At 51.2% G+C, this 60948-nt stretch overlaps 2 protein-coding genes across 2 annotated transcripts in view; one reads left to right on the top strand and one right to left on the bottom strand.

The window, feature by feature from the left end:
- Positions 1–625: 625 nt before the first annotated feature.
- ANKRD60 (ankyrin repeat domain 60) lies at positions 626–9938 on the top strand. The gene is given in 5 exon segments (XM_082857044.1): positions 626–725; positions 5251–5381; positions 6915–7003; positions 7005–7078; positions 9259–9938. Coding segments are annotated over 5 exon segments (681 nt in total). The 5' UTR covers positions 626–640; the 3' UTR covers positions 9561–9938.
- Positions 9939–56132: 46194 nt separating this feature from the next.
- Positions 56133–60948, bottom strand: part of CIMIP1 (ciliary microtubule inner protein 1) — a gene marked incomplete at both ends in the record, with an annotated part of 9951 nt that continues 5135 nt past the window's right edge. Inside the window, one exon of the mRNA XM_082857043.1 lies at positions 56133–56294. Within this exon, the coding sequence (XP_082713169.1) occupies positions 56133–56294 (162 nt within the window). The remainder of the gene's footprint in view (positions 56295–60948) is intronic.

Below are 60948 nucleotides of genomic sequence, written 5' to 3'. Positions count from 1 at the left end.
AACAGACATGGAGAGGAGGTCACAGTTGCCTAACAACGGCCACGAGCCGCCTCGTCTTCCAGGTTCAAGGAACTGACGGTGAGAGCAGTTCGTAAGCGGCGAGGAGGAGTCGGGGATGCGGCCGTGCTGGGTCTGCGGGGCGCGCGGCCTCGGCGAGGCCTCTGGTTGGGTCTCAATGCATCCTCCCAGTGTTTTAGAAGCGCCCGGGCCCTTTGCTCCTTATCGCAGACACGTCACCCGCGTCCACGTGGAGCCCCGCCTTGGTTAACGGCGGGCCCGTCGGCCCACTGCGGGCGCTGGTGGTTCGGCCGTCCCGGAGGGGCCGCCGCGGCGGGGGCGGCGATGACGCGCGGCGGGCCGGGCGGCCGGCACCCGGCGGCGGAGGCGGCCAGGCCGCCGAGGGGGCGCCCTTCGCCCAGACCCCGATGCGGGCGGGCCGGACGGGCGGGGGGGGGGGGGACGGGCTCTGCCGTCCCGCGGCCCCTCCCCACGCAGCCCCGCGCGCGCCCGAGGCCGGAGCCGCGTCGGGGACCCGCAGGCTGTGAGCCTGGCGCTCCACTTGGCCTCAGACGTCTTCGTCATGCAGGTGCTGCTGGAGGATTCCGGGGAGGTGTTCCCAGTGACAGGCTGCCGCAGCGACATGAAGGTGCGGGAGCTCAAGGAGGAGCTGGACCTAATAGCCGGCATCCCCTTCAGCCTCCAGCGGCTCCAGTACCTGGACCAAGGCGGCCCCTGCCCGACCCCTTTCCCGACCCCGCGTATTCCCTCGACCCGGGGCGCCCAGTCCCCTCTGAACCCGCAGTGGCGGAAGGGAAGCCCGCCTAGAGGAGGACCCCCAGATGTCAAAACAAACCCCACCCCCGTGAAACCCCGGGTGGAAAAGCTAATCCTGGACACATAGGGATTTCCCAGCTCCAGAAAAGCCGAGCTTCACGTTAGACCTCACATCTCCAGGCAGACCCTGTCCACAGCAAGACCCTAATCCGCCAGCAAACCCTGCCTGCGCTGGGACTCCAGGCCCAAAGCCAGCCGTCTAGTGTGGCCTGCCAACCTGAGCCCAGCCCTGTGCACGTCAGGACCCCAAGTCCCGAAACAGACGCTGCCGCCGCAGGGCCCTCCAACACCAGAACCTCAGATTCCCACGTCTTCATCAGGGACCCAAGTCCCAAAGCCAGCAGTGCCACACGAGACCTCCAGTCTGAAACGCCTGTCCTCAGCGGGACCTCACAACCTCGGGCAAGGCTGCTCATGTCAGGACCCAGACGGAATTAAACGTCAAGTCCCTGTGCTGGGCTGTGGGACACCAGAACCCCCAGCCCTCCAGCCAGCCACGTCCGTGCAAGGACCCCAAGTCCAGAACAGACCTGCCCAAGACTGAACCCCCAATCCCCAGGCTAACCATGTGACCATCCGAACCCCAGGTCCTCCCAGCAACCGTGTAGACTCAGGGACGCTAAAGCCTTAAGCAAACTCTGCCCTCCTCAGGACCCCGTGTCTCTCCACGAACCATATGCACGTTTGAACCTCAGATACAATCCTCAGGTGACCCCGGCTCACGACAGAAACCTAAGTCCCAGAGCGTGAAGCCTACTGCCCAGATCATGACCCTAGACCCCAGAGCAGGTACATCCAATTCTGAGCCCCACTCTCTGCTTAACCAGTTGTGCACCTGAACCCCAATCCATCAGCCATCTCTGTCTACGTAAGGATGCCGGGGCTCAAAGTGAACTCCTCCCACATCTGGACCCCCAAATTCAAAGTTAACTCTGCCCACACCTGAAAGCTAGTTCCCAAGCTCAAAATGACGACAGGAGAACCTGAAGCCAAGTGTCATCAGAAGGGCTCCAAGACATGAGATAAACTGCCCACACTAGGACCCCAAACTCAAGTCCAGTCTACCCATATCTGAACCTCCAACCTCCACAGAAACCACGCCCACACCGGCACTCCAAGGTTTAAGCCAGCTGTGTCTGTGTAAGGAAGCCAAAGTTCCAAACGAGCCTGGCCTACACGAGGGCCCCCAAACTCAAAGCAAACTCTGCTTGTATTTGAAAACCCAAATCCCTCATCAACCTGATCCACACCAGAACCCCCAGCGCTAGACCAAACCCACCTGTATTAGGACTCCAGATCTCAGAGCCGAACCTGTCACTATCAAGACCCCCGAATCCTGGGGCAGACCTGATTCCTCACCCCCGGTTGCCACACTACCCAGGCCTACATCAGACCCCCAAATCCCCAAACAAGTCCTGCCCGCAGAAGGACTCTGCATCCCAGAACAGACCCTTCCCATAGCAGGACTCCCAGACAGAAAGCAAACCTTACCTTCATCAGAGCCCCAATCCAGAGCAAACTCTGCCCTCATTGGGACCCCAAATCTCAAAACAAACCCTGTCCACGTTTGAACCCCGAATACTGGCACTGACCCAGTCCGTATCAGAACCTCGAATCTCAAGCTGCGCCCTTGTGACGTCAGGAGCTCAAAGCTCGCCCAATCGGAATCGAAACCCAGCGCCCAAAGCTCACTGTGACTGAATCAGGACCCCAAGGCCCCCTGTCCAGACAGATCCCATGGGGGAGGCACCCCGTGGCGGGCAAGGGCCCTAGAGCCCCATCTCCCCCTCCATCGGTCTCCTTCCCTCAGCCTGAGGACCCGGCTGTCCCGATCCGATCCCTACAGTATTTAGGATATGAGAACAGGATCAAAGTCCCCAGGCTCCAACATCTCCCCACCCAGTTGAAATCAATGCAAAAACACTTCAAGAAAAATGAAGATATAAAAAACTCTCTGGTCTGCTGCACAGAGAAAGTGAACGGCCAATATTGCAGAGAGATTGCAGTTATACTGCAGGGACCGGGAAGCCATGGAGACAGAGGCCTGAAAGCAGCCGGTCTCCACGAGAATCGTGTTCCCAGGCCCTGCGCTTCCGGGGCTCAGTTTCCTAATCTGTAAAGCAGAGCCCCGTGAGCTCTAGGATTCTCAGTGCCGTGTCCCCCTTTAGGCAGAAGTGACTCGGGAGACTCAGAAGGTATATTGAAGGCCCAAATCCTTTCCTTTGCCCTCTTGGAAATCGGTTAAGCATTTTTCATGATACGTTTGCTTTGCTATAGGGGTCTTTGGAAGATGCTCTGGAGCATTTTTGAGGCTTTACCTGGAAAGAGATGCACCTGTGCTTAATGGGTTAAAAGTGAAGTGAGCTATGGAAGAACTTAGTAAGAGTTCCAGAACAAGTAATTCGAAAATTACGCGTCCTGAACTACGGGTGTCCGGCACCCCTAATTTATTTTTGCCGATGAGCTATGCTGAGCAATGAATTTAAGAAAGCTAAGAGGGAATGAAAGGGGTGGAGTGGCTTAACACTGATGTCACAATCCTGTCGCTCAGCAAGCACTTAGCAACTGTGAGAAGCCTGACCTCTCTCAAGCTTGGATGCCGTCCTTCCTGTTGACGGCAAACGAGAAGGAGAGAAGGTACAGCACGTCAGTAGAAGAAATTTGGGCTTCTGCTGATGCATAACCAGCCTGATGCCTCTTCACCCACCTCAGAGGTTGCCAGGGAGGATCAAATGAGATAATGAGTGTGCAAACCCTGAGAGACCCAAGTCTAAAGGGGGTGAACATCTTCCTGGAGGCGGGTCACCTTTCCACATCTGTTGTCAACTCTAATAATTTATTTAGCCGGTGGTAATGAGTATTTGTCTAAGGTGAAGGCGGTTGCTGCCTGCCTGTAAAAGGAGAATGTGCTCTGGTTTCTCTAAGAGCTGTTTAGCATGTGTGAACCGTGCTCTTGTGTTTCTCAGGGAAACACAGCCTTGCTCCATTTTTTTCAAAGTTGTTAGGAAGTCTTCGAGTTGTCTTACTTAGGCAAATGACTGATTATTCTCTGTGTCAGAACCACAAATAAGACCCTAATTACCAGATTTGCTAATCACTATTCCGTGTTTACATCCACCATCTGGAGTTGCTGGGGACCAAAGGGTACCAACAAAATCTAGAGTGAGCGTCACGTGGCACCCGAGGAAAGGCAGGTCTGGAGTCCCAGCGTTGCCGTTTGCTGGCCGTGCGAGCCTCCGTCCGCTCTTGCAGCACATGGAGAGGACGAACTTGGCTTGTCGTGAGGTTTAGAAATCACTCAATCATGAAACCAAAAAACTCATGAATTCTACTCGGAATAAATGATAATCCAACCTGGGCAGAGTTGAGAGGTTCCATTCTTGGCACTGCTTATTGGAGATAACAAATGACTCTGTTATCCTTCAGCTAGGTTACAGGTGGCCATGAAGGAAGAAGTGTGTGTCTTTTAAAAAGTAAACTAAAAACAACTGCATTTTTCTTAAAATTTTCCACAATCCTCTTCTACTAATTCTGATGGTCTGCCCCAAAGGGTCTGAATTTAGGAAGTGTGAGTGGATCCACCCCCCGACCCCCATTCTTTCATATGAGGAAGGGGCTATTTGGGGACAACCTCCCCAACAGAGAAAGGATCTCTTCCATCCCACGTCACTGAGACGCTTATGTTACCATAGGGTCTCCACTGGGGCAATTTTGTCCCCCAGGGGCCATTAGGCAACATCTAGAGACATTTCAGTGGTCACAATTAGGTGAGTGGGCTACTGCCATCTTGTGGGTAGAAGCCTGGGATGCTGCTAGACGCCCTGCAATGCCCAGGACAGACCCCACAGCAGAGGGGCATCTGGCCCCAAATGTCAGGAGTGCCAAGGTTGAGAAATGCTGCCACAGACTACAATTTGAAAGATCTGACAAATTTTTGTCATTATTACCTCTTTAAGCTAACTGATGATAACATTAACCAGAATTAGTTAGTATCTTAGTTTAACATCTATAACTTGTATAACCGCATTGCACCACATCTGTAATATACAGTTACTTCAAGTTCAAGTAGCTCTACTTAGGGTTTGCCTCCTGAAATGACTTTTATTCACTCATGTATTTTTTTGCCATAGGTCAAGTTACAATTACAGAATCTTATAAATCGTTGCCTTTTTTTTTCGTTGCCTTTTTTTTTTCTTTTGGTTTGGCTTCTCTTTGAGCTAAGCCAAATTAATTTTCTAAAAAGCATCAATAACCACAAACAGACGGATGTGGGGTCATCAAATGAGAGTAGCGCTCGAGGCTCTCAAATTATCCTTGTGATACCCAAGGTCAGGTAATCTCTTAACTAAACCAATGTAACAGTTTATCTTTAATGCCCGATTTTTCTTTTTAAAGAAAAAAAATCATTCCCTGGAGGAATTTTGATGGATGACGCTACGCTGAGGTGCCACGATGTTGTTCCTGGTGGGATTATTTCATTACGTATCTGGCATTATGATGGATGGACGGAACTGGTTTTGGCGGCTGTGGAAGGGGATTCCAGTAAGGTGTTTTCATGCTTCTTTAAATGGATATTATACTTCATGAACCAGCTGGAAATTGTGTGTGTGTGTGTGTGGGGGGGGGATTCACTTAGTCTTTAATATGAATATTTGGGTAAAAGTTTCAGAGTAGAGGAAAAAGATAACAAGGACTCATGTCATCATGATCAAGTCGAGTGTTGCCATTTGCCGTTTGGCTTTTGCGATTTCACTGCGTCCACGTAGCTGTGACTTGTAACCCACTCACCGTGCCCCAAAAGGAGCCAGGGCAGCACGTTTTCTATTCACGTGTCTACTCTGTAAAGTTGAAAACCTAAGTTAACAGTGGAGAATGCCAGATCACTTGGAAACATGTGGCCCAGAGTGTTCAATGCTGCAAAAAATCCTCTGGGGGGTCTGCTCTCACCCAAGGGGGAGAGACTTGGAAGCACAGTGGGTGCCGTTATCTCTTGGCCAGGCCTTGAGCTGGGTGCTCAGCTGGGCTCTGGGGTGGGAGTTGGGAGGCAAGAGGAGGAAATCAGGGTGTCTACCCAGCAGTGAAGATGAATCATTCAGACACAAGGGGACAAGTGCACGTTCTTTCTGGAAAATAAATTCGGATGAGAAGCTATGAGCTTGTGGAGGAGAGAGAGTTTACTTCTGGCTGGGATGGGGGTCAGGGAAGGCTGGGTGCTGGAGGGCCGTTGGGCCTAGGTCTGGGAAGGGGGAGTGGGCTCGGGGGAGGCGGGGCCAGGACCTGCTGCCCTGGAGCCTGAACCTTAGAAGGAAGGGCGGGGCCCTTCCTTGCATAATCCTCTGGTTCCTTCCTGCTTTTCTCCTCTTCCCCTGCCTTCCCTTGCTTCCCCTCTGGCTCTGTGTCCGTGCCTGGACTTTCTGGCTCTTGCTCTGGACATGGGTGATGGGTGAGTCCCTCCTCTCTTGAGCCAGAATTGCTGTCACCCCGCTGGGGGCCCCTCACATCCCGCTTCGCCCCACACCGGATGCTGCACATCTGCGACCGGGTTCCTATCTGTCGGAGCCCATCCGTAGTCGTCCTCCTGTGCTCAGAGCCTTAATTCTCCACGTGATGATTATATCCCGGGGCTGTTATTCACCTGGGAGCAGAGTTCAGAGTGTCCCAAAAGTTAATGGAGACAATGGGCCCAAAAATAGACCGGAAGGCCAGGATCCATCACATCTCCAGAGACGCCTGTGCCCCTCTGGGGAGGCCGTGCCGTGTCGGCTGGGGTCTTCCTTCAGAGCCGTAACCCCCTTCCTCTGGACACCCAGAAAAGCTATTTTCTCTCTTCAAAACATGGACAGGAAGAATTTCCTGCCTCCCGAGCCTGGCTGATGGTAAATTCGTATTTCCTGGACGTGTAGAGAGAGTTACATGTCTTCCCCTGGCTCGTTTCCAGCTCCTCCGCTCTGATCCCATCACCACCCTGCATGTGGCATCCAAGCAAACTTTTCCTCCAGTGTCCCATCACCCACCAGCCAGGGGTATCTGCACTTCTGAACTCACCCAGACTCACGTGCGTGACTGTTTACCTCGCCCAGCTGTCTTGCCTCGGTGTTGCCGAAGATGCTTTCCACCGAACAACAAATGCGCAGCATTTTGATGACAAGCAGTGGAAGCAGTGGATTTCTCAGAGCGTTCATGGCGCTGTATGTTGCCTCACACAGGGGTCGCTCGGAGGCTGTTCAGTACCTTCTAGAACACGGTAATTCTGATAGCAGCCGAGGACATTCAAGAGTGGGGTTCCTTTGAAGGCAAGGGGGACACAGCGGCTTGCCTCCTGGTCCCTTCAGTGATGGTTTCCTGGACCCAAGTTTGTCAACCACCAATGGAGGTCCCCATCGGGCCACTCAGTCCCTGTCTGAGGGGGTCTTTGGACATGCTTATCGGAGGCTGTGTCCTTTCTCTTGCCAGGGGCTCAGGAAGATGGACCTTTCAGGACACCAAGCCACAGGGCTTCCTGGTTTATTGCGTCCGACCAGACACTCCGCTGGGGGTATTCCCATCCTGTTTGTTATTTCTTCCCACCCGAAGTCCCGTTTCTGCAGTGGTCCGAGGGGTCTAGCCCCAAACCAGCATCCCTGCCTTGGTGGTTAGCAGGCTAGCCAGTCTCCTTTCTCCAAGCTCTTTGAATTTGCCCCAAACCCTCTTTTCATCTCTCCTCTACTGAAGGGCAATTACTCTCACTCTCTCTCTGTCCATAGACATAGAAGCCTTAGCCTGCCTTGTCTCCGAGTTAAAGGGCTTTGCATGAGGTTCTGTGGGAGTACATTTTATCTTCCCTGGATGTAGAGTATTGTTGGGAAAAGAGGCCCACGGATTGATGTTTAGACCATTCACCAACAGTAGACAGTTGCAGACATCCCAGGCCACTGGCTTCCTCGGGAAAAAGGAAGAATGTGGTATTTGGTCAATGGTTTGGGGCTCAGGAGGGGGCCTCATCTGAGGGTTTCCCATATCAACTAGCCTCCAAGTTAGACCCCTCCTTCCCAGCCTTCGGCCTTGAGCCCAGGCTCTCTGTGTTGTTTCCCCCACTTCCACCAACCAAGCTGGGAAAGCATCTCAGATGCTCAGGCAGGATCCTGGGGCCGCACGTCTGTGATGGGTAGAGGTTTTTCTGACTCTCCTCCTCTCCTTCCTCCACTGTTTTCTGCACTTCTCCTGTTGTAAGATGAAATATGGGCTTTTCACAACCCAGCAGTCCGTTAAGCTCATAAAAAGTCATTTTCCTTCTGACGGAACTGTGATGTATTTGAAAGCACCAGTTAAAAAATTACAGCCAGCTTTGCAAAGTTTTCTGTCCTTTGCAGACAGTGGCTCTGAAGAGGCGCCGGGGTTGAGGCTAAGTGTTGTGAAAACCTATTTAAAACTACCTCACTGACCAGCCATAGCTCATAAACACTGGCTCCCGAAATGTCAACTGCATGTAATTGAATTGCCTTGTTTTCTGTGTCATGATATCTGTTACCCACTATTTGATTCAATTCAACAAGTCCGTATGGGACACCTGTCATTAGCCCATCCATCTGCAGGAGGCAGTGAGGAATTCAGTTGAAGTGAAGTCTGTCCATGAGTCAGGCTGCCCATCATCTGTCATTTCCCAGGCGCCTGTCTTCTCCAGGCATCGTGCTACGTGCCGGGGATGAAAACAGCCGTGATCAAAACAAGTGTGTTTTCTGCCCTTGTGGAGTTTATGAAGGGAAGTCAGCAAATTATTACAAATAATTAATTCCATGGTCAGTCGTGCGTGGTGTGTTCTGGAGACGCAGAATGTCTGCTGAACAAATGCAGGGGGTTTTGTGGGGAGGAGGGCTAAGGAAGGTTTTCCCGAGGAAGTGAATGAAACCTCAAAAAACAGAGTTAGCCCAGGAGAAAAAAAAAAAAAGGATGAGAGTGTTGTTAGCAAAGGGAATGGCATATGCAAAGATCCTGGGGCAGGATAAGGGAGCAGGTATACTGACGGGATAAAGCCAGAAGGCTGGTGTAAGCAGAGCATGGGCGGGCGAGGAAGATCACGGAGGGGGGTAATGCTGGAGTGATAAGGGGGGTGGGTGGGTGAGACAGAGCAGTAAAGACCTAGAACATCGCCCCAAGGGTGGTAGATGCCAACAATGGGATTTGAGTGGGAGAGTGGTACAGGCATTGCAGGAAGGTCATTGGCTGCTGTAAGAGAAGCATGGGGTCGGGGGGGGAAGGCAGTGCTGGATGCGGAGTGGGAGGGGGGAGATGCAGCAGTGCCCCCCTCCGTGCACTCGGTTATTCGTTCTTCCAAGCATTCCTTTCCCAGCCTCAGCCCTTCCCATGCTTCTCTTCTTGAACGGGTTTCCAGAGGGTTGGCTCCTGCTGGCAGGGGGCCCTCCCTCAGCCAACTTTCTTATTTCCCAGGTGCCAACTGTCAGGGCAGATCCCCCGTGGGCAGGACGCCCCTGCACGTGGCTGCAGCCATGAGCCGGCTGGACTGTATCAGCCTCCAGCTCAACTATGAGGCCTCCATCAACGACAGAGATACCAAGGGGGAGACACCCATGTCCCTCGCCTGCCGCCTGAACCGCAGCCAGAGCAGGCGGTGGATGTTCCTCTTCTACTGGATGGTGAAGCTGGGGACAAAGGACCCGATGGACCCTGTCGTGAACAAGGCTTTTCAGAGAGTCAAGGCCGGGTTTGGATCCAAGGAGAACAAAACGTAGCTCCACCTGGGAATGTTTGCATGTCAGCTCTGACGTGGGGTAACGTTCCTGAGTTCAGATCCACGGTGGCCAGTGGCTCTGGGTTAGCAGGAAGGCCGGGAAACGTGGCAGTTCCTCTGAATCAGATACGAAACCATCTGTCCTCTTTGCAAATGACTTGAGGAGGGTATTGATGGAAGTGGGTGAGTTTGTGTTCATTTCCTAAATCCATCACAGACCTAATGGGCTCCCATGCCAGCCTTTAATTTTGAGCTATTTGTTCATTGTATCCAGTAACGCTGCTTGGGGTGATGGGAACCAATTACCTTCTCTCCGATCTGGACACCATCTAACACATTGGCATAATAGGGGTAATAGCCGTGATGAGAGTAGCTCTGTTGTTACGGTACAAAACCAGCACAGGCAAACGTCACCAGGTCGTGGGCAGTGTGACCTGTGAATTTCAGTTTGTAAAATTCATGGCACTAGATGCTCCCTAAGCCAGCAATGTTCCAGAAGTTTTCCTGAACCTTCCTGGAGGGGTCTGCTGCCTGAGTCTGAGGTGGGGCTGGGGGGAGAAGCCAGGCTGACCTGGGGGGCATCTAAGAGCTTGGTTCTCCACAGGGGCGCCTGGTTACTCTTGGTGAAAGGTGATAAGCTGGCACTGGATTTGGAGGAGACGGTGTGAAAGGTGGTGAGCTCGTAAGGGAGAGGATTCGAGCTGGGAGCTTCTTTTTTCCTTTTGTCCCATCCCCAGAGGTCCAAGCACCCCCCTCCCGCTAGCTTTCTCCTTTCCTGCTAGAACTGGGGTAGCTCCAGCGTCCCTACTGTGGGGCAGTGTCTGTGCTGAACTCTGGGCTCGACACCCACAAAAGCTGCCCTGTGGGTGTGGGAGCCGAGAGGGAGGGCTGAAGGCTGGGGCGGACTGACACGCACACCCTTGTCTGAGGGGGGCACCGTGACTCAGCTGCAGCAGAAAGGCTGCTAGATCTTTGCAGAGCTTCCCAGAACTGGAAACCTGGCTTGTTGATCTAAGCCCTGATTTTTTTTTTTTTTTTTTTTTTTTTTTTTTGCGGTACGCGGGCCTCTCACTGCTGTGGCCTCCGGACAGGCTCCGGACGCGCAGGCTCAGCGGCCATGGCTCACGGGCCCAGCCGCTCCGCGGCATGTGGGATCTTCCCGGACCGGGGCACAAACCCGTGTCCCCTGCATCGGCAGGCGGACTCTCAACCACTGTGCCACCACGGAAACCCTAAGTCCTGATTTTTAAGCGTTGGCTTGAATTATGTTAAGGTCGGCGTACGGAACAAAAGAGGTAGGAGATTTGAGGCACATGGCTGGGACTGCCGACCATCGTCAAACTAACTCATTTCACTGGGGAGACGGGTAGAAGCAACCTAAGACTCACTGGGACTTTCCCCGGCTCTGAAGCCACAGGGCGGGAATGGCCATGAGTGTTGCCGGGTGGGAAGTGTTGTCCACTCTTCCACCCGTGGCCACACATGTTTCTCGGAAGCCCTATATCCTGACACAGCTTCCGGAGTCAGTCTGTGTGGCAACAGTCTCTCGACCGTTGAAGTTCTGTTTTTTAAGGTGCTGGAAAATGGCCCTGTATCCCGGCCGCCCTTCTTTCTGACTTACATCCCAAGAACTGGGTTCCACTTTTACATTCATTGGCCGCATTTCCCGCTGTCGTGGCAAGTAAGAGCCATGCTGGTGACGTGGCTTTACACTCAGTGGACGTGGCTGGACCCAGCTCAGCGATCTGTTTGACAAATAATAATCAGGAAAAAAACATACAGCTCAGCATCAACGATATCAAAACTGAGATCTTGTTTGTGGCAGACGTTCTCCAAAGTCAATAGGCAGATATTAAATAACCTTATCCAGCAGGGTCAGTTCATTTAGCTAATGAGGTGTGTTGGCAGGGGGACCTGGGCACCCTTTTAACTTAACAAGTGGTGTGACTCAGAGTCATGTGTTTTCCAGGAGCTTTGCTCTGCTGTCTTTATTGTTAGCAGAGCCAGCTGCCTGACATTTGTCCCCCAAACTCTGGAGGGAAGCCCTCTGTCTTTGTCACCCCTAATTCAGCTAAACACTTGGCCGGCAATTGGGTGAGTTCCAAACTCTCCGTGGTGACATTTTGCTCGGTCTGTGGCAGGGTCATTGAAACAGTCCTGTAGGTCCTGGGGGCTCTTCCTTTTAGACGATCTTAACATTCTAGCTGTTATATTCAAACAAGCCTGTATCACCTATTCAATAAAATATGTCCATAGCCTCAGAAGAGTTGATTTGCAATTGGTTGCCATCATCTTACACTTTGCAGAAAATTTCATTCAACATTTGAAGTTTTGGGGGGTCATGCTTTGGAGCCAACAGACATGTTTTTTTTTTTAATTGGGGTAGAGTTGGTTTACAATGTTGTTTTAGTTTCTGCTGTACAGCGAAGTGGAGTTCCCTGTGCTCTACAGCAGGTTCTCATGAATTGTCTGTTTTACACATATTAGTGTCCATTTTTTTTAAAGGGGTTGATCTCAAACGGTTTTGTAGGACCCTGAAATCCTTTTAGGCCCGAGGTATTGGGGATGGTCTTTTGTGGTGAAGCAGCGGTGGTCTGCCATCACCCAGGTGGGCCTCACCTCTGTGTGGAGACGGACAGGCTTCCTCTCGGAAAGGAGCTACTGTCAGTTGTCTGAGTATAATATCCGTCGCCCTCCTCCTTATTGCGTATCTCCCATGAAGCTGGACTCTCAGTTGCCAGCGTGGAATTGCTACTGGAGTAGTGTGGACACACAGGGCTTGGACCCCAGATTGCATCTTGGTGGCTCTGCCCTGTGGCCTTGGGCACGTTCCCTACTGCTCTGAGGTACAGGAGGTTGGAGGGTGGTCATGGGGCCTGGTCCCTAAGGTTGTTGGGAGGGCCTGGGAGGTAGGAGGTACTCAGTACATGCCAGCTCTTCTCGTCTGAGAGCTGGACTGAAGACTCCTTCTGAAGTCATGGGCTCAATTGTTGATGGTCGACGGGGCCTGGGGGCAAATAGGAGAACCATTTGGTGCCTTCCTTGGGTTCTCAAGTTCTGATCACCTTGAGACTGATGACCTCTGAGCTCAGTGCCCCCGGGAAAGTGCTGTGCAGCGTCCTTGGATTTCTTGGCGGCCACGTGAAGAAGGATCCCTCAGCATCCCCTCCGTCAGGGACACTGCTCACCAGTGTGCCTTATGTCAGCCTGGAAAACAGCCCTTGGGAACTGGGGAGCCCCTCTGGAGAGGCCGACCGCTCGCTCAAGGAAGACGGTGACAGCTGCACCTCCACCGTGCTTCCATCTGCCTTGGCTGTCCCTCCGGACCCCTGGCTGCCTGGGGTCTCTCAGCTCTGCCCAGGGCTTGGGTGCATGGCCGTCTCTCTCCAAAGACTCATCCGGGGGGGTTTCAGCTGCACTGAGTCCTTCCTCCATCTCGGGCCTGAACGCTCCCTTCTCTGAAGCATAGTCACCAACCAGACTTTCCCGGGGAGGCGAAGGGCACCCACTGGTGGCACCTCAGGGAACTTTAGTTGGCCCTGACGCTGCAGTAGGTGCCACTGAAACATAGGGTGAGAGTTATTCCCTTTTCACATCGCTCTCAATCCTTTTAATTCCGACAAGAGGAAAGTCTCCGCTTGGTGTTAGTAAGTCAGACTCCCCCCTGACCTTTGCGAAAAGGGAGCTTTTATAAGATACACAAATAGAGCAGCCTTCCGCAGGCAGCAGTGTTTTGCCAGGATTTAATAACATGGTCTTGTTTTCAGTATATTTGTGGGCTGGGATTCTTTTCCTTTTTCCACTCCTAACCAGTATGTGACCTCGGGGCAAACTGTCATCTCCAAGGGACCCCCATCATGTCCCGCTCAGCCCAGTTGCGATGAGCCATGTGAATTGTCCTGGGGAAGGGCCCGGGCTTGGCGTCCAGCAGATCCCACTTAGAATTTTCCTCCCCTGCTGGCTGGGTGGCATTGGGCCAAGCAATTGCATCTCTCAGAGCCTCAGTTTCTTCATCTGTAACATTCGGGTAATAAAATCTGCCCCTGTCATCATGGGAGGGATGAAATGCCTGGCACAGAGCAGACTCTTGAAAGATAGTATCCATTATTATTGTTATTACTACCACCAATTAATTTGCTTAAAATGTTTACTCACTGGGAATCAATACACTCCCGGCGTCCAGAGAGCCTTATAAAATTTCAGCAAACCTTATACAATGAGGGTCCCCGTCCAGCACTGATCATTCCTAGAGTGGGAGATAAATAATGTCCCTGAAACTTGCGGATTTTAGTATTAAGTACAGGGTCCAGAAAGTCGTTCTGAACTTAAAAATCCAGGGCCAGTTCTGCAGGAAAGAGAGAGAGAGAGAAAAGGAAAACAAAAGCTCTAAGGTGAGAGGAAAATTCCAGTCTCTCAGCTCTGCCTCTGCAGTGCGTACTGACTACACCAGCACCCAGCGGAGGGCACAGAAACCCATTAACATTTAGAAAAACACCCGCTGTTTGTGCTCGCCGGAAATGTCAGAGCTGCGGCAGTCTGCGCCCCACTGGAAACTCCAGAGTGGGGCTCAGCCACAGGGGCTCCCGGACAGCTTCTGTGCCTGAACCCCCGAAATTGTCCACAAAACACACATTTTTCTGGGGAGAACGTTCATCATGTCCTGTGAGGGTCCGTGGATCCCCCAAACCTGGGCACGTAACGGGGAGACCAACCTCCCCGGTTGTCAAATCAAATCGATGCAATTCAATATCCCCTTCTTACCCCTTGGGTGGGTGTTCATTGTCAATGTGCGATTGGAAAAAATGATACATACTGATAACATCTGGTGCTGATGTGCGTGTATGCGTGTGTACACAGGTGCCTGGGACACGGCTCTCTCTAGCGCTGTAGAGGGGAGCTTGTAGAGTCCTGTAGCCTTGCCGGACTTCGATTGGACAGGAGGTGTTCAGAAGGCCCTGCTACCCCACTTTGTAAGTCCGTCCCACGGAGATGAAGCCCCACTCCATGAGGGTGCGCGTGTGCGAGTGCGTGGCAACTGCTTCTGGTGGCGAGTGCCTGGAAACACTCCAGAGGCCCACCGCTGGGAAAGGTGGTGGCACGTTTTGCAGCTATTAAAAAAAACGACTTGATCTGTATGTCCAGGCCAAGGGACAGCCGCGAGGGGTGTCTGTGATGTGTCGTTAAGTGACACACAGCAAGTTGCCTAGGAAATGCGCATGAGCTCATGGAGTCACAATTCTAAAAAGGAGGCAAATCTAATACATGTGCGCATAAGCACATTCTTATTTGAGCAAAAGAAGAGTTATGTCAAAGATGCTTAAACGCTTAACATTGCTCACTTTGGGGCCGCGGGGTTGCTCTACACAGCTCTGAATTATCACAGCCGGCCTGTCTTGTCTTTCTTTCTTTTTATGGTGGTAAAAGACACATAACAAATTTGCCGTTAATGACGTTTAGTGCATTCACAGTGTTGTGTAACCATCACTCCTATCTAGTTCCAGAACATTTTCATCACCTAGAAAGAAACCCTGGACCCAGTAACAGTCCCCCTGACCTTCTCCCTCCCCCCCAGCCCTAGACAACCACCAACCAATCCACTTTCTGTCTCTGTGGATTTGCCCCTTTCTGGATACTTCACATAAGTGGAACCGTACAATATGTGGCCTTAGGTATCGGCTTCTTAGTGTGACGTTTTCCGCGTTCAGCCACGTGGTGGCGTGTATCAGCACTTCATTTGTTTTTATGGCTGAAGGATATTCCATCGCTTATCCATTTGTCAGTCGATGGACATTTGGATTGTTTCCGCCTTTTGACCATTGTGAATAATGCTGCTATGAACATGGGTGTATAGGATTTGTCTGAATACTTGTTTCTTTTGAGTACATACCCAGGAGGGGAGTCCCTGGGTCATAAAGCAATTCTGTGTTTAGCGGCATGTCCTACATTTGTAACTAAAAAAAATAGGAAAAAGGAAAAGAAGCGAACCCACCTCCCACCTGAGCTCTCCAAAGTTTGAGAACCACAACAAGCATTTATTGAACAATTATCCCGGGCCAGACTTTCTGCATGAATTATCTCATTTAATCTTTTCAGTAATCCTGAGGGCCAGAGGTTTTCAACCTTGAGCGCAAATCAGTCCCAGGGAGTCCTTATTAAGACACAGATTGCTGGGCTTTGCCTCGCGAGATCCTGGATTAAATAGTTTGGGGGCAGAGCCTGAGATTTCTAACAAATTCCCAGGGATGCTGGTGCTGTGTGGCACTGAGCACGGTCTAGTCCATCCATGCCCGTTTTTCATTTGAGGACACTGAGGCTCAGAGAAGTCAGCAACTTGCCCAGAGTCACACAGCATGTGAAAGGCAGAGTGAGAATGCCTGACCCTAGACCATGGTTCTAAGAAGCACCTGACAGTATTAAACTTGCCTGATCACAGACCACGATCCTTCTCCAGGGGTGGACCAGCCGACCTGGGAGGACTTTCTGGTGGCTGTGACCTCGGTTACCTCTCTAAGGGCCCCTTTCCCTGCTTGTAAAACGCAGAAAATACTGGCACTCTCTCAAGGCACCACAGAGGTGCCCACCCAGAGCCTCACCAGGACGGACCACTGGGCTGGACACCACCAGGCAGCACAGAACGCAGGATGCAGAGCAGGTAATCAGACCCCACTGACACCTCCTCGTCCGTTCGGCTTGTATCAGAGCCTCAGCAAGACAGGTCCCTGGGGGGCCTGAGCATTTTCTTCCAATCTCAAGTCTTTGGTTTAGAAAAAGGACTCTCTCCAGGCATCCCAGGGTCAGCTCGAGGGCTCCCGCCAGGTGGCGCTGCTGAGCGCTGCCGCCTCAGGTGGGCGGACGCGGCGGCCACCAGGTGTCGTAGCGAGACCGCGGATGGACTTGGTGCGCCCGAGAGTTCCTTCCATCCAGACGGGAGTACGTCCAGAGCCCCCCGTGCAGGTTGTCGATCCTGCTGCATTTAATTTTCTCCTCTCCCTTTAGACATTATACCCCAAGGACTTTCCATTCGATTCTTTTATGCTGTTTTGATCTTTGCATAAGATATTTTTAAAAGTAACTATGTGGGTAGTATTTTCACATAAAATTAATGGTACAAGAATTTTAGAAAGAAATACGGCCCCCCAAAGACTCTTCCTCCAGGGGCTCACCGATGGTCTTAGGGTCAGGAATAAGAGCCAGCCAGCTTTAGAGATAAATTTTATTTTTTTTAACCCCCCAAAGGGAGGAAAAATCTAGGACCTTCCTTGCAACTCTCATGAATGTTTAATGTCTTATCACCCAGGAGGTCTGCAACAAGAAAAACAAGAAAGAATTTTGCTAAATTAGGTATCTTTAAACTCAAGATCCTCCATATTTTCCCCAAAGTATAAGCCATGGCACCCAGAGAGGGGCTGAGATTAAAAATGAGCTCTCATCAGAATTGCTATTTTTACCAAATTACACCTTCAAAGAACTTCATGATTTATCTCCACCTTTCAGCAGACTGCAGTATATTTCATACCTGCTTCATCTCATGTTGGTTTAGGAATTCTATTTAAATGATGAAAAAAAAATGCATCAGGTCCGCTTAGGCTAGCCCATAAAGTATCTCATTTGCTTCTTGTAAAGACCCCATGAGGTGTTATTATTCCTGCCCCACAGCGACAGAGGCTTGGGGAGCAAAGCCACTTCCTTTGAAAAGAAATGAATCGGTCCCCTGCAGCTTGGAGCCCGGGACTGTTAGACAGATGGATGTGCTAGTGACGAGGCGAGGTGACTGACCTGCTATCCACCCCTGCGTTCAGCAGATGCTGTGATCGAGCCCTCACGTGTGACGGGGCTCCGGGCGGCTCTGATCGCAGGCCATCGGGAATGGTCTCATTGCTGCTCCGCTGTCGCCCTGCACACCCACCCTGTGGGCTTCCTCTCCCTGCCTCAGGGAGTTACTAGATCCTTTGGCTATCTACTTCTAGAAATCAACAGCCATCTTTTGCAAGTCTTAAAAAATCCAGGCTGGGCTCAGTAGAAACCACCGTCTCCTCCACTGTCCCTCCCCCAGCTCAGGGCTGTCCCCGGCTGGCTGGTGGCCCTGGGCCTTTGGCCTCTATGCTCTGTCCTCCACAGCTCTGCACTTGCCCAGCTGTTTCTGTGTCTCTGGGGGGTGGGCCCGGGATGCTGGGGGAAGTTAGAGGGGCTGTGTGTGGCTCTCCCCTGGCCCCCAAAGTCCCTCCGTTGGGGGTACCAGGCACTTAGTGGGTTTTGGAGATCCCCCCTTGGGCCTCTGCCAGTGGTGATTTCCTGCGAACCCCCTAAGACCTGCCCTCCTCCTCCGTCCGACTGTTCCCTCGGCCTCTGTGTTGCAGGTCAGGTGGTGCTCTTGGGAAGGGGGAGACGGCACCGGCCCCCTGGCCTGCCCTCCGTGTGTCTGCTTGGCCTGCAGGAAAATGTTCTGTAGGGGGCAGCAGTGGGAGCCATCAGATCGCTGGAGGTATTGCCGGTGTCCAGGTGCCAGAGGGCAGTGGCCGAACCAGTGTGGTGACGGCAGGGAGGATGCGGCAGGGCCGGCAGGTGCTGGAGGTGCGGGAATGGGAGAGGGGGTAAAGCGACCCTTTTTCCAAGTAAGGTCACATTCACAGGCTCCAGTTGGACACATCTTTCCAGGGGCACCATCTCACCCCCTCCAGCGGGTATGTTTGAGGTGTCAGCACCCGCGGGGATGCTGTGGGTGGGCTCACAGGAGAGAGACTCGCCGGACCCCTGTTTTGGGGTTGTCAGCAAGCAGGTGGATCTGCGAGGGAACCAGGAGGGCGAGGGCTGTGGATGGAACAGAGGAGGGAGGCCGGAGGTCTCCTGTTTTGGGCTCAGGCAAAGGGCAACCAGCAGACAAGGAGAGGAGGGGCTGGTGAGGGAGGAGGGAAGTGCTGGGGGCGGGCGGAGGGCGTGGGCATCAGAGCTGAAAGCTGCTGAGAGCCCATCCAGCTTGGCGACACGACTGTGCTCGGCAAGGCCAGTTTCCGTGGTGTCCTTTAACGTGTCCCCTGTCCCGTGCCTTCCTGTGAACTGGATGTGGGACCTCCAGGGGGGATCAGCTTCAGGCTGGTCCCACCATCAGGATGCCAAGTTCAAGCCTGGGGTTGTGGTCCTGACAGCTGCCCCCCTCACTGGGAAGTTGTGTTTCCACCTTTGGACCTAGAGAGTAATTTCGAGATGACCCCTTCTCACCCTGTGAGCACCTGTTCCTGCTACCTTTTTTATTATTCTTATGGTAAAGCAAGCAATACCAGTTGGACTCTTTTTAAGTGTATAGTTCAGTGGCATTAAGTACATTCACACCATCGTGTAACCATCACCCCCGTCCATCTCCAGAACTTCTTCATCTTCCCCAACTGAAACTCTGTCCCCATTAAACACTGACTCCCTTTCCCCCTCCCCCAGCTCCTAGCAACCACCATTCCACTTTCTGTTGCTATAAACTTAACTCCTCTAAGTACCTCACATAAGTGGAATCATCCCAGATTTGTCCTCCCATCTGCTTTTGGAAAAAGCAGCTTTATTGAGATTGAGTTTTAGTTCACATCCCGTACGCTTCACCCATTTAAAGGATGCAGTTCAATGGTTTTTATTATATTCACAGAGTTGTGCAACCAACGCCTCTCTGTAGTTCCAAAACATTGTCATCATTCCCAAAGGAGACCCCAGACCCATTAAATACTCACTGCTCATCGCTCCGTCGCCCCAGGCCCTGACAACCACTAACCTTTCTGTTGCTGTCCGTTTACCTGTCCTGGACATTTCCTATCAATGGAATCATACAACATGCGGCTTCTTTACTTAGCTTTATGTTTTCAAGGTGCATCCACGTATTACACTGTCACGTGTATCAGTTCTCGTTCCTTTTTATGGCAGAAGAATATTCCTCTATATGGATGGACCACACATCGTTTATCCATTCATCTTTTTTTTTTTTTTTTTTTTGGCGGTACGCGGGCCTCTCACTGTTGTGGCCTCTCCCGTCGCGGAGCACAGGCTCCGGACGCGCAGGCTCAGCGGCCATGGCTCTCGGGCCCAGCCACTCCGCGGCATGTGGGATCTTCCCGGACCGGGGCACGAACCCGTGTCCCCTGCATCGGCAGGCGGACTCTCAACCACTGCGCCACCAGGGAAGCCCTATCCATTCATCTTTTGATGGTCAACTTACAGACTTGTGCGGTCATGACCACACTCCACGGGACTCACATTTTATTTTTTCGTCTTTATTTTTTTTTAATTATTTTATTGAAGTATGATTTACAATGTTGTGTTAATTTCTGCTGTACAGCAAAGCGATTCAGTTATATATATCTTCACATTCTTTTTCATATTCTTTTCCATTACAGTTTGTCACAGGATACTGAATATAGTTCCCTGTGCTGTACAGTAGGACCTTGTTGTTTATCCATTCTATATATAATAGTTTGCATCTGCTCATCCCAAACTCCCAATCCATCCCTCCCCCACCCCCCTCCCCCTTGGCAACCACAGTCTGTTCTCTATGTCTGTGAGTCTGTTTCTCTTTCGTGAATAAGTTCATTTGTGTCATATTTTAGATTCCACATATAAGTGATATCATATGGTATTTGTCTTTCTCTTTCTGACTTACTTCGCTTAGTATGATAATCTCTAGGTCCATCCATGTTGCTGCAAATGGCATTATTTCATTCTTTTTTTATGGCTGGGGGCTCACATTTAAACATGGAGATTCTGTGCTTTTTCAGTTACCTTCAATTCCAGTGTGTGCATTTCTGGAGTATGCACCAGAAGCACCCAGTGGGGCGGCCTGGACCCCCTGGCCAGCACTCAGGCCTGTGGGCAAACCCCTGCGATTCTGCCAGTGGATTCCGGGTCTTCTTTCAGCACCTTCTAGGAAGTAGTTGTTTTTTTTTTGGCTATGCCATGCGGCATGTGGGATCTTAGTTCCCCGGACCAGGTATCGAACCTGCGCCCCTTACATTGCAAGCGCGGACTCCTAACCACTGGACCGCCAGGGAAGTCCCCTTCAGCACCTTCTAGAGCCTCCTTATGGCAGCCCAGTCCCTGGACGAGCATCATTGGCTCCGCGCCAGACCTACCCGATCAGCATGTGCATTTTAACGAGATCCCGGGGGGGGGGGGGGGGTGGTTGCAGGGCATTGAAGTTTGAACTCTGCGCTTCTTCTTGAGGTTTCCATCACGTTCACACCAAGGCACCATCACCCTAAGAAAGCCTCAGCACCGCTGGGTGCGTGTCTGGTCCAAGTCCTCCAGCTGCATGAGATGGAGGAAAACTTTACTTTTCATTTCTGTCCCAGGGCATTTGCGCAATGCCTGGGCATCAGGGCTGGGCAGGTGGCCTCTGCTGGGACACGTGGTCCTGTCTGACCCTCAGACTCTGGTCCTTGCAATGACTGCTCAGCCTTTCCTCGTGATGTCTGCAGGGTCCTGTCTACTCCTCTGTCTCGGCCATTTTCCTTCTATTCTCAGGGGCAGTGGGCACATGGAGCTGGTCTCACACCAGCTGGGGCAACTTGGGGGCTCAGGAAGCTGTAAGACCCCACCCTGCTACTCCCATGACCCCCTGGGGTTCCAGTACCCCTCTACTGTCCCTTCCTCTGCCATAGAAGCCCCAGGAGGCTGACTCGCATCCTTTCCGCCTAGATACTCTGGGCAGCCATATACTCATGGGGGGCTTGTCCCCTTCCAAGGGGGCTCCTGGTAAAAGGGACCCTCTCCCTGTACACCCCCTTGTGGGTAAACTTTGCCCATGTCAGGGATGGATGAGGTGGGAGGGCAAGTTTTCTAGGAAGCGTTTCTCTCCTTCAGACCTGCTGCCAGCTCCGTTCTCCCCGAGTCCTCGCCCTGCTCTGTGGGTGAGACTTTTGAAGCAAAAGCAGAGGGAGAGCCGACTCCAGTTTTCCTCTGCTTCCTGGGGCATCCTTGTTGCTCAGAGGCAACGGCACCAAATGCTGGGTTCCCACACTAGGAAAAGGACCACGAGGGAGAAAGACAAGGGAAGACGATTCTTTTTATGCAAATTTAATTTGGACCCAGAGCTTTATCCCTTTGGGGTGGTGGGAACTTGAGCTTTGGTCAGTCTTATGGACTCTGCCCCTCTGGGGGGGTGGGATTATAGTCACTGATCAGGTACCAGTGGTCCCAGGACACTTGGTCCTTACATAGCCTAATGGCACAGGACGTATGTGCCTGTTTTGGGGGCCACTAGACTCTCTGGCAGGCCAAGAGCCCTGGTGTCTGGAGGTCCCCTCCCAGGCAACGACTGGCACAGGGTAGCAGCTGCCGCCTTCCTGATTGTGCCTCGGCCTCTACCACTCCCTATTGCCCCTTCCACCCGGCCCTGCCACCCATTTACACGGCTTGCCAGGCCCCAGGCCCCTTTATCTAGTACTAGATGAACAGTTCTCCCTGCCTAAAGGCCTTTCTAAGTCTGTGTAAAGAGAGGGGAAGTGAAAAACATGGGCATGCCAACTAATTTCATGTTTTAATAAGTACTGCTGGGGCTTCCCTGGTGGTGCAGTGGTTGAGAGTCCGCCTGCCGATGCAGGGGACACGGGTTCGTGCCCCGGTCCGGGAGGATCCCACATGCCGCGGAGCGGCTGGGCCCGTGACCACTGAGCCTGTGCGTCCGGAGCCTGTGCTCCGCAACGGGAGAGGCCACAGTGGTGAGAGGCCCGCGTACCGAAAAAAAACAAAACAAAAAAAAAACCACAGTACAGCTGCCGTGACCTGCTGGTGATTTATTTTGAGAAAGGCTATAGATTGAGCTGCCCGCCTGCTGTCCCTCCTCCAGGAAGTTTAGAATTAGAACCAGAGGATGTGATTCTACTGAACTTTTGCCAGAGCGAGTTCAAGAGGGAAGACCTTCACCTCTTATATTTGGTTTCAGACCCCGTGACCCTCCTTTTGGAAGGGAAAAAGCTTTCTGGCATTTTTTTTTCAAATTTTTTTTAAGCAAAAGTTTTGCTAAATCCTTGGGAACAAGAAACCCCACATCCTGTTTTTATATGTCCAGAGCGAAAGATAAGGATCTAATTTAAACCCTGACCCTAGCGCAATAAGACCCGATTCATACAGGGCACGTATGCCTTCCCCCTTCCCAGAGTCTGTTTCTGTCCAGATTAACGCAGAGCCTTCGTAGTTTGCGAAACTTTTCCTCCCCCAGGGAGTCCTGAGGTCAGGGCCGGCCCAGGGCAGTTCAGGCACAGGACTGCAGGCCCCTTTGGGCAGGGAGAGGGTGTCTACGGCATTTGGAGGGTCTGACAGATCTCAGGTTGGTCATTTGGACGCTAGTTAGCCCTGCGGGGTGGCAGGCCCATCAGTTTGGTGGATGGGGGGCACCGTGGTGCAGGGGCAGAAGCTCCAGTGGTCCCTGGAGCAGCTGCACGCATAAATCAGACACCTCTGCGGGCTGAATCCCTGCCAGTATTGATTGAATCGAACCCTGGCAATAAATTGGGTAAAAAAAATCACTTGGGAATTAAAGAAGACCCAGGGTGCTCTGGTTATAGAAAACACTTAAGTTTAATGCATTGGCCGAGAGCGAAACATCATTTCACAGTGGTGCCCATTTGCAGAGGACATGAAAGAGCTGGGCGGCCGCCGCCCGAGGAGCAGGCCAGTTGCATTCTGAATTAGCCGGCAGCACGGAGGAGCTGGTGAGCAGCTTGGGAAAGTTCATTACCGAGCTGCGTTAGATAAAGAGGTTGGGGCCTGAAAGCCACCCTCTGCTCTGGCCAAGAATCGTGCGGAATACTGATCCGATGGTGCCCAGCCCTGGACGTCCCACTGGCTGCTGCAGCTCCCCCTGCCCCGACTTGGGATGGAGCCCCACTCACCCCTTCCTCTGTCTCACCCCTACGTCCAGCCTGCCTCCGAGGCCTGTGGCCAATCATCCCTCCCGTTCCACCGCCGAGCCTCTCACCCAGCCCTGCCTTCAGAACCATCTTGCAAATCCAATGTGTGACATCCCTCCTCCCCATTGCTCTTCAGATAACGCCGAAGCTCCTGATGGGAGGTTTCACGTCTCCCCCCACCCCCACCCCCACCCCGTGACTTCTTTTATTTTTTAATTTTTTTGCCTGCGTTGGGTCTTCGTTGCTGCGCTCGGGCTTTCTCTAGTTGTGGAGAGCGGGGGCTACTCTTCGTTGCGGTGCACGGGCTACTCATTGCAGTGGCTTCTCTTGTTGCGGAGCACGGGCTCTAGGTGCGTGAGCTTCGGTAGTTGCGGCACGCGGGCTCCGTAGTTGTGGCTTATGGGCTCTAGAGCGCAGGCTCAGTAGTTGTGGCGCACGGGCTTTGTTCCTCTGCAGCATGTGGGATCTTCCTGGACCTGGGCTCGAACCCATGTCCCCTGCATTGGCAGGCGGATTCTTAACCACTGCGCCACCAGGGAAGTCCCCCCATCCCCACCCCGTGACTTCTTGTGGATCTCATTCTGGGCCACGTTCCTTTCTGCGCGCGTATCCCAGGCACACAGCCTTCTTTTATTTCCTTCCTGGAGCAGGGCCTTTGCACATGCTGTTCCCTCTGCCTGGGGTGTTCTTCTGGCCAGCGAATCCCACCCACCCTCCCGTTCTGCAGTCTCCTGGCAGTGAGCCCTGCCTGCTGTTCCTCACGGGCCTGGCCCATTCCTTGGAGTACCCCTTGGCTCTCCTATCAACACGGTAGTGAATTATTTGGCGTGTCCTTACTGTTCTGTCTCTGTCTCCTTCATAGTGGGGAGCTGCATGAGGGGAGGGCCTCATTTCGTCTAGTTTAACACCGCAGCCTTGTGGGCGGCATCGAAAAGGCAGAACCTCAAAAACATGTTGCTGAGTGAAACACGGTCATAAAAGGTCCCATCCTGTAGGCTTCCATGGGCACAAAGTGTCCAGTCTAGACAAATCCACAGACAGAAGACAGATCACTGGTTGCTTAGGGCCGGGAGGATGCAGAGTGACCGCTAATGGAGTTTCTTTTTGGGGTGATGAAGATGTTCTAAAGTGAGATTATGGTCATGATGGGTAATTCCGTAAAAAGACTCAAAACGATTGACTTGTGTACTTTCTGTGGGTGATGTTTATGGTATGTGAATTGTATCTCAGTGAAGCTGTATAATTTAAGGTATCCAGCAGATATTTAACAAATGAAAAGTTGTGAAGTTCAAGAGAAGGGGAGCTTCTCTTCTGCAGAAAAGCAGTCGACTTAATCTGCGAATATACAGGGCAACGTGCTGATGGGATGGGGGAAGCGGTGCAGAGGAGGTCCAGGGCCTGGCCGTGTCCTCGGAGACCCGCTGAGCCAGCGGGGAAGAGGAAGAGGTGGGAGGGGGAGGGTGGGGATCGGGGAGCAGGTGCTGCCGACGCGCTGGGCATGGTGGGTGGGCGGCGGTGGGCGGCGTGGGAGGGGGAGGGCGCTAGGCGCCGTGTGGACGCTCTGAGTTTCAGGCCGGTGGGACTTGGAGGAGGTGGCACCCACGTTGGGTCTCCGAGGCACAGGGGTCTCGGCACCACGTGAGATCCTTCAGGGAGCCTGGGGGTGCGGAGGAGGCCGAGGAGAGGACCCGAGGAAGCAGGCTGGGCGGAAGGTGGAGATAGGAGCCGTGTCTTGGGGGAGCAGACGCTGTGCTCTGCTGTTCTCTCTGCTCCTCTGTTTCTCCGCCCGCTGCGCCTGGACCCTCGGGGTCAGTGCCCGGGGGGTGAGAAGAAGCTGACGAGGCTTACTCTGCAGCTGGGGCCTTTGCCCACCATGTGGCAGGGATCGCTCTTTCTGGCTGTGGGGTGCTCTCCCCTGGTGGACGCTGAGTTCTTCTCTTCACCGTCCAGGAATCCCCGAGACCTGCCCTTGCCCCCCGGGGCCCCGGGAAAGCCCCTGTGCCCTCCAGCCCTGCATTTCTGCGTGGACACACATGTGCTCCTGAACTGGTGTGTCTGCTGGCTGTCACTGCCCTCTGCTGGTGTCCCTGGGCACTGCCATGGAGCCACCAGCTCTGGACTGTGGGCGGCGGGGCAGGGGCAAGACCCCGACCCCTGCGACGCTGTCAGGGGGAGACGGGGGTCCCCAGCGGTGCTGACGGGGCCCTACGTCTCCCCATTTCTGCTGTGACTGTGCAGCTCCCCGTGCCCTTTCTCTGTCTGACTCAGAAATGATGTTTCTTTCTCGTTATTAACCTCTGCGGCTGCTTCTACCTGCTCCAGACCCCTCCTCGCTCCCTGCCAGGTGCTGTGCTCACACTTTCACGTCCAACACTTCACGCACGGCTCATCACGCCACCCCCAATGAGCGCGGCGCTGCCATCTCCACGCGGTACAGAAAGGATCGGGGGGGCGGGGGGGCTCCAGGAGGACCTGGGGTTTGAATCCTATTCGTCCAGTGCATCCAGAGACGGCTGAAGCCTGGTCTAGTCCGCACTGGGGGGCCCCAGTCTCCTCACCCCACCTGCTGAGCCGAGGTAACACCCGGAGCCGGTGGCCATCATGTCCCTTTTCACCTCAGATCCGCTTTCCTCTCACACCTCCCCACCCTCCATGCCCCCTCTGCTGTGTGTCTGTGTGTCTGCGTGTGCATGGGTGTGCACACATGCATCTGCGGGTGTGTGTCTGTGCACGTGTGTCTGTGTATTTGTGTGTCTGTGTCCACACATGCATGTCTATAATTGCACACACGTCTGTGCGTGCATGTGCATGCGTCTGTGTATGTCTGTATGAGTGTACTGTGTCTGTACCTGTGTGCACCTGTGTGTATATGTGTACGTGTATGCATGTTTGTGTCTTTGTGGGTTTTTTAAATATATATTTGATATACAAAAAAATAAAACTTTATTACTACCTTTAGGGATTTTTTTTGAAAAGCAAAAATCAAATCTTCATTTTTTAAAAACACTTTTAAAATTTAATTTATTTATTTATACAGCAGGTTCTTATCAGTTATCCATTTTATACATATTCGTGTGTACATGTCAATCCCAGTCTCCCGGTTCATTTTTAATCGTGGTACTTCTATGGCAGCTTCTCCAACTTCTTTCGATATATCTACTCCAAAAGGCCATTTCGGCTCCTAGCAGATGCCTTCTGTGTATGCGTGTGTGTTTACCTGTGTGTATGTGTGTTTCTGCTCGTGGGTACACAGTCTGTGTTTGTGGCCTCTGGTGAGACTGCTGTGTGGCAGGCAGCAGACCTTCACCGGGAGGTTTTCTGTGTGGGACGGTGGATGGCGGGGACAGCTGGTCATGGGCACAGGCCTCGAGCCCCCAGTGCCTCCACACAGCAGTCGGGTCTGGAGGGTGGGCTGTGGAGAGCGCAGCTCCCTCCACACGTTGTTTCTGCGGCTTCTTCGTACCATCCCCCCAGCACCCCGTGCCTCTGTGGCACTGAGGAAAGTGTTTATCTCTGTACGGGAGGAAGCAGAGGTTTCCCTCAAGAGAGAAGAATGACAATGTTTATTTTCCCCTAGCGGAGTTAGTATCCATGATGACTTTAGAACTCAAAAAAGAAATCCTCTGAAACAAAAGCAGAGAGTTTAGGAGCTGTGGTCAAATCTGCTGGGTCGTTCCTGGGGAAGGGCGCCCAAGTTCCCCGGTCAGGGGTGGGCCCTCCTTGGCACGTGCCCTGAAGACCCCAGTTTCTCCTGGGTGGCCCTCATCACCCCCGTCAGGGACCAACTCTTGGCCACTCTGTCTGACGGCTGCTGCCTCTGCTCAACCTGCTCCCCAAGTTTGGGATGATGTCTTTCTCACCTGAGTGAGTGAATGAATGAATGACAGAAATTCTCTGTATTACTCAGGACATGTTTGGGTGTAACTGACAGAAAATCAACTCAAACTGACTGTAGCCCAAATTGGACATTGCTGGGCTCATGAAACAGAAAAATTCAAGTTACCACGGGGTCGAGGGGCTCCAGGGATCAAATGATGTCACCAGGTTCTCTCTTCTGCTTCTTTTTCTCGCGTTTGTGTCCCTCTCTTTTCCTGCAGTCAGGTCCCTCCACCAGGAAGCTCCACCTTATGTGGTCTTCATGGCTTGAGAAAGAGGATCCACCTCCCCTAGCATGAAGTCCCAGGGAAGCCCCTGATTGGTCTGTTTGGGTCACATGCCCAGTAGAATGGAGTCTTCTCATTGGCCAGCCTGGTTCATGGCCCGCCCCTGTACATGTGTTGGGGCAGGGTACCATGACTGACACATGACTGTGGATTCATGGGACTGCTGGAGTGTGGGATGTGGTTTCCTGAAACAAAGAGTGTTGAGCAGAAAGAATACATTTTTCTATTGAATATGTTCTTTGATAATTAAACAAAGGCAACATCTCTTTCTTTCCCTAGATTGACCTAGTTTGGAAATCAAACTTGAGGTATGGCTTTTTATCTAACCTTGAGAACTTTCACAGCTCTTGTGATACATGGAACTTAAAACAAAACAAAATTAAAGTGAAAAAGTAGAATTTGACGGTAATCTTCTAGCTGCTGCATTTTAGCTTTTAGCTGTCCATCCACTAAATGAGTGTATATCATCAACTCAAGACGTGGCCCCCAAATGGGTTCTCCCTGCCATTATAGTCTGAGAATTAGGTTCCAGGACACATTACCCCAAGTCTCACTGGGGACAGTAAATGAGAAAGATCCATTTCCCTGTGGGCTGGCGAACGAGAAATGTACAGCTGGTCATTAAAAGCTTTAGTTCAGGGTATTTTTTTCCCCATTAACATGACTGAAATTGTACTGAAAACCAAGCAGTTATCTCTGGGAGGCGAGGGAGTTTCAGGTAGGAATTGGGGAAGAGGTGAGTTTTAGCACATAAAGTGGGAAGTTTGTGGGAGCCTGAGGGGGGCCTCGGCCTTGCTGCCCATGACCACCTATGATTCCAGTGAAGGGTCTTGGCCAGCCCCTTTGGCCTCCACAACGCCCGCGGTCATCCTGGTGACTCTGTCCTCATCTGCGGATTCCTGGGGTCCTGGAAACTTTCTTCTCTCCGTGTTTGTCTGGGATAGACTGGAAAGGATGGCCTTGGGGTCAGATGTGGCTGCTTGTGTCCTGGCTCCCCTACTTCCAAGCCCTGTGACCACCCTTCCCCCCCCCACCCAGATGGGAAACGGACGCCCGTAAATTTCTTTACAACAAACACCATATATGCCTGCGTATATGGGGACCCAAAACAGAAGGAGACGCTTCCCACGTTCCTATTAAGAATTAAAAACAAAAAGACCATATTGGCCAAGACGTAGATGAAATCATCAAAAGCCTAGTTACAATGTTTCTTTAACTAGTTACACACGTGTATTTAAAAATCACATAGTGCAGAGGTATTACTCTGGAAGTATGGTTAATCCCCTCTTCCACATTTCATGGATCGTTTTTTTGTTTTTCTTTTGAATTGTATTTTATTTTTTTATACAGCAGGTTCGTATTAGTTATCCATCTTATCCACATCAGTGTATACATGTCCATCCCAATCTCCCAATTCATCACACCACCACGCCCCACCCCCACCACTTTCCCCCCTTGGTGTCCATACATTTTTTTCTCTACATCTGTGTCTCTGTTTCTGCTCTGCAAACTGGTTCATCTGTACCATTTTTCTAGGTTCCACATATATGCATTCATATACGATATTTCTTTTTCTCTTTCTGACTTACTTCACTCTGTGTGACAGTCTCTAGATCCATTCACGTCTCTACAAATGACCCAGTTTCATTCCTTTTTATGGCTGAGTAATATTCCCTTGTATATATGTACCACATCTTCTTTATCCATTCGTCTGTTGACGGGCATTTAGGTTGCTTCCATGAACTGGCTATTGTAAATAGTGCTGTGATGAATATTGGGGTGCATGTGTCTTTTTGAATTATGGTTTTCTCTGGGTATATGCCCAGTAGTGGGTTTGCTGGGTCATATGCTAATTCTATTTTTAGTTTCTTAAGGAACCTCCATACTGTTCTCCATAGTGGCTGTATCAATTTAAATTCCCACCAACAGTGCAAGAGGATTCCCTTTTCTCCACACCCTCTCCAGCAGTTGTTTTTTGTAGATTTTCTGATGATGCCCATTCTAACAGGTGTGAGGTGATACCTCATTGTAGTTTTGATTTGCATTTCTCTAATAATTAGTGATGTTGAGCAGCTTTTCATGTGCTTCCTGGCCATCTGTATGTCTTCTTTGGAGAAATGTCTATTTAGGTCTTCTGCCCATTCGTTGATTGGGTTTTTTTTTTTTTTAATATTGAGCTGCATGAGCTGTTTATACATTTTGGAGATTAATCCTTTGTCCATTGATTCATTTGCAAATATTTTCTCCCATTTTGAGGGTTGTCTTTTTGTCTTGTTTTGTAGTTTCCTTTGCTTTGCAAAAGCTTTTAAGATTCATTAGGTCCCATTTGTTTATTTTTGTTTTTATTTCCATTACTCTAGGAGGTGGATCAAAAAAGATCTTGCTGTGATTTATGTCAGAGTGTTCTTCCTATGTTTTCCTCTAAGAGTTTTATAGGGTCTGGTCTTACATTTAGGTGTCGAATCCATTTTGAGTTTATTTCTGTGTATGGTGTTAGGGAGTGTTCTAATTTCATTCTTTTCCATGTAGCTGTCCAGTTTTCCCAGCCACACTTATTGAAGAGACTGTCTTTTCTCCATTGTATATCCTTGCCTCCTTTGTCATAGATTAGCTGACCATAGGTGCATGGGTTTATCTCTGGGCTTTCTATCTTGTTCCTTTGATCTATATTTCTGTTTTTGTGCCAGTACCATATTGTCTTGATTACTGTAGCTTTGTAGTATAGTCTGAAGTCAGGGAGTCTGATTCCTCCAGCTCCTTTTTTTTTCCCCTCAAGACTGCTTTGGCTATTCGGGGTCTTTTGTGCCTCCATACAAATGTTAAGATTTTTTGTTCTAGTTCTGTAAAAAATCCCACTGGTAATTTGATAGGGATTGCACTGAATCTGTGGATTCCTTTGGGTAGTAGAGTCATTTTCACAATATTGATTCTTCGCATCCAAGAACATGGTATATCTCTCCATCTGTTTGTGTCATCTTTGATTTCTTTCATCAGTGTCTTATAGTTTTCTGAGTACAGGTCTTTTACCTCCTTAGGTAGGTTTATTCCTGGGTATTTTATTTTTTTCGTTGCAATGGTGAATGGCATTTTTCAGATTTTTCATCGTTAGTGTATAGGAATGCAAGAGATTTCTGTGCATTAATTTTCTATCCTGCTACTTTACCAGATTCATTGATTAGCTCTAGTAGTTTTCTGGTGGCATCTTTAGAATTCTCTAGTATCATGTCATCTGCAAACAGTGACAGTTTTACTTCTTCTTTTCCAATTTGTATTCCTTTTATTTCTTTTTCTTCTCTGGTTGCCGTGGCTAGGACTTCCAAAGCTATGTTGAATAATAGTGGTGAGAGTGGACATCCTTGTCTTTTTCCTGATCTTAGAGGAAATGCTTTCAGTTTTTCACCATTGAGAATGATGTTTGCTGTGGGTTTGTCGTATATGGCCTTTACTTTGTTGAGGTAGGTCCCCTCTGTGCCCACTTTCTGGAGAGTTTTTATCATAAATTGGTGTTGAATTTTGTCAAAAGCTTTTTCTGAATCTATTGAGATGATCATATGGTTTCTCTTCTTCAATTTGTTAACATGGTGTATCACATTGATTGATTTGCATGTATTGAAGAATCCTTGCATCCCTGGGATAAATCCCACTTGATCATGGTGTATGATCCTTTTAATGTGTTGTTGGATTCTGTTTGCTAGTACTTTGTTGAGGATTTTTGCATCTATATTCATGAGTGATATTGGTCTGTAATTTTCGTTTTTTGAAGTATCTTTGTCTGGTTTTGGTATCAGGGTGATGGTGGCCTCATAGAATGAGTTTGGGAGTGTTCTTTCCTCTGCAATGTTTTGGAAGAGTTTGAGAAGGATGGGTGTTAGCTCTTCTCTAAATATTTGATAGAATTTACCTGTGAAGCCATCTGGTCCTGGACTTTTGTTTGTTGGAAGATTTTAAATCACAGTTTCAATTTCATTACTTGTGATTGGTCTGTTCATATTTTCTATTTCTTCCTGGTTCAGTCTGGGAAGGTTATACCTTTCTAAGAATTTGTCCATTTCTTCCAGGTTGTCCATTTTATTGACATAGAGTTGCTTGTAGTAGTCTCTTATGATGCTTTGTATTTCTGTGGTGTCCGTTGTAACTTCTCCTTTTTCATTTCTAATTTTATTGATTTGAACATGGATCAGTCTTATGTCAACGTTCCACTGGGGTCTCTTCCACCCAGGCCTTTGAGGGTCCAACATTCTCCAGGGCTCAGCATCTTCACTCCCATCTAGTTGTATGAGACACAGCACTTTTCAAATTCCCTCCGTAAGGCTCTTACTCTATATTCTATTGTAAGGTACACTTGTGTGATGTTAGGACAGTTTTCCCCATCTGGCCGGTAGGTGTAAACAGGTGATCTTCATAGGGCAATCATTTGCTTTATTGCATTTTAAAATGATCTAAAGAGACTCATTCTGTTAGTTTTCTATTGTTGTGTAACAAAGTAGCACAAAATTAGTGCCTTAAAACAGCACACATCTATGATCTCACAGTTCTTTGGTCAGAAGTCTGGGTACAGCTTAACTGGCTTCTCTTCTTGTATCTCACAAGGCTGAGACGAAATGTCTCATCTGGAGACCTGGCTAGGGTGGGATCTTCTTCCCAGCTCTGTCAGGTTCTTGCATTTTCTTGAAATCCCTTCACCTTTGCCATACTCTGTCAGTTAGAAGAGGGTCACAGTTCTGCCCACATTCCAGGGAAGGAACCACACAAAGGTGTGGACCCCAGGGGCAGGGTTGTGGGTCATTTTAGGATTCTGCCTGTGACCCTTGTTTACAATAACTGTTATCTCCTTTGTGAAGACACTTTCCTGATAATGACCAAATCAGTGGGGGTTTCTTTCTCCTCTCGTTGATAACATCAAGGGAAGCCTCCCAAAGTCGCATTTATTGGCACCCTTCCCCCCCTTTTAAGATATGTCTTTCTCTAACACAACTTTGCTGTTAGAAGTAAAATACTTGTGAGGACATCTGATGACATAGAAACTCAGGGCAGTTCCTTCTTTTCTGAGGGACTCGGTCTTGGCAGGTCTTCTTCTCCAGATCAAAAGAGAGAGAGGAGGCGAAGTACATGGGCAGGGGAGGGGGCCCTGTCTGCACAATGGGAGACCGACTTCTCTTCCCAGCTGGGTATTTACTCAGCCCTGGTCCTGTGTTGAAGCGAAAGTGTTGGAGAGAAACTGCCGGTGTGATCAGCACGCCCGTGCCCCCTCCAAGCTCCATGCCCTGACAGCAGTGGGGGACGGAGCCCACCCATCCTGGTCCCCCCAGGACCAGGTCATGGAAAAGCAACGAAGTTGGGGGTTTCACCTACAAGGAACCCTGCAGCATGGGGCACAGGGACAGATGTTGGAGGGATGTGGCAAGATGCCACCAGCTGGCGTCAGACAAGAGATATGGAGCGGACCCCCTCCTGCCCCAACACAGAAGACAGAGGGGGATGAACCCCAGAATTCTATTCCCCCCACACTGCAGCCAAGGTGGGAGGAGGGCTGGGAATGGAACATTTGTTCATTTATTCCACAAATTATTGAGTGCTGGGCACTGTTTAAATAAGATAGCTGTTTAGAACCAAATGGGACTAAGTCTTATTTCTTAATTTATATATATATATATATATATATATATATATATATATTTTTTTTTTTTTTTTTTTTTGCTGTATGCAGGCCTCTCACTGTTGTGGCCTCTCCCGTTGAGGAGCACAGGCTCCGGACGCGCAGGCTCAGCGGCCATGGCTCACGGGCCCAGCTGCTCCGTGGCATGTGGGATCTTCCCAGACCGGGGCACGAACCCGTGTCCCCTGCATCGGCAGGCGGACTCTCAACCACTACGCCACCAGGGAAGCCCTCTTAATTTATATTTTAATCGAAGTAATTGCTACACTTAGAGCCAAATAGTGCCATAAGGTTCGTTAGGATGAAAAAGGCGGTATCCATAGTGCTCACCTGATCGGGGAAATTCCATCCAGCACTTTTACCTGATTATTTCAGGGAATTTCCTCGTTGCGTCTAAATCATAAGCTTGGACGGCTTCTCCTGATCTTGCAGTTCTAGGTGTTATCCACAGACTTCCTACCATGGAAACACGATTTCACTCTCTTTCTATTCAAGGCTCTCAAGTGCATCAACCCAGGCAGCGCCATCTGTGTCTCAGGGAGCAGTTTCCAGGAAGGGGAGCAGCAGATGCAAAGACCCTGAGGTGGGAACTGGCCGTTTCTGAGGAACAGGAAGGGGGTGAGTGAGGCTGGAACAGAGAGTGCGAGGGGGAGAGCGGCTGGGGGGGAAGCAGTCAGGAAGGGGGCGGGGGCCGGGTTGTGGAGGATCCTGTGTGTGTGGAAAGATGTTATTCACAGAGCGAAGGAAGCCATTGGGTGCTTTGGGCAGGGGAGAGACATGGTAGGATTTACTCCTGGAAAATCCCCCTCGGACCACCTTACACCCACCAGGATGACTGTCATCCCCTAAATGGAGAATAACAAGTGTCGGTGAGGATGTGAAGAAATTGGAACCCTCGTGTGTTGCTGGTGGGGATGGAAAATGGTGTGGCTGGTGGACGGCAGCCCGGTGGCTCCTCAAAGTTAAGCATGGAATTACTATATGATTCAGAATTTTTACTTCTGGGTATATATCCCAAAGAATTGAAATCAGGAACTCGAACAGATATTTGTACACCCATGTTCACAGTAGCATTTTCACAACGGCCAAAAGGTGAAGCAACCCAAGTGTCTGTCGACGGATGGACAGGCAAACCAAATGTGGTCCATCCACGCAACGGAATACTATTCAGCCATAAAAAAGAAGGTCATTCTGACACCCACTACAACGTGGATGAACCTTGAGAACATTACGCTAAGTAAAATAAGCCAGCCACAAAAAGACAAATACTGTATGATTCCGCTTATAGGAGTCAAATTCAAAGAGACAGAAAGTAGATTGGTGGTTGCCAGGGGCTGGGTGGAGGGGGGAATGGGGAGTTACTGTTTGAAGATGGAGGCTGGTGACGGTTGTGCAACAACATGGATGTACTTAATGCCACTGAACTGTGCACTTAAAACTGGGTAAGATGGTACATTTTATATTCTGTGTATTTGTCGCACACAGGCGCACACACGCGCACACACGGCTCACTCTGGCTGCAAGGTGGAGGGACGGTGGGGGGCTGATTAGGGGCTGCAGGCATTCAGGTGAGCAATGACGGTGACCCTGGCCAGGGTCCCGGGAGGCGGTGGGAAGTGGCTGGATTCTGGAGAGACTTGAGACAGAATCGATCAGGATTTGTGGCCCGATTGGTTTTGGAGTGTGAGATGAGTCCTAGCTTGAAGGCCTGAGCAAACCTCCCGGTCCTGAGAGTGGGGTCACGGGGAAGAGCTACCTTTAGAGAAGGTTCTGGACACGTCCCACGTGGGACACCCACTGCTCATCGCCTGCCAGGTGCATACCACGCGTCACCTTGTGTAACACTCTCCACCCCAACACACATGTGCACTCACACACGGCACGCGGACAAGGGGGCGATGGCCTTGGAGAAGGCAAAGCAAGGCTCAGATGCACCACTTCCTGCTCGTGGCCACACGACGAGTGTGTCCTGGGATCCCACTCTAGGCCGACCCCAGAGTTGGTGCTCTCTCAGGCTCCCCTGTGCTCATCAGAATAAAGAAGATCAGAAAGGAGGTGAGAGGCGTTCATTCTCTCTCCAGAGGGGAAGGGGGACTTGCCCCAGGGGTAAATAGAGAGACCGGGTTTTCAGGGTTCAGGGAGGTGGGGAGGAGAGGGTGGGGGAGGAAGGGCTCTGGGAACTGGGTGAGCCAGGCCCTGGGGGAGGGACATGAGCTTCCCCATTCCACGGAGAAGAGGGTCTGGGGAGCAGAGAACTCTAAGCTGAAATGAGGAGGGGGAACTGGGCAAGGGGGGTGTGAGGCCTGTTCCTCCCTCCCTTGCCCCCTTGTTGCTTCCCCACTCCCCTCACCCTCCCCAGTTAGGGCCCAGCTGGATAATCCGGGATAGTCTCCCCATTTTAAGATTCTTCACTTAATCACGCCTGCAAGGTCCCTTTTGCCTTCTAAGGGCCGTAGTCCCAGGTTCTGGGATTAGGAGCTGCTCATCTTTGGGGGCCATCATGCAGCCCCCAAGTGCTGCCCACAATGGCCCCCGTCCCCGTATGTGCCCGCCACTCCTCCCATACGGATGGGGTCTGTTTTCCCTCCCTTGAATCCAGGCTGGCCGTGATCTGCTCTGACCTGTAGGATGCAGCGGCAATGACAGTGCCCCAGTTTGGGGCTAGGCCGTGAGAGGTTATACTTTCTTGGGTTCTTTGAGATGCCATGGAAAGAAGCAATTCCATTTGACAGGTTTGTACCAGATCTTAGCTCAGGAGCACTTGGCCTGCTTTGTGGGCTGTCATTCTCCAGGGTCCTTGTCTCAGTCAGGGTTCAACCAGAGAATAAACCAGCTGCAGGTAAATACCAAGAAAAGGAGTTGGTTTAGGTGACTGTGGGGCTGGCTGGGCAGGCCTGGAATCTGTGGGATGGGCCTTCAGGAAGGGCTGAAACTACCGGGCACGGACTCAGGCTGCCGTCCACGGGCAGAATTTCCTCTTTGCCAGGGACCCCCAGCCGTGCTCTTAAGGCCCTTCCACTGATTGGACCAGGCCCACCAGACCATCTAGGGCAGCCTCCCTAACTTCAAGTCAACCGATTATGGACTGTAATCACATCTACAGAGTACCTTACCAGCAACACCTAACTTATTGTTTGATTGAATAACTGTAGCCTAGCCAAGTTGACACATCAAACTGCCCTTCACAATCTTCCTTTGAAAATATACTCTCAAATCCTGGGGGACTGGAGGTGGTGGGAAAAAATATATGTATCTATAGATGTGTATGTATTTGTATATGCACATATACATATATATGTATTTATGTGGGTATATATATACATATATATAAATAAACGTGTGTCTGTTTGTATAATATAGATATATAAAATCTCTCCTGGGCCAGATGGGCCCATTAACTCTCTTTTGTTTGGAAATCAGCTCTGCACAAATGATTGAGATATTGTTTATATGCTCCCTTAAGTGACAAGGGTTTGCCCATATGATTAGCAATGATGATGAATAAAAATAAAATGTGGGCTTATATATGGCCAATTATACATGATAAAGCCATCATCCCATCTGTAGGGGTCATAAACAACCGAGGGTATGTGGGGAGTCCCATGAGGTTGGCTCCTGTTGCCAGAAATTGCATGAAATGACAGCTGACCATGAAAAAAACGGGGTGAAACTTATGTTTGAATGGTGAGGTGGTGCCTGGGGTACCGGGGGTTGGGGGTGGGGGAAATGAGCCACTGAGGAGGAGAGAGGCCTGGACCTCAGTTCTCCCACCAGTTCCCCTGGGGATGTTCTCCTCCTGTGGACGGCGGGGTGGCAAGGAAGACCCTTCAAAGGCCAGGCCAGGGGCACAGCTTTCCACGTGCCTCATCTCGCTTAATCCCCCCGATGAACATGTCACGTGGTCATAGTCATCACCCCATTTCACAGACCGGGCAATCGAAGCTGGGAGATGTGAGGTCACATGTCCAAGGCCATAGGCCTGCCCTGACCCCATGCTCTCATCCATCACTGTCAGTTATGATTCTACTACTAAAGATAATATTAGCTAGTATGTACTGAGAGCTGTCCTGGTGCCAGGGACTCTTCAAGCACTTGTTCCTGGGACCTTATGGGACACGACCAGCATTCCCGTTGGACAGAGGAGGAAACCGAGGGTACAAGAGTGAAAGTCACTGTCCCAGGGGTCCCAGTGAGGGAGTGTGGAGCTGGGGGTGGCATTCAGGTCTTCGGGACTCCCGCTCCCCAGGGCCAGGTATCAGGGATTCAGAAGGGACAGGTGTTCAGAAGGGATGGATGTTCAGTGACCTGTCAGGAGAAACAGGGATGTTTTGCCCCAGGCTTTGCCTTCTCCGTAAGCATCCTTGGCAAGCGGAACATTGTTCCTTCAGCTAATGGGCTACACGCACACATCGCTCTAAACCATTGCTAGGTTCTGAATCGTGTACTGTAGAGACAAAGGCTGCCACGGGCTTTTGCAAATGGCTCGAGGCTCATTGCTTCACATGCATGGGTAGCTCATTTAATCCTCCCAGCCACCTGTGTGGCGGAAAAAACTGTGATCCTGTGTAGCAGATGAGGAAGCTGAGGGTCAGAGAGGTTAAGTGACTTACCCCAAGTGGCACAGATGGTAAGAAGCCACAGTGGGACTCCACCAGCTCTGCTGGCCTGCAGAGTCCAAGGAGAGGGGCCCCAGGGCCCAGGAGTCGGGCGAGGGCCAAGCAGGGCCAGGACTACGGTGAGGCAAGTGCAACATTCCCCTGTGGTGCAAAATTTAAGGGGACGCCAGAAACAGTAAACAAGATAAATGATGTTTTCATGCGATTTGCAAAAAATCAGAATTAATGCGAAAATCCATGATCAACAAAATATCAAAGCTTTAAAGGAGGATAAGTAACAGGGCTGTGCTGAGCCATATTGGAGCCTGAGGCAAAGGGAAAACTCAGTAATACTGATCCTGTCTTCACTTAAAAATTCCCACGTTTTGTTCATCATGGAAATTTCGAATTTTTAAAATAGTATTTATCTTGAACACTGCTTTTTGGGAGCGTCCCATTAAAATTTGCACCCCATTCGCCCCACTCTCGGCCTTAGGGGAGCAGCCCCCTGAGGCCAGTTAACATGAAAGGATGGATGTTGGCATTTCCCATGGCCACCAGCGGGGCCGTTTTGACCCGGGTGCCACCCTACTCGCCTCTCTGGTTTGGGGCGGTCCTTTGCCTGGATCCCCTCCATCACAGCTCCCCAGCCTGTCAGCTCCCAACCTCTCTTCTTTAAGGCGTTAGGTGGCCTTAAAGAGACCCCAGTGCTCCGCAGGGGAGACGTGTCACGCCACGCTCATGAGGGGGGAGGGGAGGACCCCAGCTCAGCGCCTCTCTCCGCAGGGACCCCGGCAGCGGCGAACCTGGGCGCCTAAGTCCCCGCGGCCCGCACCTCCGCTCCTGTAACTCCACATCTGCCCAGAAGGGGGCGGCGTGGGCACGTGCATTCCCCGCCTGCGACCTGGGGGCGTTCCTTCTTCCCACCTTTGCTGCTTTTCCTTCTTCTTGCCAGCTGTCCTGAGTGACAGGGGACAAGGCTGCTCTTTAACCCCTGGATGACAGTCCCTCTCCTGGGGAGGGATGACGAGAGGGAGGAACCTCTGAGCGCTGCTTTGATGAGCAGCGTTATTTCCCTTGGATTTGAGCTGAAAAAAATTCACACGTTCACACAGACGAAATGTGTATGAATGTTTACTATGTGCCAGGCTCTTCTCCCACTGACTCTGCACAGCAGTCCTGAGAGGTGGTCGCTACTGTAAGCCCCACTTTCGCAGATGCGCATGCTGCCCGGGCTCAGTGGGGCAGGGTCTCCCGGGAGACCACCAAGCACAGATCTGATCCCGCACTCGGTGGCGTCAGTGTCCTGCCCACTTCCCCTCGGCGCTTACCATTCCAGTCCAGGCTCAAGGGCCAGGGAGTTAATGTCCCCCCAGAGCAGGCCCCAGCCGAGGCAGTGGGAGCGGAGGATGAACGCCCAGCTCCCTGCCTGCGGGTGCCCTCTGGTTCCCTTCCCCCAGTTTCCAGGTGGGCTCGAGCCTCTGGGGCCCAGGGTGGCGGTTTGCCTTGATAACACCTCCCCTGTCCCATCATCACCCCCACCAGCAGTAACATTTATTTTTGCTGTTTATTGAGCACTTACTGTATGCCAGGAGCTGTGTCTAGGGCTTTGCAGGGTTTACCTTATGGGATCCTTTCAGCGGGTCCCATTTTACGGATGAGGAAGGGGGCCAGGTCACAGGGTCACAGGATTCAGACCCAGGTCTGATGGCCTTAGCTAGTTGAAGGAACCAGAGACTGAAGAAATGGCAGGTCGAGGTTTTCCAGGTGTGAAGGAGTGAATGAGTGCCGGGGCCTGGGTTCCTCCCAGGACAGTCACTTTGGACGGCTCTAGGAAGCCCGATGTCGTAGATGAGGGTGTATAGCTGGGAAGCTGGGGCACGTCCCAGTCTCTGAGAGGGAAGACGCCACCCCGGCTCTGTGCCAACTGGGGTGGAGGGATCGTTGTTCGTCTCTCTGCATTTTATATTTTACTCATTTTTCTCGTGAAGGCGAGTGTGCATCGCTTTTCATAATTTGAAAAGAAAACCATAAAAAAATTAAGACTTTCAGATAAAAGCACAGTTAGACATAAATTAACTAAGGAAATGTAGCTAAAGTGAGCTCTTAGCAGGATGCTTGACCAAAAGTAGTTTCTGGAATGCAGGCAAGTGGATGGCTGAATGGTCAGGTCTTGTTGATAAGTGTTTGCCCACTGTCTGCTCCAGAAAGTCAGGGTGCATTGCCCCCCTGTGAAGAGCCCCACCCGCAGGAACCCAATAGTTACGGACATGTTGTGATGACCATGTGTCATTAACCATTTCAATCTCCACAGTAACCCCATGAAGTAGGTATTACTATCATTATTATTCTTCCCATTTCTCAGGAAAATGGAGGCCCAGAGAGGTTAAGTAATTTGCTGAAGTCCACACAGCACAAAAGGGGTGAATCAGGAGTCTAGTCTCAGAATTTGTCCCCAGAGGCAGCTCCTGACCCCTAGGGGATACTGACCCCCCTGGCTCCCTGACCCTCCCACCTTGACTGGGACTCCAGCATGGTTTGCATAAAAAGCAGATATTTCCAGAGCTAGTGAATTCCCTCTGGGCAAATCAGAGACTTGAGTTCCACAGAGAGAGTGGTGTCCTACAAAGAAGGAATTCAGAGTCAGCAGACCTGGGTGTGTGAGGCCCTGCAGCTCCACTGAGGGGGAAACTGAGGCAAAGAGATGCCAAGCCCTTGCCTAAAGCCAGCCGCCAAGGAAGCAGGTCTCCTGCACCCGCTGGGTGTGGACTCTGTGCCTGCCCGCAGGTGGGTGCTCCGTGGTCTGTCTCTGGGCGGTGGGGACGGTAGCCAGCGGGGGTGGAGGCCGTGATGCCGTGCCAGCCCCCCACCTCTCTGGAGCGCCCGCCCCGGCCCCAGCTCCTTTCTGCGTGCCCAACCTCTACCCCCTCCCTCTGCCCCAGTCCCTCACTCCTGGCCAAATTCTCAGCTTCACCGCGACCTTCTCGGGTGCCTCAGAACGCTGGTCCCAGCTTCTCTCTGGGTCTGGGGCTGTTGGAGTGACGTATTGATGAGACCATCAGCCCCAAGGGGCCGGGACACCTGGCAGCCTGGCTCAGTGCATCACTGGCACAGAGCAGGTGCTCAGACAAGTGCATGCCGATGAGCCAAAGAATGAACAAATGAATGAGCGGACACCGGTGTGCACTCAGCCTGGAGGTGTCACAGGGTGTCTGGGGGAGGGGGAGGCACAGCTGTCAGCTGTGGCCAGGCTCCAGTCCGTTTTCTCATCCAAGAAAAACAAAAAGCGGTGATGATCATGGAAGGAGCCCTTGGCTTTCCCTCCCCAGGGAAAGAGGCTGATCTTTATATTTGGACTGTCCTCTCCCGTGTCTGGGAGAAGAACTTTCCTCCCTCTGGCGGGTGGGGGCTGGCCGTGACACTTTGTCTTAGATGCCCGCCCTCCCTCCCTGTCTCCCTCCCTCCTTCCCTCCCTCCCTCCCTCCTTCCCTCCCTCCTTCCCTCCCTCCTTCCCTCCCTCCTTCCCTCCCTCCTTCCTTCCCAAGCACAGGGTGGCAGCGGCAGTGGCAGTCCCGCCTCCCAGCCCCGGGCCCTGCAATTGCACCAGGTGGCCAGGCAGTGGGGCTCACAGACTGCCGGGGGATGGAGCCGGGCTTGTGACAGCCCCTCTTCCATCTCTGTGTCAAAGGGAGGAGGTAAGGAGGTGTGAGCAGGGCCCAGCTAGGGAGGGGTCTGCACTTGCCAGTGCTTTCACAGCGTTTCCTCCCCAGGGTGGGGACTGTCACCTGGCCCAGGGTCCTTGGCCTCTCCAGGGGCAGAGAAAGTGCCTCTCAGGGAAGCCCATCCTGTGGACCCCAGGCAGCAGGGGAGGGTGCTGAGCCCATGGGGCCTCCTGGTCCCCGGGTGAGGCACAGGCCCCTCCTGCTGCTGCCTCCCGAGGTGGGTGTAGGGGGTGCCAGGAGCCGGAAGGGTCACAGGTGATGGTCCTGACAGCTAGGGGCTCTGGCTGGTGCCCTCTTGCCTGTGCCGGGCTCTGCAAGCCAGGCAGATGGGGGAGGAGACGGTGGAGGGGGGAGGGGGCGGAGAGACAACGGACGGCAGGGGCCGCTGGGTGGGTGGTGGCAACGGCTGTGTTTTCCGCGGGTGTCTGGCTGGTGACCTTTTAGAGGAATGGATTCAGAAGTGACTGCTATTTGTCGAGGCCCAGTTCAGAGACATCCTCGGCCTTAAATGTCAGGCCCCCACTGTCACTGGGAAGCAGGAAGTGCATCCCAGCAGGAGGCAGGCTGGCTGACACCTGGCAGGGTGGATGGACGCCCCGCGGCCCAGGGCTGGGGGTTTGGGGCGCCTCTGGGGGATGTGAGGAGAGTGTGGGAGGTGAGTGTCTGGGGGACCCAGGAAGAGTCGGGCTCATTGCTCTGTTTTGCAGGAAGCTGGCCTGCCCGGTGTCGGGGGGTGTCTCCAAGGGTGACCTGGCGACAGCTGCTCGCCCCTCGAAAGAGCCCCTCCTGCATGTCACCCCAGCGGGTCTCCTCGCGTTCTCTGAGCGGAGCTACGTGCCCCCGTTTTGTAGTCAGGAAGCTGGGACTCGGGGCCCCCGGGGGGGCTGCCCCTGCTCGTGGCTGATACGCCGAGGATCGGGGGCCCTTGACATTGGACTCAGCTGCCCTTACGGGGCTCTGACTTCTCAGGGGAAGACTCTGGTCTCTAGTGATGAAAACAGCTCAGCCCGGGCCCAGCGGTTCCCCCCCGGCCCCCCGCAGCTTCTGGACTCTGAGCTCAGGGCTGAGCCCTTCGTGGGGATGGGCCCCCTGCCTCTTCTCTCCCTGTGAGCCACCTGTGTGCTCAGGAGACAGACGACAGCTCTGTCACTTTCTGGCTGCCTGACGGGGCCCCGGAGGGCGCTCCTCTCACCCCAAGTCTCAGTTCCGCATCTGTAAAGTGGGGCATCTGCAGATCTGCCTCGCGGGGGCCTGCCTGGGAGGAGAAGCAGGGCCTGGCGCTCCCACCGCACTCAGATGCTCCCCCGTCTCCTCCAGGAGCTTTTGCTCTTTTCTCCTGGGCAGGGACTGGGGGTAACCTGCAGATTCCAAGCCTGACTCTCGTTCTAAACACCCTCCTGTGCAGGGGCAGGACTCCCCCAGGAGAGCCGCTTTTTCCGGGGAAGCCTGGCTGGTTCCAGGGTCATTTCTAGGAACGGGGACCTGGTCTCCATCCCGCTGGTGTGTCCTAGCTGGCCCTGTGCTGAGCCTGTTCCTGGCCTTGCTTGTGCAATTCAGCCACAAGGCCACGGGCATGAGCCGCCCTGGGGTGCTGGTGCCGTAGCCAGTAGGGGGACGTGGCTTTACGCGATGGTGGGAGGCCGTGGGCTTTGAACCAGAGCCCTGGGCGGCGGCTGACTATTGAGCTTTGCTGGACGTCAGGTGCCACACCTGGAGCGCCAGGTAACTGCAGGTGACACGTGGGGCTTCCTCTCAGCAGGTTAGAGCCGAGCACCCCCAGAGTCCTCTCTACACCCAGGGGGGTGCAGAGGTGCTGCCCCCCCCCTCCCATAGCCGCCTGCCCACCTGAGTTCCCACGCTTCCAGCTGGAGTTTCCATCTCAGCTGGGCTTCTTTGGTCTTCGGCCTGAAGACTTGGAGGCCCCTGGGGGAGCCCATTTAGCGTCAAGCTGCCCCAGCCGGCAGTGCGGGGAGTTGGGCCTCCCTCAGCAGGGTTGGGGGGGACTGCTGGTTAGGCGCCCAGCGTCCTGGGCCTCGCAGCTCCTTAGCGGGTCCCCAGGGGGATCAAGCCCAGGGTCCTCCATCAACACGCTCCCCCACCCCTTGCTGTTCTCGCTTCCTGAGCCCCTTCCTTGCTTGCACGTCCTGAGACCCCTGCTCCCAAGTGCTCCTCAAGGGCTCTGCTTTTGGGGGACCCCGGTCAAGACAGGTTCCTGAGGTGTCCCATCAGGTACGAGGCCTGTGACGCTCGGGGCAGGTAAGTGCACCCGCGGCCGCAGCGCTGAGACGGCTGGGCTTTTCCTGCCTCGTCAGCGTTGACCCTCAGCGCAGCCTCTGGCCGGAATCCCTGACCCCTGATCTCACATGTCGGGGTGTCCATGTCACACGGAGTAAGGGGTGGAGGTGGGGCTTGGACCCAGGCTGGCCCCAGCTGGTGACCAAGGGCAACAGAGTAAGTGACCAGACCGGGATGCTTCCGTCTGGGACAAATACTGAACTGGACGATGGGTGTCACCAGGGACTGTCCCTGGGATGGGAGGCTGGTGTTGGAAGAACGGGCTTGGGTGGCGCTCAGCACAGACGCAGCCGGCCACCCTCGCCCAGCTCCCCGGGAGCTCACAGGTGGACGGTCACCCAGAAGGCAGCTCGTCCCCAGGGACTGTGCCACCAGGGGGCTGAGCTGGGATTCGAACCCGTGCCATCTCGTTCCTGGGCTGGTTGCCCAGTGCACACTGGCGGCTTCTGGGGAGCGGTCCCTTTCCTGGAAATGCAGACTTCCCTCCCGCTGGAATTTCAGAGAAAGAAAAATAAAGAAAAGGAAAGAAAAGAAAACAAACGTGCTCTCTCTGCAAGCCCTCCCCTCCCCTCCCTCCCTTTTCCCTCCTCTGTTTCTCCATTTCTCTCTCTCCTCCTGTTCTTTATACATCTCCCTACCCCCCGCCCCCCTCCCCGCTGCACCTTTTATCTGCTTCTGTCTCTTGCTCTCTCCCTCCCCCTGTCTCTTTTAGTCTCTGTCTCTTTGTCTCTCTCTCCCCCTCTCCTCCCCAGCCCCCCACCCTGGGGCAGGCACTGGACATGTGGGCTCTGCTGGGCTCTGTGCCCACTGTGGGGACTTGACCTCGTCTGTATTAAGGGGAAGGGGCAGGATTAGCTCCTGTGATCCCCGGCCCGCTGTTGGCCATAGATGCTGACAGGGTCCAGGCTGAAACTGCAAGACCTGTTCAACGGGCCAGGTATGCAGGGCCTGGCTGGGCTTGGTCTGGGGTTGAGGGGGGGCTCTGAAAGGCCATTCTGGGGGGCACAGGCCTTTCCTGGGCTCCCTCCTAGGTGTCAGCAAGCCCACGGAGGGGAGGTGGGCGCCAGCAGCTTCTCCAAGGGCTTAATAACAGACCAACGCATTCGGATTCTTGCTGAAAGGCATTAGAGGAGTGTTTGCCCTCCGCAATTCCACGTCTGTTTTCCTGACTCTAAGCCTGAGAACAGTTTGCTCTGGGTGGGTAACGTTCCAGTCCTCCGTTTCCTTTCCCATGTCTCAGTGTCCACAAGAGCAGCTTTGGACCCTCTGCTCCCTATGCTGGGTGGGGCTGAAGTTAGAAATTGCAGGTCTTCCCCTCTTGGTCTCCAGAGGGGACCCTGAGCCGGGATTAGGCAGTTCTGTTTGCACGAGAAAGAAGTTGTAATAAGCAACTGTGATCCACCTCCTGTGCGTTGATTTTCTCAAATGGCACCTGAACCCCATATCCCGTGATATGGAGGGCTGGAGCCACAAACTCGCCCGTCTGGAGGTTTGCCACCTGAAGCCAAGCTCTGAGCCAGTGTTTCACAGGTTTGGCAGGAAATTAAATGTATCCAATGGAATTTTGCATTTATTATTTACTTTTAAACTTTTTAATACTGAAGTCTAGCATAATACAGGAACACGCACACATCATAAACGTTCAGCTGGGTGCGTTTTCACCGATGGAACATGCCTGTGTCACCAGCATCCAGACTGAGACCTAGAATGCGACCTCCCCACTCCGTCCCTGCCCCCAAAAGATCCCACCATCCTGACTTCTCTCAGCATCCATCCGGTTTGTCTGTCTTTGCACTTTTTGTAAATGGAATCATACAGCATGTTCTCTTTTGTGTCTGGCCTCTTTGGCCCAGCATCCTGCGGGTTTATTTTTATCTCTGACCCCAGCAGAACAGTCTTCCTGAGGCCGGGAAAGATTCCACTAATCAGGTCCGTGGGTAGTGATGGCTGACAGAGGTAATGACCAGATGGCCACCATGGATGGTTGAGATCTGACGTGGCAAACTGACAGCTCAAGGACGGATCGTACTTGACTTGCCCTCTGCAGCGGGTAATATATGTTTCCATGTACATGTCAGATGTAGAAAGCACATATAAAAGAATAATTTCATGCACATTACCCAGAATCGACAACTTAATAAACTTCCGGTCATTTAAAAAAATTGAGCTGAAATTCACATTGCACAAAAAGCACCATCTACAGTGTATAGTTCATTGTTGTTTTGTATATTCATAATGTCGTGCAACCATCACCTCTATCTGGTTCCAAAACGTCTTCATTGCCCCAAAAGGAAACCCCATGCCCGTTAGCAGGCAGTCCCCAGACCCCCTTCCTCCAGCCCCCAGTAGCCACAAATCTTCTGTGTCTATGGAGTTGCCTGATCTGGGCATTTCAGAAAAATGGGACCATACAAGAGGTGACCTTCTGCGTCTGGCTTATTTCAGTCAGCATCACGTTTCTGAAGTTCTTCCATGTTGTAGCGTGTCTCAGAACTTCCTTCCTTTTTATGTCATTTTTTCTTTAAAGCAGAGGAAGCAGCTTTTATTGATGAGTTATCTCCAGAAAACAAGAAGACTGTGTGCCCATTTTCAGTTACCCACTATCCCTCCAGGATCTCACAGCTCCTCTTGGGGAGAGGATACAAATTGCCTTTTGGTTTTCCAAAGCCCCAGTCCTCTGATGAGGTTTCCTCTCTTTGTACATAAACGAAGAAAGTGAAGCCGTCACAGCTTTTCCGTCAACATCTGATTTAAGGATGGGCCCCTATCCTGAGATGACGTCTTCTCTTTCTCAGCGTTAAATTGTTCTTTTATGAGATAATTGTGATACTAAATGGTGTAGTCCGGGGTAGGCAAACCTTTTCTGTAAAAGAATGGATAGCAAATATTTCAGCTTTGTAGGACATACAGTCTCCGTGGCGATGACTCCGCTCTGCCATGTGGAGAGCCGTTTTATCAATGTGCAAACGAATGAGGGAGCTGTGTGCCAATAAAACTTTATTAATAAAAGAGGTGGCAGGCCAGATTTGGGCACCCCTCATTTAATAGATAGTGGCACTGTTTATACATATTTTAAATGTTCTTGACTTGTAAAAATAAAAACTTCGCAAGGGTAGAGGTGCTATAGTCCCTGCAGTAGACATGATTAACAGTAATGAAGACTCCTTGAGCCTTGAAACTCAGCACGATTGGGTGACTTGCTTTGGGCAATGAGATGTGAAAAGAAGACATGTTTTCCCCCCCCCGCCCCCCCCCCCCCCCAGGATGAAGCATTTCCAGGCCAGTGTGCATGGACCACAATAACATTTGTCATGGACCACGCTGTCTACCTTCACTGTCACTGCCACAAAAGGCGAACATCATGGTGTTCCAGGCCAGTTCTTTTACAGAGATGCTGGTGGTGGCGGAGGTGAAGTAGAGAGTTACACTGACCCGTCTGCTGAAGGATTGTTGGGTTGGGGGCGGCAGGGAATACCCTGGTCACTGAGTCTCATGGGAACACTGGGGAGGGGTGGAGGTTTATGGGGGGGGGCGGGGAGGCGACAGCTGGAATCAGGAATTTAATTTCTGAATGTCAAGTTAGATGCCTTTTAGACATCCAAATGGAGATGTCAGAAAAGCAGTTGGAAGTAGGAGTTAATTTTAGAAATTGTAAACTGGGGCTGCTGGCTGCTGGTTTAACTTGCCTAGTATTCAACAGTGATTTAAACATTAGAAAAATCAAAAAAATATTTTAAGTGTAAAAATTTGGGAAACTTTACATTATAAAATTCGGATGGTTCAGACTCCTTTGACTGATTAGAAGGTTTGGCTTTCCTGGCCCCGAGCTCCCCAGGGCGAGGCTCCGCCTGAGCAGGGGGGCAACTGCTCCTTACACAGGACCTGGGCTCTGCCGCTTGTGGCCCCTCCTCAGAGGGTCCTTGATCCTTAGGCCAGTTGCTAGTCATCATTTTTCTCAGAATGCTGTGTTCTGTGCAGGGAAGAGGAACTTTAACTGTGTCTCTACGCCCATGTCTCTGTTGAAACTGGGAAAACAAAGGATAGCGCAAGAGAGTCGATTTTCAAAGAAATTACGATGGTATATGCTTTTTCTTACACTTGGTGCCTTTCCTTGTGTGTTGGAGGGTAACCCTTGCCACATCAGCCAGCAGGTGAACTTGAGCCGTCCTGTGGAGGTACAGCCTGCACCCCTGCGATCAGGATGGGCCCCGGCACCATATTGGTAGCTCCCTTGGCTTTCTGTGGTGCAAGTGTTTGAATGTGGTCCTATATTTCAGTATAATTGTTTTATAAAAATGAGTGGGGAAACAGGAACTTGCTGAAACCAAGGATGAGAAGTCAAGGTCTCCCACATTAATGCCATTGCAACCAAGATGGGTATTGTATTAGTTAGCTGTGTTTCCAGAGAAACAGAACTAATAGAAGATCTATCTATCTATCAGCTATCGATTTATTATGAAGAATTGGCTACACGATTATGGGGGCTGAGAAGTCCTATATCTGCCATCTGCAAGCTGAAGACCCAGGAAAGCTGGTGATGAAGCTCCAGTTTGAGTTTAGCAGATGGTGTAAATCCCAGTCCAAGGGCAGGAGACTGTGAGGCAAGACGCCCCAGGTTAAGCAGCAAGGCTGGAAGGAAAAGGCGCAAATTCCTCATTCCTCCTCCTTTTGTTCTATACAGGCCCTTGGGTGGGTTGGAGGCTGCCCACCCACATTGGGGAGGGCGAGCTGCTTTACCAAGTCCACCGATACAAATGCTCATCTCATCCTGAAACACCCGCACAGACACACTCTGAAATCATGTTTAATCTGGGCACCTCTATGGCTTAGTCAAGTTAACATGCAAAATTAACCATCACAGGTGTCTCAGACACCGTGGCACGTCCCTGGCCCAAGTGCGGGCTCGTGTCACAGGAGGCAAAGCTGAAGGCTTTCTATTTAGTCTTGAACAAAACAAAACAAAAGAGCTGGTGTCGAATTTGAAATATGGCACTGAAAGCACCTCTAAAAGACAAAAGGTAATTAGGGATTTTGTAAAAATGTTTTCACTCTCTAACAAGGAGAACTTGCCTAATGGCGTGTAAAGCGACTGCTAGGAGTTTCAACATCTAACTTTCACACATGTTTTTCGGAAGTCTTTATATTTGGACCTTTGAGGTGCCTGTAATTTGATTAGAGTTTTATCCTGTGAAGATCATATTCAGCTGTGAACGTTTCAAGGGCTGGGCAGCTATGACTCCGCCTCAAGCAGCGTCTTTCTTCTTTCAGCAAGTATGCAGCACCTATTACGCACTGTGTATTGTTCTAGATACTGTGTGTGTAATGGTGAGGAAAGCTGGACATGATTCCTGGCCTGCCAGGAATGTCAGGCTCTTAGAGGAGTAAAATATTAGTAAAAATATTACACAAATAAAGGCGGACTTGCCGGGTGATGAGCTGTCGCGAGCGGTGTGTGTTGCCCTGATAGCGTGGAGGATGCGATGGGGCAGAGAAGGTCGCTCTTAGGCTGGGCCGCTGGCAGAAAGCGGAAGGTGAGTTGGAGTTGCATAGTGAAAAGCGTGCCCGGGTATGGGCAGAGGGAGAGAGGGAGGGGTGAGGCTTCAAAGGTGTCAGCAGTCAGACATCGAAAAGCGGGGTCCACTGGCGCTCAGTAGAGATCCAATAAAGGCAATAAAGGTAAGCCCTTATTTTATCCACTCTCCCCACCCCAGTGGCTGTCCAGCCTCTCTTTTCCTATAAGGGGCACTAGCCTGGCTCAGCCCTGGCCACGCACCCCTTCTGCAGCCTCTGGCTCCGGGGCTGGTTCAATCCACACCTCTGTGCCCGCCGCGCAGCCTGTGTTGAGCCCAGATCAACATTCTACGTGTATCCCCGTGGGAATGTTACAGTCAGACATCGAGAAGCAAGATTTATCTCCTAATTAAAAGAGAGCTTCCTGTACAGCCAATCAATCAATCACAACCACACACACACACACACAGACAACAGTTGCTTGCTTACACTCGTGCCTAATTCCTCTGGGGAACAAGCAAGCCACTCTCTTCTGATGCCTGGGGTTCCAAAAGCTGTGGCTTCACCAGAAGTCATGGTCTGGATTTGCTCTAATCAGAGTCATGCCCCAGAGTAGGCAGAGCACAGCCTGTTAACCCCACGATTGTGTCCTGAAACGAAAACCCAGTCGGGGAGCCTGCGAGTACTGCAATTACGTGCAATGAGCGTAAAATCCACAGTTCTTCTGGGCTCCATGTTTAAAGTTTGAACGAATGGCTCCAGAAAGATATTAAAGATTTTTTCCCCCCATGGGGGGATGGGGGAGAGTTTAATTGATTTGTGGGTTTTTGAAGGAGCGCCCAGCTTTCTCTAGGCGGCTCTGAAACACGGTAGGTGCTGAGTATATGCCGTACATTTAATTGAAAAGCCTGAGGACAGTCTGCCTTTATGGAAGCAGAATTGTTTTCATTACCAACCACAGCCATAAAAGTAGCAGCAAGCTCCCTTGGCCGAGTCCCTTGGCCAGGCCAGACGTCTTAAATACTTTACCTTCACCCTGTTTCTGAAACGTCTATACTTTTGCCGCCAGGGATGGAACAAACATTTTCCTCCTCTCTCTCCTCTGCCAACCCCTTTCCACCCTAATCCCCGTTAATCCTTACTCACCGCCCATCCCCCCGCCACCGTGAGACTGAATCTGTGCCCTCATCTCGCAGCTGAGGGGGCAGGGGTCTGAGTGGTCCACCCACCTGCCCAAGGTCACAGGGTCTGAAAGGGGAGTGGCCCGCTTGGAGTGCAGGTCAGCCTAACTCGCGAGCCAGGCTCCTCAGCCAGCCCCCTGATGCAAGGGCAGCTCTACCTGGCGCTTGTTGGACCCGTGAGGACTGTTTTTACATCGTCGTTGGAGCTAGAGGGATTGTGAATTATTTTTCTGGCTTTGCCCCCCAAACTTAAAACGACAAGCGTCACCTGGAATGTTGATCCAGCTTCTGCGATTTTAAGGAAGAGCTTCCGGAAGGATAGTTCACGGTATTTCCTTGCAAAAGGGCTCTGCTCCTTACGGCACACTGGCGATGTCAGTGTGCCTAAAGGGAATGGCCCCGAGTGCCGGCGCTCTGCGGAGCCTCTGGGGAATTCTCTAGGCTCTCCTGAAAATGGGGTGGTCGGGTGGGTTTGCTATTTATCTGCTATTATAGCCTGTATTTGTTATCTGCTTCTGCATAACAAATTAACCCCAAACTTAGTGGCTTAAAACAGCACTTGTGATCTCCCAGCTTCTGTGGGTCAGGAGCCCAGGTGCAGCCTAGCTGGGTCCTCTGGGTCGGGGTCTCTCCCAGGCTGGGACCATCGCAAGGCTCTGCTGGGAAGGACCGGCTTCCGGGCTTGTTCACATGACCACCAGCAGGAGTCAGTTCCTTGTGTGCTGTTGGGTTTAGGCCTCCTGAGCTGTTGGACAGGGGGTTCCCTCAGTCCAGGGTCCATTGGGTGGGTACCTGGGTGTGTTTGAACATGTAAGAGCAAGAGTTGTGTTCTCTGCTAGTTTTATTGCATTCGGTCGTGTCATTTGCTTGAAATTCAAGCACCGGAGTTTCTACTTTGCCTTAGACTGAGCTGTGCTCTGGACGCGCAGGCACAGCGGCCATGGCCCACGGGCCCAGCCGCTCCGCGGCATGTGGGATCTTCCCGGACCGGGGCACGAACCCGTGTCCCCTGCATCGGCAGGCGGACTCTCAGCCACTGCGCCACCAGGGAAGCCCCGGATTACGTTTTGCTTCATTTCCGAGGTCACTCATTTAGACCGAGGCCCGTTTGGACGTTCATTGCTGTGATGTATTTCAGCATCGTGAACCCAGGTTCACCAGCCTCGTCTCGACCTTGGAAATGTTGTGGCATTTTACAGTGTGTGGTGACATTTATGAGCCCATTTGGACACCCACAAAGAGGTTGATTTCCATAGATTAAATGTCAAGTTTGAGATGGTCCAGGGTGATGGAATCCTCCAGTGCCGTCCACTCCCATTCTCAGCGGTGACCTTTGACTGGACATTTGTGCTCTATTATGAGCCCACAAGTGCAGCCCAAATTACTTAGGTCATCTGCGTCCAGGGGGATTGGTGTGATGGGGAGGCTCCTGGCAGTGTAATTGGAGACCTGCAGAAATGCTGTCTCATTTTAATTTTTTAAAATAAAACACATACATGGTTAGTGAATAAATTATTTGAGGCAGAAAAAAATCCCACCAACTGAGGTTTCTGAGATGCTGGTTAGTTTATAAAACCATCTGTGTGTTGACCAGAGCAAAAGGGTAAAAAAGAATCTATGCTTCAATGTTTTAAGTAGAAGTAGTTTTATGGGGCATTAAACACATGAACATAAACTTGGAGTAAGTGTCATCTAAATTAAGGGGTGGCAAAAAGCATTAGAGAGTTTCCTAGAGGTTTAACTGTATTTGTGTTCTCACTGTCTAAAGGATTTGTGTGTCTTCGGATTTTGATCTGACTCCCTCTCTCTCTCTTTTTAAAGAAATCTTAGACTTTATAGTCACCATGCTGTACATTACATCCCCAGAATTCATTTATCTTATCACTGGAAGTTTGTACCTTTTGAATCCCTTCACCCATTTTCCCCACCCACACCTCTGACAACCATCGATTTGTTCTGTTTCTATGAGATTTTTTTTTTTAGATTCCGCATATAAGTGAAATCATAGTATTTGTCTTTCTCTCTCTGACTCATTTCACTTAGCATCACGTCCTCACTCTCTATCCGTGTCATTGCGCCGGCAGGACTTCCTTCCTTTTTATGGCTGAATGATATTTAACTGTATGCAAATATACCACATTTTCTTTATCCACTCATCCATCAATGGGCACTTAGGTTGTTTCCATCTCTTGGATACTGTACGAAATGCTACAATGAACATGGGGGTGCAGATATCTCTTTGAGACAGAGATTTCATTTCCTTCAGATAAATACCCAGACGTGGAACTGCTGGATCCTGTGATAGTTCTATTTCAAACTTTTGGAGGAACCTCCATTACTGTTTTCTATACAGGCTGCATCAACTTACGTTCCCACCAACAGTGCACAGGGTTGATCTGGGTCTCTTGAACTTGTATTCTCCCAAGGACCTGAAGTGAAGTGGATCTAAGTACGGATGTACCCATTTCCTCCACTGGTCTACGGTGGGTACCAGGGCCGGGACAGCCCTGAAAACCTTTACAATCCGGACTTCTAGCCTTTCTGAAGTTTCAGCTGTTGGTACTGCAGTGTGGCCTGCTCTGCTGCTCTGGGTCATTTCGCGGGACAGCACTGACCTACATCCAGGCTGCTGATCAACACAGACCAGCCAGTTACAATCAGAATTAAAGTCAACCCACCAGCAAGTTTCAGGAGAGTCAAACTGGGCATGCTGAATTCCTGTCCAGGCTTGGGGTCCAGACCGTCAAGGGAGCCCATCTTTTTTGCTAGACTTTTTTGTTGCCACACTCTTGTGGAAGATGATTCACAGATTGATTTTATGATCAGGAATTAGAACAAAAATCAGCACCTGACGTTGGAATTGCGTCCCAGGCCAAGGTGTGTGCTGCCTCATGCCTAGCAGACAGAAATTCAACCCTGGCGGGGTCGAGGCAAAGCCTGAAGACAGAAGACTCTGGCTGCTCTGCTCCACCACAGGGGCGGCCTCTGATCCCAACAAGGGACGTGGGTTCCTTCAAGGGTAGATGCCTCGCCTGCAGCGATGACCGCAATGCCAAAACATTAGGATTTAAGCGGGACGAGTCTGGCCAGCATCCTGTTGTTTAGTCTATATCAGGCTAAACATCTGGGCGATTGGAAACATCTTTGGAGTTGAAGGAGCCACGTGAGCTTGTCTCATGCAGGCACAGCCTGAGTCAAGACCGATGAAGGACACGTGCTCAGAGGAGGGTATTTTCTGAGCGGGGGGAGAGGGAGGCAGCAGAATGTATTCAATCCTCTGCTCTTCTCCTGCACAGCTATAACCAAGGACCACAGACCGGGCAGCTTAAGTAACAGAAGCTGGTTCTCTCACAGTTCTGGGGGCTGGCAGTCTGAGATCAAGGTGTCGGCAGGGCCGTGCTCCCTCTGCAACCTGTAGGGTAGAATCCTTCCTCTCCTCTTCCTGGCTCCTGGTGGTTTTCCGGCAGTTCTTGGCATCCCTTGGCTTGTAGATACATCACTCCAGTTTCTGCCTCTGTGGTCACGTGGCTTCTCCCCTGTGTCTTCACGTGGCTGTCTCCTCCCCGTGTCTCTCCTCTTCTTGCAAGGACACCAGTCACATTGGATTAACCCCACACCCCCACTCCAGTATGAGCTCATCTTAACTCATTCCCTCTGCAATCACCCTATTTGTAAATCAGACCACATTCACAGGTGCTGGACGTTAGGACTTTGACAGATCTTTTTAGGGGGGGACACAGTTTAGCCCATGATACTTTGTCCTATTTTTTCTCAGGACCTAAAGAGCTACGACATTTCTCCTTTAAATGTGTGGTCTGTGGGTGGCAGGTGGGATGTGAGCATGATGACCGTGGGATTTCCTGGTGGCCGTGGCCCACGTGACCCACGTGGCAGGTGACGAGTGTGGGCGCCGCACTCAGAGGGAATGACGAGGCTTCTTGAAGGGCTGTTTCTCTCATGATCTTGCTCTTCCAGGCTGGGCAGCCCGTGAGAACCTGAGTTTCCAGCTCTGGGCTGGAGGAGGGCCGTGTGGGGCAGAGAGCCAACGAGGGATCTGGGAGGAGGCTTTGCCCTGTGGCTGTGTTCTCAGGCCCCCGGTGAGAAGCCCAGTCACTCAAAGCACAGCCTGCAGGCTTTGTAGAGAACCACATCCCTGAACAAGAGAAGCTCTTCAGCCAGGGGCTTCCGGCATTTGGACACTGAGCCCAGAGCTTGCAGGGGATGGCCGAGACTCAGTAGGAATTCTGTCCCCCAGCATTTGGTGCCCCCAAAGTCATGGAGCCCCTGTAGAAGTGTGCTAGAGGAGGCCAGCGTCCAGGGTCGGGGAAAGGGTCTAGATGAGGGATTCTTGCATTGGTAGACACTCCCACCCACACCTGGACAGGAAGGTGAGCAGGAAAGGTGTGGATGGGTGGGGCTTGTAGGTGGATTCCATGACATACAAGCGCCTCCAGCCCCCTCACTCAAGCAAACCCAGGGAGGAGCCCATCCCGTGAACAGTGACACTGGACCAACCAGAGGGAGGAAGGAACGTGACTCCACGGACGGCAGGTGACTGACATGGCTGCCCCCCACCTCTGCCCACCCCAGGTGTGAAGGAAGCACCACCCTCTGCTGCTCAGGAACGAAACACCGACCCGCCTTCACAGACCACCTACAAACTCTCTGCTTGCCTACTCCCTGGGGTCCGGTGGGCGGGGCCTCAGGACCTGCTGGCTCCTCCTTGCTGCCCTCTTTCACCAACTGGACAGCGCACTCTCCACCCCCAGCCCCATCTGTAGGAGGTGAAGCAAAGCCTCAGGGACAGGCAGGGACCGGAAATCAAATGTTGACCAAGGGGTTAATGTCAAACGTCCCCGGGGGAACGGACGATGGCCTCGTTGCCCAGCTCGGCTGCTGTCTGCGTGGTGATAGGGGTCGGGGGGTGGGGTGGGGGTGGGGGTGGGGGTGGGGGGGTGGACCAGGTAATCGGAGAAGGTTTTCTACGGAGCGCTTGGGAAACCCGTCCTCTCCAGGAAATCCGCACTCAATGGCGCATCTTGTGCCCGTCTTTGCTTTAAAGCTGTTGACGTATTGCAGATATCCTGGGGAAGGAGTGTCGAGGGACGCTCAAAGCGCTTTATTCCTCCTGAAAAGCAGGCCCAGGGGGATTTGGGTACAGAAACACCTGGCCAACAACCTCATTACAACAAGGATGCTGAGAAGGGGGATTGAAGGTGACATTAAAGCGTTTAGACAAATATTTAAAAATGGAATCACATCGTGTTTTTTAAAAGCTATACCTAGAAATTCCCATGGTATTAAAAAAAATCAGAGGGTCTAGTTTGCTTTATTCATTGCATTAGCCAAGAATGAATATGTTACAAGAATGTTCCGGAAGGGAGGCATTGATGAATTGAAAACGTCTAAGGGCTGTTTTGTGTTCTTTGCAACAATATCCTATGAGCAGATGTGTAGGGGAACCCTGTCCTTGGTGGGGAGGCCGGGGAGCTCTTCCTTTCCTGGGCATGGGCACCGGCATCTGGCGGTCCACCCTTCCTTGCCCCAGGGGCCGGGGTCTCTGTCTGGACTCAGTGGACACCTTGCTTCGGCCAGTTTAGCTCCTTGGCATACGCCCCTTTGCAGCTTCTGATCTCATGATCGTGCTCCAGACACTTGTTCAGGCCCGGCACCCCGGATCTCCAGCCAATGAAGCCCTGGGTCGTCTTTGGGACTGGGGGGGATGGGAGCACCTGGAATAGAAAGGCAGGGGGTTGAGTCACCTTGGGCCACAGCAACACGAGGCGTGTCCACGGAGGCATCAGGATCGGTACGCCTGGTGTGGAAAAGACAGAAAGAACCACGGTACTGGCCCCCAAATAGACACATGGGTCAATGGAACAGAACGGAGAGCCCAGAAATGGACCCGCACTTCTATGGGTACTTAATCCATGACAAAGGAGGCAGAATATACAGTGGGGAAAAGGCAGCCTCCTTGATAAATGGTGCTGGGAAAACGGGACAGCAACGTGCAGAAGCAGCGAACTGGTCTACTTCTCACACCATGCACAAAACTAAACTCAAATGGATTAAAGACTTAAAGGTAAACCTGAAACCATAAAACTGCTAGAAGAAAACACAGGCAGCACACTCTTTGACATTGGTCTTAGCAATATTTGTTTGGATATGTCTCCTCAGGCAAGGGAAAAATAAACAAATGGGACTACCTCAAACTCAAAGGCACCTTCTGCACAGAGAAGGAAAGTACCAACAGAACAAAAAGGCCGCCTACCGAATGGGGGAAGATATTTGCAAACGTATGGGATAAAGGGTTAATATCCAAGATATGCAAAGAACTCATACAAATCGGCATCAAAAAAACAAACAACCTGATTAAAAAATGGGCAGGGAACCTGAATAGACATTTTTCCAAAGAAGATATACAGGTAGTTAACAGTCACATTAAAAGATGCTCACTGTCACTAATCATCACACCTGTCAGAGTCACCATCATGAAAAAGACAACAAATGACAAGTGCTGGCAAGGATGTGGAGAAAAGGGAACCCTCCTGCGCTGTTGGTGGGAATGGAAATTGGTGCAGCCACTGTGGAGAACAGTATGGAGGTTTGTCAAAAAATTAAAAATAGAACTATCATACTATCCAGCAATTCCACCCCTGGGTACTTACGTAAAGTAGATGAAAACAGTAATTTGAAAAGATACATGCAGCTCTATGTTCATTGAACCATTATTTACAACAGCCAAGATAAGGAAGCAACCGAAGTGCCCATCAACAGATGACTGGATAAAGATGTGGTCTATATATACAATGGAATATTATTCAGCCATAAAAATTAATGAAATCTTCCCATTTGTGACAACATAGATGGGCACTTAAGAGTGAAATAAGTCAGACAGAGAAAGACAAATACTGCATGATTTTACTTACATGTGGAGTCTAAAACAACAAGACAAATGGACAAAAATAAACAGAAACAGAGTCATAGAAACAGAGAACAAACAGATGGTTGCCAAAGGGGTGGTGGAGGAGGAGAGGAATGGGTGAGGGAGAGTAAAAGGGACAAACTTGCAGATGCAAAATAAATGAGTCACAGGGATGAAATGTACAGTGTGGGGAACATAGTCAGTAATTATGCAATATCTTTGTATGGTGACAGATCGTAACGAGACTTACGGTGATCATTTTGAAATGTTTAGAAATATTGAATCACTGTGTTGTATAATAAGGACGAACATAGTGTTGTGGGTCAACTGGACTTCAAAAACAAAGAAACTCGTAGAAAAAGAGGTCAGATTTGCGGTTACCAGAGGTGGGGGTGGGGGAGGGGGAATTGGATGAAGGTGGTCAAAAGGTACAGACTTCCAGTTATAAGACAAACAAGTGCCAGGGATGTAACGTACAACAGGATAAATATTATGAGCACTGCTCTACGTTATATATGGAAGCTGTTAAGAGAGTGAATGCTTAGAATTCTCATCACAAGGAGAAAATAATTTTGTTTCTATTTCTTAAATTTGGTATCTATATGAGAAGATGGACGTTTGCTAAACTTATTGCGATAATCGTTTCATGGTGTATGTAAGTCAACTCATGATGCTGCACAACTTATACTTACTTAGTACTGTATGTCAATTATAGCTTAATAAAACTGGAAGAAAAAATTAGAAAGAAAAGACAGAAAGAAGAGCCAGGGTCCCTAAGTAAGGTGCGCTGAATGTAAGCGCGCTCCAATCAGCTGGCCTCGGAGATCACATTTTCCCTGAAAGTAACGATCACCAAACATGTCTCTTTATCTTGTAATGCTTAACACATTTAATTCACGACCCAATGAAATAATTTTTATTTGGTAAAAGAGCGAAAAAGAGAAAAAAGTAAGGTGCAGAAATATCAAATACTACAGTGCACAGTGCCCTTTATAAAATATGTGGCAACATTGTCAGATGGTATCCTGGCGGTTATAGGTTTGATTAGAAGGTTTTACGATACGTGTGTGTACACACACACACACACCCAAACCATAGATGCCACAGGAATGAAAAACAATTGAATTTAATTAAAAACCAGAAGGGAAATGGGATTCTATCTGAAATGAAAAAAACCCCACAATTTTGTTTGTCAATTCCTTGAAATTTGGAAAATTTTTGGAAAATGAGGCTAAATGTTTATGCAGGTTTCTCCCTTCCATTTGGAATAATCTTCTGTTCTGCTCTTACGGGGGGATTTGAACGAAGCCAGCAGTGAGGAATATTTGTTCCAGCAGAAGAACAGAGAGGAAGAGGTTTAGTATGCTTGGGGTTACGAGTTCACGCTTGGCTCAGAGGATCTTTGAGTGAGGCGGTGGCCGGAGGGGACGGTCCTGGTGGATGAAGCCCCTTAACATATATTCTTGCTGAGGTATTAAAATGAATCTCTTGAGAGGTCCCATGCAGGGAGGGCCATGAACATATGCCAACGAGGCCAGAATTTCCTCCAGCGAGCCAGTTCTCCACAATGCTGGGACCTCGGGAACACACGGGACCAGCCTTCAAGTCCATCTCCAACTGGTAAGAGAAATGCAGTCAGAACCCACCCTGGGATGCCACACTTCACCCACCAGATGAAGAGATGAAAACACCACTGTGAACGAGCTTATGGGAGAATCTGTTGTTAATTCTCTGTGAAGGACAATCTTACCATCATCTACGAAAAATGAAAATGCAAACGCTCTTTGACCTGACAGTCCATCCCTAGGCATTTATCCTAAGACATCCTAATACCTGCACACGCACATACCAAGGCCCTGTTTATCATAGCCAATGCCTGGACACAGCCTACGTGTCCATCCACGGGGACCCGTTCAGCCACAGCCCCTCCGCACCGCGGAAAACTACGCAGCAGTTTAAAAGAATGAGGTCGCTCTCTATATCCTCAGATGGAACGACTTTGAAGACAAACTGCTAAGAGGAAAAAAGATGCATAAAAGATGTAAAATATGGTATAATTTGTGTACGAAGGAAAAAGGGCTAGAGCCCTCCACATCCACTTGGATAGGCATATTGCATCAGGGGAAGGGTGCAGAGATGGGGGGCAACAGCTCTCAGGACTCGGGGGACGGAAGGAGGCTTTTCACGGCATTGCCCTTTGGGGTGTAGGATGCCTGTTAAACCATAAATGCATTTTTTTTTTTTTTTTTTTGCGGTACGCGGGCCTCTCACTGTTGTGGCCTCTCCCGTCGCGGAGCACAGGCTCCGGACGCGCAGGCTCAGCGGCCATGGCTCACGGGCCCAGCCGCTCTGCGGCATGTGGGATCTTCCCGGACCGGGGCACGAACCCGTGTCCCCTGCATCGGCAGGCGGACCCCCAACCACCGCGCCACCAGGGAGGCCCCATAAATGTATTTTTAAGGGGGTCTATCCACCTGAAGAGGGAATGGGAAGGAGGAAGATGGGAACCATTTCTTCGGCAAGGAAGGAAGCTCAGAGGGAAACAAGCAAAGTGCCTTTCTCTGCTGGATCGTGAGACTGACCCTCCACTCCTTCCCCCGTCCACCCCCCAGGCTCTGACAGGGGTGTGGCTTCCACACCTGGCCTTCTCCTAAGCAGAGGCTCACACAGGGAGAAATCATGTTCCGTTTTGTTCTGGTCCCAGGACAGTTCCTCTCTTCTCCCCCGCAGAAGGGGATGCTGTTCTGATCTCTAGGTGGGAGCACCTCCTTTGAAAAGATGATGATTCTGGTGACAGCCGCCACCCAGCCTGAACAGGCACGGGGGCCATTTGTCAGGATGGCGGAGGGAGGGGCCCAGCTTCCCCAGGAGAAAGGCACTTACGGGGACCGCTCGTGGCCAGGAGAGACAGCAGGGTCCCTCGGGGACCCCTGTGTCCTCTTCTGGGGTGGAGGCGGGGGTAGGGAGGTGGCAGAATTAAAACCCAGCAGTGGAGAAATAGCAGAGCCTCTACCTGCCCCGCTTGCCCTGTCCGCTGGCCAGCCCGAGGGTTCCAGTCGGAGTTTGTGCGGGCAGAGCGGGTTCCCCACGTGTGTGGTTCATTTGAAAAACCACTGCATTTCTGGGCACGTCTCCCAATAAACTTACGGACCGGGAGCAAAACACTGTGTCTACAAGGGTGCTCCTTGCAAACTGGGTACAACCTAGACGTCCAGAGATAGGGGAAGGGTATACAAATCATGGTCGACCCGTACAATGGAGAAAAAATGCAGTCAGTAACGTAATATGATTTGGAGTGCTGTAATTAACTGCATGGAAAGATATATAGGGCATATTGTTAAGTGAAAAAAGATTACAAAGCAGCCTGTGGAGTTTGATTTTTAAATATATATATATATATATATGCATGTGTGTGTGTGTGTGTGTGTGTGTTTATTGAAGGAGCAGTCAAACAATAACAT

Source organism: Leucopleurus acutus (genome assembly GCF_964270905.1).
Source record: "Leucopleurus acutus genome assembly, chromosome: 16".
NCBI classification, from domain to species: Eukaryota; Metazoa; Chordata; class Mammalia; order Artiodactyla; family Delphinidae; genus Leucopleurus; species Leucopleurus acutus.
The sequence above is the reverse complement of the archived record's forward strand: the minus strand, read 5'-3'. Positions and strand labels throughout refer to the sequence as shown.